The sequence below is a fragment of the Eretmochelys imbricata genome, chromosome 8 (genome assembly GCF_965152235.1).
Source record: "Eretmochelys imbricata isolate rEreImb1 chromosome 8, rEreImb1.hap1, whole genome shotgun sequence".
Lineage (NCBI taxonomy): Eukaryota > Metazoa > Chordata > Testudines > Cheloniidae > Eretmochelys > Eretmochelys imbricata.
In genome coordinates, this window is record NC_135579.1 from 102,477,326 (window position 1) to 102,538,176 (window position 60,851).

A 60,851-nucleotide genomic window follows, 5' to 3' on the forward strand; every position below is an offset into this window, starting at 1 on the left:
TGAAATATATGTTAACCACTTATGTGAAACAACCTGTTCCACCTTGTATTTAGTTGTGACTCACTGAGTGATTTCCCAGACCTGAAGGAGAGCTCTGTGTAAACTCAAAAGCTTCTCTCTCATCAACAGAAGTTGGTCCAAAAGAAGTTACTACCTCATCCATTTGTCTGTCTAATATCCTGGGACCAACTTGGCTACAGCTATGCTGCATACCACAGAGTGGAAGCAGGAGACAGAGAGATTGAGGCGTAGGGGGCAGGGCAAGCTACGGATTCTTTTTTGAGTCAGTTATTGCTAAGGCAGCTGTACTTCTGGACACACTCAGGATATGACATCACTGGGTTGGGGGGGGCAGGAAAGATCAGGCAGAGTTTCTTTAATGAAAACCCCAGCAAGGGTTGGTGTGTGTGTGAGTTTTTCCCTGACCCTGGGATCTCATAGCTAAACCGAGGGAGCCCAGAAGGAAGCCGCAGGATCTAGCTAGCTGACCTTTCCATACACTCGAGAGGGATTTGGTCTCTAATTCAGATCAGTTCTGGAGTTAGGTGAGTGTCTGGTTTTGTTTTGTTTTTAAACTTTCCTTAAGAAGTTTCTGGCTTGCTCTGAGAATAACTGTCTCCCAGTAAAGCCCCCTCCAACTCCAACCTCATGCTTTCCCTGCTAGCCTGTTGTGTGTCACAGTCCCACTGGGAACAAAAGCAAATGCAGCCAGGTGGATTGATTCCCCCAACTTCACACCCCTGCAATGAAGTTGCAGATGGTACATTTTAGGGGGCAGGGGAGGGGGCATTTCAGGAGCTGGATGCTGCAAACTAGGGTTGGCTCAGCCGGTGCGCTTATAAATGTTTAGTATCAGAGGGGTAGCTGTGTTAGTCTGGATCTGTGGCACAGGACTCTTTGTCGCTTTTGTAAATATTTAGTGACCCCATATTTTGCGACATCCGGGGCGAGCGTGAGGGGCGAGCCATAGCAGAGGGGGGATGAATGTGGCTTTTGAGCCGATGAGCGGAGTAAATGTCACTTCCTGGAGCAGATGAGGAGCCAAACCAGCCAAAGTTTGGAAGCAGTATTCTGTGCTTAGCAGAGTTTGGATGGTGGCCAATTGCCACTGTAAGACTTTGCTGAGGAAACTGACAAGGGTCTGGGAGTATGGTCTGTCGTGTTTTGCAGTTAAATGTCCCATAGCTAGTGGCTTGAGTGAGGCCATTGCATGTCCTGGAATCTGGTCCCCATACATGTTGGAGTGAGAGCACGGAGTTCGGGAGGAGCTTGGGTTTGACCAGAAGATGAGTTGTAGAGGGTTGGTGTCTGGTGTTTTTGGTACCATGTCTGACCCTCACATGGGAGCTGTATGGCTCACATGCTCCGAACAGGCAGCAGGAGCCACTGAGCCCAGGCCTTTTGGGATTGTGCCTCTGTAGCGACTGTTACTCAGGACTGAACCTGGTCCCTCTAGAGCTAGGAGCATGAGCCCCTACTGATTTACACAGGTGTTGGATCAGACCCCAAATCCCCTAGCTGGCAGCTTTGGAAGACCCATGTCCTCTGTGGATCAGACACAGAGTGGGATGTGTAACACACACTGACCAGGGAGCTACACCTCCCTTCTGCTTTCCAAGTAAGAGGATCGGTCTAGTGGGAGGAAGGCTGGCCCGGTGGTGAAGGCATTGGCCTCTGACCTTGGTTCAGTTCCCTCCTCTGCCACAGACTCCCCATGTGACCTTGGGCCAGTCACTTAGCCTCTCTGTGCCTCTGTTCTCGGATAACAGCGCCACCCTACCTCACAGAAGTGTGGGGAGGAGAAAGATGTGGATTGTACTGTGGTGGGGGGGCTAGGTAGACTGAAGCTGTCTCCTTGTTCCTTGGGGAACAAACACTACAAGGAGGCATGATCAGAGGCGAATTCTAAGAGGGTGTTGGAGTAGCAGTAGCCAAGGTACATGATGCCGGGCACTCAGTGGGCTAGCACTGGGCAGAGTGATGGGCCAGCCGGTAACACCAGCTTGGGGCAGGGGGATTGTGGGGCAGGCAGATGTGACAGTGGAGGGAGCGGCAGGTGGGCTGGGTGGTACCAGGCAGTGGGCGTGGAAGCAGCAGATGGGGACTGCCTGGCAGTGCGCAGGGTGAAGAGGGCAGTGAACAAAACCAGGCGGGGGCAACGGTCTGGAAGCAGAAATCTGCTTGGCTCGGTTGTAGGTTGTGCACTAGGGGACAGAAGGGGGGTTCCAAGTCCTGAGCGGGGAACAGTCACAGGAGTAACCTGGGCACCGCTCTCCTGGCTGCAACTTCCCAGTGTGTGTCCTGATTGCAGCAGCCAGAAGGGTGATTCCCGACTTGGGTTTCGGTGCCTAGTTGCTATGTTGATTGGTGCTGCCTCTGAACGGCTGCGTCTGTTCCAGCCCCCTTCTTCCCGTTTGTGCGGGAAGTTCCCTTCCTGGGACCCACAGGCATATTCCCATGACATCGAGCAGGTAAATGTTGCTCTGCACTTCTTGGAGATCATCTTCTCTCAGCTTTCAGAGTAGCAGCCGTGTTAGTCTGTATTCGCAAAAAGAAAAGGAGGACTTGTGGCACCTTAGAGACTAACCAATTTATTTGAGCATAAGCTTTCCTGAGCTACAGCTCACTTCATCGGATGTATCAGCTGGGGCTCCTCTTTGGACCTTCCTCTCCCAGGCTAGTTTGCTTTGGCCTTCATGCCCTGGCAGCAAGCTCCCGCTCCCAGCAATTGTCTTGGAACGTCTCCTGGAATTTTCCATCATTTGCGACGGCATCTGGGATCTGCGGCCAATAACCCCGTTCCTGCAAGGCAATGCAGCCGGGGTCTGGCTTCAGCAGGAAGTGAAGAGAAACCAGCCCTGTTTGGGGACCATTGTGGTCAAGTGATCATTTTTAAATAGAATACTTTCATGTCCCCTTAGATTTGGTTAAACTCAAAGGCTGTACAAGGACAGGGCGCAAATGGCTGACTTGGGCGTGATGTTGCTGAGCCCTAGGGGACTTCCGATCTATTTCCAAACATACGGCTCTTTGGATCAGGGTTGCACTACACCAGTAATGAGGCTCCCAGCCTGCAAATGCTTATGTGCGTGCTTAACTTTAAGTCTCCTTGTCCCGTTGACTGCAGTGGCATGTGCAAACGTGCATGCGGGATCAGAGCCCGACTAATAATCATTAATACAGGTGCAGGTGGCTGACGGGCCAGCTGGCTGGAGAGGTTAATATCCCATCGAAATATCTCGCGATTATCCCTTTTAAGCTTCAGCTAGCAGTTTCCTCGCTGACTTCGCCAGTGCTTGTCTGCTATCGAAGTAATGTGTCAGCAGGGGGACTTTCCTCTTTTACTGGTGAGGGAAGAGAGGAGTTCCCTTAAGCGTGAGATTGAACCGAAGACTCTTGCAGTCAAACTTCAGTCAGCCACTGAGGCAGCTCGGACTAGTACTGCAGGCCTCTTTATTTTGTCACACAGAGTCTGCCTAGCTGGAGGTTGCAGCACGCGGCCGCTTCGGGTATGCCCACATGGGAGAAAAAACAAAACCCACCCCAGCGAGTCTCAGAGCCTCGGTCGATGGACTCAGGCTCGCGGGTCTCGCGCTACGGGGCTAAAAATAGCAACGTAGATGTTCTTGTTTGGGCTGGAGTCAAGGGCACTGACTTTTCTTTTCTTTTTCTCTGTGGGGGCTCCACCCCTGCTCTGCCCCGAGGCCCCACCCTCGCTCCACCCCCTCCCCCGCCCTCCCACCGCTCGCTCCTCTCCGCCCCCCCTCCCCATCATCCAAGCCGCTCGCTGATGGGTAGCCAGTCCCGGGGCCCCGCCAAACAGCTGTAGATGGTGGGTGCTGAGGACCCCCTGTTTTTTTTTCCATGGATGCTTGAGCTGTGGAGCACCCATGGAGTCAGGACCTATGGCTGGAGCCCGGGCTCTGAAACTCAAGCGGGAACGTCTGCTCTGTTATTTTTAACCCAGTAGGACAAGCCATGCAAACCCAAGTCAGTTGACTCAGGCTCTGAGAGGCATTGCCATGTTTGGGTGTTTTTGCAGCTACACAGGCCCCAAGGTCACCCACAAACCACATGCATGTGGCATGAAAGAGGAAATTGGTGACTGTCAACTCCCAAAACCCAAGCATCAGTGAACTAAAAAGGTAACTCTTCACAAGGCTGGTAGAGAGATCTGGTACACTCATGAGCAGGGCAGGGGTGTAGAGTTGGGAAGGGGGTAGGACCAAGTCTGTCCACTAGAGGGCAGCATTGCAGGGGCATGCAAACCAGTTTGTTGTAAACTCAGGCTCTGCGCAGATTCAGGCAGCCTCCAACAGACAGGTTGATCCAGGCCTTGATGTTTGGAGGGACACTCACATTTTGCAGAGAGGCCCGCAAACGGTTGCTTGCCTTCCTACCCCCGGGTTCAAAAATGCAAGCGGGCATGGGGCCCCTTGCTTCAAACTGGGGCCCTGCATTTCCTAAAGATGGATTTTTACCCCCACCAAAAAGTCGTGCATGGATTTGAGGGCCTGCGATCTGTGACCCGCCCCTGGCTGAGCATCTCCTTAGGAGCTGGCGGCATGTCAGAGCCATCCATTAGGATGGTGTTAGGATGTTAAATGCCTCACTCCGTCCCAGTGTGAGAGCAGCTGTTCTGCTGCTTTAAAATTTGGATCGTGCTGCTCAGTGGCTGTTTGAGGTTACTGGAGCCAGATGCTTGTGTGAGCGTCTGACCACTGGCATGCGAGAGGGGACTTAATTAATTAAAGGTTTCAAACAGCCTCTCAGCACTGCATTTAATTGTAGATCAAGTACCACGCTGTGTTCTCAGCCAATGAGCAGATGGATACATTTTCCTGGCTGATCTTTTAGTTTTGGTCACTCAGTGCTCTTGAGTTTTCTTTCTCATGGTTTATTAATAATACTTACTTATTAATTCTTTCTGGTAGCACCCACAATGTATGAAGGCCCAGATCCTAAAAGATATTTATGTGGCTAACTTCCAGGCATCTGGGCAAGTCACAACCTCCCTGGCTCAGTTTCCCCATTTCTAGAACTACAGTATATTTGAGGATCTGGGCCTAAACGCTTTTCAACAGACAAGGAAGCCCAGTCCTTGCCTTGAGGAGCTTTCAGTCTAAGCACAGCAAAACTGAGCAAGGAGAGGGATGCACCATATATACCCTAGTTCTAAAAATGGGGAAACTGAGGCAGGGAGGGTGTGACTTGCCCAAGTGCCTGAGAAAATTAGAGTCGGAGCCGGGATTCTGTTCTGTTCTCATACTGTGCCCATCACCTTGGTATCTTGGCACTTGGATGAGAACTCAGTAGCTCCCCAGCCTATCTCTTGCCACAGCCCTCAGTTTCTCACTTTCCCTATTCATGCTACTTTCCTTTCCTCTTTTATGTGTACCTGTGTAACAAAGTGGAGGTGACGCTCGATTGTTTGATTACCCCTGTGCCCTGTACCTTACACCGTACGCTGGCTGGACTTCTCACGTTTAAAGATTTCTGTGCATATTGGGTGGTCTCTGAAGCCGGACTGATGACTAGGGGAACTGAAACTTAGCTAGATGGGCTGTGGGTGCCGTTTTAGTTGTGGCTTCCTTCCGCATCTGACCCTGGAGAAATATTCATTTTGTATTTGGCTGTGGCAGTGTGATCTAGTGAGTAGGTGCTGAACTGGGAGTCAGGAGAGAGTTGGGTTCTATTCCAAGGTAAATCAGCCAGGACCCCATTGTGTTGGGTGCTGTACATACACATAGTAAGAGAAAGCCCATGCGTCAAAGAGTTTATAGTCTAAATAGACAAGACAGACAAAGAATGGGAGAGGAAACAGGCATCAAGAGGTGCAGTGACTGCCCCGGATCACAGAGAAACACAGCCAGGAACACCAGTCCAGGTCTCCTGACTCCCTGCTGCTGAGGTGCTGTGTGACTTTGGACAACTCATGCAACCCCCACCCGTGCCTCAGTTTCCCCATCTGTGCAATGGAGCTGACGGGACTGGCCTGGAGCACTGGCAGTCTGCATCTGAAAAGCGCTAACCCTCGCACCAGTAACGCCTGTCTTTCTGAGGCACAAAGGAACCTGTTCTTGGAAAACTATTAAGAGAAGCCCTACGTTTCTTCAGTGTTGTATGCATATAACTATATCAGACAGGGGCATGATTATTTTAAGCAAGATAGTTATACCAGTACAACCCCTAGTGTGGACACCGTTATACCGCTATAAAGGTGCTTCTGCTAGCGTGGCTTATTCCCCTTTCCGAACCGGCAGGGCGATACCAGTGTAAAGCACTTTTCTCTCAGTATAACTCTCTCTTTAACTTGCTCGTGGAGACAGGCTGTGAGTTACAGCTCTGCATGTGGACAGCTATTTTGGCTTAGCCCTGGCTTGAGCATTGGCTTAGGTGGTAAATTTACAGGCACAGACTAGACCAATTAAACCAGTTTTAAACCGACCTGGATTTTCCCTGGTTTAATTAAACCAGTTTAAGCTAATCCGGTGCCTCCTCTCAGTGTAGACAAGGCCATGTGCCCAGAGGAATGAGCATAGTGCAGCTGGTGCTGAAATTGGCAGCCAAGTCAATGCTGGAGCTTATATTCGTGCCCGACCCAGCAGGTACAGGAACAGGGCTCCCCCTTGCTTCCTTTGTCTCCAATAACGAAGCCTTTCTCCTGCAGCTCGCTGGCAAATGAATCCGGGACCCTGGCTGGTGAATGGACCACTGTGGAGAGGGGGAGGGAGCCGTCGCTCTCCAACTTCCTGTCTCCGCAGGCGATTGTGAGATGCGGCTGCCGGGACAGGCCCGCCCGGGACAGGAAGGGCCCCGCTCACAATGGGGGCAGCGCAGCAGGAAAGGCAGCCGGAGCTCCGGCAGGGATGGCCACCTGTTGGCATCCCACACCTGCTTCCGTCCATCCTGATGCTGGGGCGAGGACGCTGCAGCTGTGCTGCTCGTGAGGGCTGGGAAACTGGACGGAGCTGGTGCTATGAATGCCTGGGAGACTACAGGACAGGCTGATTGGTCAGGCACTGGGCTGGGAGTCAGGAGACCTGGGTTCTATTCCTGGCTTTACCACGGGCCTACTGGGTGACCTCAGACAAGTCACGTCCCTGCCCCGTGCCCCAGTTTCCCTTCCTGTCTGCTGGCTATATAGATTGTAAGCTCTCTGGGGGCAGGGACACTCTCTCACTATGTGTACGTACAGTGCCTGGCACGATGGGGCCTCTAGATGCTATTGCAATGCTAGTTCTAATTCACTGAATTCACTGCAATCCAGTTAGCAACGGGCCCAAAATCCGGGGTGCAAGTGTCCCTGGTCTCTACGGGAGGGAGGATGATGCCATCCTGAAGTTTAGGTTCTCGGGGTTGATTTGTGCGGCTCTGTGGCCTTTCGGTGCCTCTAGTGGACTGATTTCCATGAAACGAAACAACCATTGGAGCATGGAACCTGGCTAAGCCACGCAACACAAAATGGGTGGTTTCTCCCAACCCCTCAGCAAGGAACTAATAGCAAGTGCTGTTGTAAGGTCTCACCAGCGGAAGGAATGGTCGAGACGATCGAACCCTCTGACTACCGGAAGCCACAAGTGGGTCACTGCATACGTGCCCTTTCTGTACACTCCCCCGCAAGTGCTGGTACAGGCTGCTGTCAGCGACAGGCTACCGGGCTAGCTGGACCATGGTCTGACACAGTGTGACACTTCTTATGTATGGAGGGGCACTGTGCAGGGGTTAGGGTGCTAGACCTGGGTTCAGTCTCCTGGTTGGCCACAGGCTTCTTGGGCAACTCACTTAGACACCCTGTGCCTCTGTTTTCCATCCATAAAATGGGCATAATGCACTTCCTTACTGCACCGGCGTGTTGTGAGGATAAATGCATTGCAGATCATGAGATGCTCCGATACTGTGGTAACAGGGGCCATATAAGTACGTTAGACCGGGCAAATCCCTATGCAGACTGGCTACATTGTAATAAGCCACGGTTTCAAGCAAGGGAAAGACCAATTGGGACAAACAGCAGCTCTGTCCGTCTGCGCCATGGGTTGCATTGGTTCCTCTCTGCCAGTGGCTATAACTGGGCCAAAGGTTGAAGGGTTATTGGTCTAATCCAGTGCACGTCCTTGCATGCCCGGGAATATCACCAGTGATTAAACAACAGCTGAGAGAGAACTGATTCATGACTCAGCATCTTTGTTTTGCAATGGGTCTCCTGGTCACTAGGACAAATTAACGAAAGCCCGTGGTTTCCGATCAGTTCCCAGTTCGTGCCGTGATTCAACCCCTGGGTGGCATCACAGCTTATACCATGTGCAATTGGCAGGGCTGACGTTGCTCAGCAGGGATGAGTTCTGGGCCTCCCAGAGAAATACCTAAGTACATTCTTATAAAGAAAAGAATACTTGTATCGTGCTTTTCACCTGCCTGTCTACAGATCTGTGGTGGAGTGTGTTAGCCCTTTGTGGTTCCCTGCTGGGAGCCCCAAGGTCCTACCACATGATTCCCCAAGAAGCAGTGAGCTGAGAAGAAAAGAGCAGCGAAGGTGGGTCCTCGAGGCTTGCCTAGATAGGACTTTTCAGAGCAGCCACTTTGGAAAACCACAGAGACCTGGTCCTTCCAGGGCTAGACGGGCTAGCAACAGCCAATCAGGGCCCTGCTGACCCTGATAAAAGGAGCTGCCTGGGGGTTAGTGGAGCAGTCACTGGCTAGGATTGGAGGAGAGAAGGAGGGAGTCTCTCTCTGACCGCAGGAGCCTGACAATAGATGGAGTTCATGGCTGGCTGACCTGCCCAGCTGGGATTGCAGAGAGAGGAATCTGAGGATGCTGGCCCTGACCTAGGGCTGGAGATAAAGGGCCTGGCTGGAAGAAGCCCAAGGAAACAGCAGTGACAGATTAGAGAGGGCAGTATGTGGCTACTGTGCATAGGGTCCCTGGACTGGAACCCAGAGCAGTGAATGAGCCAGGTTCTGCCACCACCCACTGGCATAAACCCCACAAAGGGGATGGGGCTTATTTGGGACTCTGAACAAAGGGCTACATTTAAAGGGCCCAGAGCTGCAGCTGAGGATCTCAGCGAGGGCAAATAGACTGTTTATTTACTAGACTCTTTAATACCCCAGAAGGGTCATTCAGACTTTGTGAGTCAGCTGGAGGGCCAAGCCACTGAAGGCCTTGAGGGCAGCCAGCAGCCTGCAGGTGGCACCAGGGGTGAGAAAAGGAAGGCAGTATTGCACCCCGCCACTTGGCGGTGCTCAAGAGGTGAGTGCCCCTATACAGGATCGCAGATCAGTGGTGCCTCACCAAGCACCCTGGAAAGATAGAGAAGAATTAAACTAAGGCCGGCAGAGTGACTTGCCCAAATGCAGCAGCAAATCGGGACTAGAAAGCAAGAGAATGACCCCAAGTCCCCTTTCCTGTAGGCCTGGGCTTTAGACTTCCAGAGGCTGAGATTTATTTCAGCTGTATCCTTGATAGGGTTTGTAGGCACCTGCTGTAATGGAACAGACTGTAGCTGCTGCTTGTTCTTCCCCCTGCGGATTTGTTGCTTTGGGAAGGAGGTTGTTTTGTAATGTGAAAATTAAAAGCAAAAATGTGCCCCTCTAGGCCACTGTGTTGCTCCAGGATGCATTAAATGAAGAGGTGGGAGAGATCGGGGGAGTGTGTCTAACGGTGTGAGGCGGCTGTCTGAGCTTACTGCATTGCAGCTCCTGCTAGCCACGTAAGAAGCCGCTGCAGCATGTACTGATATTTGGAGGCCAGACTCTTCCTCCCTGAGCCCTCCTAGAATGTCCTGAGACTTGGCCATCTTCCTGCTGTTTATATGGAGAAGTCCTGAGCACGTGGGCAGGGCTGGAACATCATCCACCCCGCTGTGTGTGTGTTCTCTCTTTATAAATAAGGTTGGCTGCCCAAAATCAGAGGCTACTGTTGCCGGGAGGGGGGGAAATTTGGACCTACACTTTTAACTGCAGGTTTCCTCCCCTCAGTCTGTTGAAGTAATGCAATTGATTTCCAGGCCTTTGTGTGAAACCATAGCTGAGAGTGTCAGCCCCCTATGAATAATAATACTTTGTACTTGTATAGCAGCTTCCACTGCAAGCACTCCTAACGCCCCTGTGAGGTCCAAAAGGATCACCATCTCCATTCTGTAATCAGGGAAACTGAGGCACAGAGGGGCAAAGTGACTTGCCCAAGGTCATGCAGGGAGTCTGTATCAGAGCCAGGAATTAAAGTCCCATTTCAGTGCCTTAACCACAAGAACCAGAGTGGTGATTAGACTGCAAGGCAGCAATCCCTGGCCTCATTGCTGTGGAGGGCAAAACTCCCCTCAGTTCAGTGGGGCCAGGATTTCACCCCCTGGGCTCTTAGCTTTGTGCTTTACCCTCCCCATCCAAGATTTGTGCTGATCCTAAACTGCCCACTCTTGAGGGAGATTGAGGAGTGACCTGGCTTTTTTGTGGGTTTGTGGCTCTACAGACTGACTTGGCTTTGACGAGGAACGTTCTGCCTCTACTTTTTCTGAAGATCTGTTTTCTTCCAAATTCCTGTAAGGATTTACAAGGCCTGTGCAATTTGGCAGCGGTGCCGACAACGGCTCACGAAGCAAAACCATGGCAAACAGCTCATGTAGGTGCTGACTGCATTCGGGGTAGACTGGAATGTAATGACCAGGCAGGTACGTGCTGCCTTTGTAGCGGATTAACTAAAGGACTTGAGCACAGGAAATCAGATTGTTCCGGTGCACCAGTTCATGTATATCTTTCACAGAGACGCTGTAAGAAAACACAGACCAGATGCTTAATAGCTTCATTGATTTTAATTGGGTTTTAGTAAGACAATAAATATCCAAAAAGGAAATCCGCCTCCATTTGCCTAATGATTGAAGAGATCAGTGTGTATGATAACAAGAAAGTGATACAGTAGAATAAGTTTGTATGATGAAATATGTCCTGGGAGCTGGTTATTGGAGAAGAGTCACTTCCCATTGAGTACAAATGAGTTGGAAAGAGCCGTAGAATATAGATGTACAAATAAACTCCTTAACAATTGGCAGAACAGGGATTTAAAAGCCTCTATTCATGGATCACAGGTTTTCACTTTTTATGTGCCAGGCTTTATGGCAGAGGTTCTGAAACGCTCTTGCCGAGCCCCCCTTCGGCGCTTCCTGGCTCGTGCTGAAAACAGGAGCATAAAGCCACGGCGGGGCGAGTGGTGGAAGGGGCTGGCTGCGCTGAGTACAAGCCGATCTGAGACCACAAGGACGTACTCCAAGCAACGAGGCTGCTTACACTGCTGCAGCTACACTTCTATTTTTTTAGCACGCTAGCTCGATCAGACCTAGCGTGGGTATGACTCCTCGAGCTGGAATTTACCCCTCCTGTTTGCCGTGTAGACGGACCTACTCATGGACTTGAGGAAGGAAAGCCTTCCCACCACAAGGGACGCTCACAAGTCGAACACCCCTGATATCCCAGCCCTTCACTCTACCACAAGCAGAGTCTTTACCTGGCGTGGGAGAAGTGCCAGAAGCTCCAGGAAGCCCACTACGGACTTTGTTATTGCTATTGGATTTTACATGGAAGTTGCTCAAATGCTGTGGTGACTTGCGGCAGGATAAAACTCTAAGATAGATAAAATAGGTCCAGGGGTGACATTTTCTGGGCTGTGTCCTACAAGAAGTCAGGCTAGAGCAGTGGTTTTCAACCGGTGGTCCGCAGCCCCATGAGGGTCCACAGCCTGCGTCTAAGATTTCCAAAGGGGTTTGCACCTCCGCTTGAAACTTTTCAGGAGTCCGCAAATGAAAAAAAGGTTGAAAACTGCTGGACTAGCTGATCTTCAGGATCCCTTCTGGCCTTAAACTTGATGAGTATGTGACTTTAGTGGAGAGATGCTAATTTAGCCAAGCCGAGGTTCTGGTCCAAGGTGTTATGCAATGGTGACCAAGCTCCAGACACGGGTGCATGTTATGTAGCATGAGGGACTTTGAGTCCTATTTTAAGTGCAAATCTCGATGCAACCTTAACTACGGTGTCACTACCAATGCCCGAATAGTAGTGTGTGTATGTACCAATTATATTTAAGGCACTGATCTAGTGAAAGTATTGAAGGACCTACTTCACTTTAAACATGTGAATAGCTCTGTTGAAGTCAATAGGAGTCCAGTAAGTTGCATGCTTCAAGTTAAGTGCGAGCTTCAGCACTTTGCTGGATGGGGGGGGCCCCAGGCGGTCTATTTTGGAAGTAGATGTAATCCTAAATGTCCAGAAAACTTGCAGTCATGGAAAGCTTATCGGTATCAGCAGGGTGGGCCTTGAAAATGTGACAGCCAGGCAGGAAGATACAAGATAAGGCTCATTCTTTATCTGGCAGTAGTTCCAGGCTCAGTAACTGGGTGGATGCTTTGCGTTACAAACCACCAACCTCCCTCTCAGGCCCTTCTGTGCTGCTAGGCAGGAAGCCGTGATGCTGCTAGAGTGACTTGGAGCCATAGCCAACAAGAAGGCCTGCTACCTCTCCCAGATGCCCCCGCTTCCCCCCGCCCCAGCACTGCCCTAGAGTGGCACTGAATACAGCCTCAGAGGGCTTGAGCCCTGTTTCCCATGCTAAGTGGCAACCTCTGCTCTTTAGTCCACAACAGGAGTGACCAAAGCTCCCTAAAAGGGGGGGAAGGCACCTGAACCGTGGCCCCACCCCCCACGTCCCTTTTCCCCTGAAGCCCCGCCCTCGCACCACCTCTTCCCCCACGAGCCCACCCCCTGCTCGCTTATCTCTGCCCCTCCCCCCGTTGCTTGCCTTCACAGCTGGTAAAAAGTGATGGAGCTATGGCTCCTGGTCCCCCTTGTTCCAGCGCCCTTGGCCCACAGGTGCAGTTCTCGCTGGCATCAGTGGAAGACGCCCCGCTAGGCTGAGAGTAGCGTTTGCCCTCTCATTTGGAGCAAAAGCCACCCCTGGCCAGAGGGGCAAGAAAATCCCTGTGCCCCAGTGGGAACTGAGGATCTTGCGCTGCCCTCTGTGTGGGGTGAATTTCACCCTTGCTTTCATGCAACAGCAGGCAGCTGTTCAGACAGGGAGGCACAGGGCATCCACAGTGAAAAGATGAGCAGCCACAACAACCAGCTCTTGTCTCCAGTTGTTCCTGAGGGACAAAATTTAATACTCTGGTGTCTGGATAATTTGCCCTCACCACCCCGACTCTATTGACTTCTAGCTGTACTCTGTCTATTGCTGCTGTGTGCTCTAAAATACCCGCGGAGCTCCACCCAAGAGGCATTTTCTCTTCTCTAGCGGCTGAAGTGAGTCCAGTGTACCTTGTAATTGAGTCTGCAAAGCACCGTATCAGACCCTGTGGGATGGAAGGACCTGTGTGTCTGTCTGTGGCCGTTGTTGTTGTTGTGACAGGTGAACAGGGTACTGGATTGGAGTTCAGGTGGCCTGGGCTCTCGTCCCTTCTGCTGGAGACCTTGGGCAAGTTACTTCCCCTTTTTGTTGCCCCTCGTTCCTCTCCCACCCTTGCTCTGACTTATCAAAGTAGTTGGCAAGCTTTTCAGGGTAAAGACTGTCTCTCACTTGGTGGACATGAATTATTAAAATATTAGACCACAAAAAAAAGAGAAAAAAATTTTTTTTTCGGGGGTGGGAGGGATAGCTCAGTGGTTTGAGCATTGGCCTGCTAAACCCAGGGTTGTGAATTCAAGCCTTGAGGGAGCCATTTAGGGATCGGGGGCAAAAATTGGGGACTGGTCCTGCTTTGAGCAGGGGGTTGGACTAGATGACCTGAGGTCCCTTCCAACCCTGCTATTCTATGACATGCAGCATCTAGTACAATGGAGCCCCGATCTCATGTGCTTAAAAGCATTAACGCTGGGAACTGTAGGACAATGCAAAATGTATTTTAGCTGATCGGTGATGTTTGGCGAGCCCTTTGGCTCTTTGAAAACAATGCAGAGATTTCAGTTCATAGTCTGAGTCCAGGAGAAACACAGACCCTCTGCTTCTGTGGTAGTAAATTCAGGAAGGCAACTCAGGGCATAATTAGCAGTTTATTGAATGGCCAGTAATCCCACAATTCACGGTAATGTTCAGGGTGACCTCCAGATGACTCCTGGATGGGATGGCCAGGGGGTTATCCTGGATAGATCAGGAGTCACTGATGCAAGGGTGCAGAACTAGCTGCCAAAGCTAGTGTCCCACCTGACACGGCTTTATTATTTTAAAGCAAGGTGCCGATGGCGGCTGATGCAATCCAGCAAGGTGGCGAGAGGAGGTAGACAGTGTGTGACTAGTTTGCATTGTGTTTTGGGCTGTATGGGTAGGGGAGTTGATCCTTTTCTATCACAGTGTGACACCCAAACGGTACTTCCCTCAGGACACAATTGTACATGGGATTTGGGCCTAAGGGGCTTTAAAGAAACAGAACACAAACTCCTGCTAAATAATAGAGCAATGTGACTGGCCAGGTACCCGTACTCACTTCAGCGCCCTGGGGCAATTGCCAGGCTGGCCGCAGGGGCAAGTCACAGGGAGCACTTTTATGAGCTGGGAAGCTCTAGGGGCTGGTGGGTGGGGGACGACTTCCCGTGTGCCCAAAAAGGAAATCAACACCAAGCCATTTGAGCGATGACTGGACAGGGGTGGGGAGGGAGGAAAGCTGCCTTGAACGCTTCTGATACTGCTTTTTATTTTGCTTTAGAGCAGCTGCCCTTGAGATACTGGTGTGAGCAGAGCCTTTCCCTGTAAAGATCATGCTGTTACTCAAGGGATATTGCTTTATGAAGAGGCTTTCAACAGAAGGTGCCTCCATCTTTCACACGCAAGGCTTCCCACCCGGCCAGCCAGGGTAGCACCAACAAAACATTTATTACCATTTGCATTATGGCAGCACCGAGACGCCTCAGGGTTCCCGTTGCCCTATGCACTATAAATACATCCCTGCCTCCAAGACCTCGCCATCTAAATAGACAAAACAATAATCCTTCCTTTATCTCCGTTTTGCAGATAGAGAAACTGAGGTCATAGTCACACAAGGAGTCTGGGTAGAGCCAGGAATTGAACCCAGATTCCCTCAGTTTACATCCAGTACCTTAGCTACAAGACCACCTAGTCTCTTGAACGTGCCACCAATTCATCATGAGCAGCTTTAGTAAGGGAGAGCCAGTTACAGTTGGTGTCATAAATAACGGGTTCAATATTTCTGTCTATTTTCCTTTCAGAAACCCATGATGTCCACCCTGACGCTTCCAGGCTAGGAGTCTGCCTTGGGACGTGCCGCTGCCCTTTTAAACCTGGCCACCCCAGCCCAGAATGGCTTTGTGCCTCAACCAAGTTTTCAACAAAGACAAAACCTTTCGCCCCCGTAAGAAATTCGAGCCCGGCACCCAGCGGTTTGAGCTGTACAAGAAAGCCCAGGCCTCTCTCAAATCTGGGCTGGATTTGAAGACTGTGGTCCAACTGCCTCCTGGGGAGAACATCAATGACTGGATAGCGGTGCACGTGGTTGACTTCTTCAACAGGATAAACCTTATCTATGGGACGATGTCGGAGTTCTGCACCGAGAAGAGCTGCCCGATCATGTCTGGTGGGCTCAAATATGAATACAGGTGGCAGGATGATCACAAGTACAAGAGGCCGACCAAGCTCTCGGCACCCCAGTACATGTGTATGCTGATGGAATGGATCGAGATGCTCATTAACAATGAGGACATCTTTCCTACCAGGATAGGTAAGTGGACTGTAGTTCTTACATTCAGACAACAACTACTATGATCATTTCGTCTGGCCTTCTGCATAACACAGGCCAGAGAACTTTACCCAGGGATTCCCACATCCGCCCCCAACAGCTTATGGTTCCTCATAGATTTTAAGGCTAGAAGGGACCATCATGATCATCTAGTCTGACCTCCTGCACATCACAGGCCACAGAACCTCACCCACCCATTCCTGTAATAGACCCTAATCTCTGGCTGAGTTACTGAATTCCTCAACTCATGATTTAAAGACTTCAAGCTACAGAGAATCCACCATTTACACTAGTTTAAACCTGAAAGTGACCCGTGCCCCATGTTGCAGAGGAAGGCGAACCCCCCCCAGCATCTCTGCCAATCAGACCTGAGAGAAAATTCCTTCCTGGTCCCAACTTTGGTGACCAGGTAGACCCTGAGCATGTGGGCAAGACCTACCAGTGAGATACCCTCATCAGCTATTCTCCCCCTCATCAGCTATTGGAGATATAGTATTGGCTTCTAGCAGTCACAGATAGGCTGTCTGGTTTTGTAGGCAACCTCATCATACCATCCCCTCCATAAACTTATCAAGCTCAGTCTTAAACCGCAGCATATCTTTTAGCCAATCATCCTGCCATGATGTTGTATAAACTCCAAGGGATGGAAAATCCAGCACATCACCAGTAGCATGTTTCCATGGATAATTATTTTCTCTATTGAAGTTTTGCATTTTCTTTTTAACACTCATTGGAAAGGCGAGGAAAATATGCCAGCTTTGTCCTGCAACCAGCTTAATGAAGTGACACTGTGAACTCCCAGTCTGTTGAATCCTTTTCCCCCTACATATGGTGCTTTGTGGAAGTGGGGGACTCTTAGCACTCGTTAGAGCCAGGCAGGATGTGTGGACTGGTGCTACTCAAGCATCCTGTACATAGCTGTGGCAATGCACTCCACCCCAGACCTATGGCATGCCCTGCTATTCCACTCCTAGGCCTACCTGTGGCCTACAAGGACATGTGGCTTTTTCAGTGAGGACAAATCTCCACCAGGAGAATAGGATGTGGCCCACCACAAACAGTTGTTCTTATAACCTAACCCAGTTCCCAGAGGGGAAAAGTTTGTGAACTAACCCTCTTTATTGCCCATCCCTGCAGATTTAATCCTCGTTACCCCTGTGGGTAACTATGGTGATAATATCACATATGCTAATCAGGTTCATTTGCCTTCTTTGGGGAGATCAGGGATTGGAGTCTACTGGGTTTGCCAATTGGTGTCGGCGATTCGTTATTCGGTCTGACAGACACATACCAGCAATCCTGTTTCCATACAGATGGCTCTCGCTGTTTTCAGTGTCTTCATGGAGCACACGGATTCCATAAATAAACTTCTCCCTAGATAGCAGTCGGTCCTCTTCATGGTGCAGTTGTACTGAACCCAGCTGCCAAGCCCACATGGCGCTCTTGGAAGCGGTTCCTTTTCCGATGAAATGAGCAATGCGTGATTTTATTTATTTATTTATTTAACTTTTTTGTCCTCCTCCAAAGGAAGTTTTAAGAATCTTAAGACATAGCGATCATCCTTCCAGTGAAACACAGCCCTTGGCGAGTCTTCCTTGACATTATTGCTTTCCAGAGGGGCATGGGCTCGTGAATCTGAATCAAGTCACTGCAGCTGAGGGTTCCTATTTTAGTTATCTTGGTGGGAAAGCCATAGGAATCTGGGATGGAAAAGACCGGTGCAGGATTATTGAGCTCCCTGCCTGCCCTGGCCCCACGCTGCTCCCAGAAGTGGCTGGCACATCCATGCCTTGTGTGCTGCCCACACCCCGAGAGCCGGCTCCACGGCTCCCATTGGCCAGGAGCTGCCTTAGCCCCACTGTGCCCCTGCCCGGGAGCTGCCCGAGGTAAGCAGGGCCAGGGGGCTCCACACGCTGCCCCTTCCACACGCTGATCCCGGCCCTGTGGCCCCTGAGGGGGGGCCATGGAGCTCTGCGTGCCGCCCCTGCCTTCAGGCACCGCCCCCAGAGCTCCCATTGGCCGCAGTTTCCAGCCAATGGGAACAGCGGAGTTGGCACTCGGGGTGTGGGCAGCGCGCATAGACTCTTAGCCTCCCTGCAGGGGCTGCAGGGACGTTCTGCAAGTGGTGTGGGGCCAGGGCAGGCAAGGAACCTGTCTTAGCCCCGCTGCACCGCCGGACAGTTAGCAGCCTAAAATCTCCCAGTTTGGCTTCAGTAGCCTCTGAGAGATAGGGCCTGATTCCGGGAGACTCTTGGCAAAACCAGGAGGGTTGGCAACCCTACCACCAGCCAGGCCATCAGCTGGCATGAGCAGCAGCACGACCCCTGAGCAACTGGCCAGCTGGAGCAGCGGCCTGGGCCACTGGCTCACCCGAGCCGCCCCTGTCTACCAGCCAAGCCCCAGGCTCCTGGCCAGAGCTGAGGCTTGTTGGGGGGGGAGCGAGGGCAGGGCCTCTGGGCGGAGCATACCTTTGATACCTGCCGCACATGCCAACAGGTGTGTTCTTAAGCCCAACAGCAGCATTAGGCTAATGGCTGCTCGAAGCATTCCCCCACTGTGGTGGTAGCTACCATGTCTGCTTGTTCTCAGCCTTGCTCCCGCTCTGGATCCAGCCTTGCCTTACTCCAGGTAAACTGGCTCTGACACTGGTCTCCTAATCCTGGCTACTGACTTCTTCTCCAGCTGTGAGCCTGGCTGCTTACATCCCAGTCTCTGGCATAAACAGGTAACCTGACTTTCAGAAGTGTAGATCAGCCAGCAGTTCCTTCCAGCCCTGGGATGTGCTGGGCCCTTCGAAAAACCAGGCTGCTTATTTAGATGCCTAAATATGGATTTAGGAGGCTAACTTTAGGCCTGCATTATTGCAAACCTTCAGCTGGGCTCTCTAATAATCACAAAATATCATGCTAGCTTTTGTTTGTCATCACCACAGTATCTGAGTGCCTTCCACGTGAGATTGGTAGCAGCAGTGAAGTCTCTAATGGACTACATGGAGTCTCTTAGCCCCAGAAAGAGAGATGTGCAAAACTCTGCTTGGTTGTGGGGCGGTAGGGTAGTTTCAGGTTCTTGTTTTTTATTTCGGGAGTGCAGGAGGGGGTGGGCCAGAGGGGGTCTCTTGCAAGGCAGGTTACAGCTGGTCATTTAGTTTTGTGGGTGATCTTGGTAGTTTAAAAATTCGGTTTTGTTCTGATTCAGAATGAAAGTCAAAAATGTCAAAATTCTCAGTGGAAAGGCAATGCCCTGGGGTTCCCAGCCCTGGAGTTCCCAATCCTAGGGCAGCCCACCTGGCTGCTTCCCTACAGCCACAGATGCTGGAAACATAGGGGGAGCAATGAACCTGAGTGGCCAGGCTCCTGTGGTCTTAGCTCCCTGTCGTTCTATCAGGCGGGCTACTGAGGAGCCAGGTGGGTCAACTGACAGAACCCTGCCTGGCAGATGGGGCTCTGGAGGAGCCCTGTCTACGTTCTGCCCCAGCTTTGTCAAACTATCTCCGCAAAACAGTTCGATCTAGGTGAATTGGCCAATTCTGACGATAGCTGGTCGAGAAAACCCTAATGAAATATTCGATGACCACTTTTTTTTTTTTTTTTTTTTGCTTCCCAAAAGCTTTTCCCGTGACAGTCATCCCAGAACCCCTCTGTACTGGGCTGTTTCTGGGTTTTTTTCAGTGGTCCAGTTGCCAGCTATTTTTCACCTGCAACACTGTGTCCTAGTCAGTGCCATAGAAACACATTCCATTCTGCAGAAACCCACTGGGGTTCAGAGAAAGCCATTACTGATGGACCTCCAGGAACAAGCAGAATGTTCTCATGCTCAGAACCCCTCTCCTGAGTCTCACGAACAGCGACGTGGAACTGACGATGGCGGTTTGTGGGCGTTCTTTCTGGCTGATAGTAGGAGAATATGGGTCCGTATCCATTGAGCCCTGCGAGGTGGATCTATGCTGTCTACACTGCAATTAAACAGCCCCTTAGCTCAAGCCCCGCAAGCCTGAGTCAGCTGGCATGGGCCAGCAGCAGGTGTCTAATTGCAGAGTAGACATACGTTGAAAGGCTGGAGCCTTTCGTCACACACCATTGTCAATAATTCCCCAATTAATGACTCTGACAAGCTGAGGTTAATTACTTTGTAGTTTTGGCATTGCAGAAGATGGAGCTGCCTGGCCAAAAGGGAAATGCCACATTTATTTGTTTCTGATGAGGGCTCTTTCATTTTATGAACTCAACAATAGAACGAGTTTGGGTGAGAGTGACAAGGCAGGGGCATTGGAGCCAGTTGAGGGAATGAAAGCACATAAACAAAAGAAGATGCTCAATGTGGTCTGCAAAGAACCAGACCTTGTAGGGCAGCCTGAGGGATACACTGGGAATGGATCAAGGTGATGTGAAGGGAAGACGTGGGGCAGGGGAAATCTGCAGAATTCAGAGATGTTAAAAGTCAGGAGGGACAATTATGATCGTCTACCCTGGCCTCCTCTATCACACAGGCCATAAAATCTGAAAAAATGCCTGCATCAAGCCCATCACTTCTGTTGGAGCACATCAGGGCCAGGGGGTTGGCAGTCTGGCTTTGGGGTTAGCATCAGATGCGGGCTGAGGGTCCAGGAGCCGATTACCAGAAGTCAGGCCTGGTTGGAACACCAGGAGATCAGAACTGAGAGACGAACCGGAGGGCAGGGATCATGAGTCAGTTACCAAGACTCCAGACACCAGGAGGTCTGATCAGAAGGCAAGACCAGGCGAACACCAGACCAGTGGTCCATGGCAGAGTGAAGCCCTGTGGTACAGATGACTACCTATTTCCTCCTCTGGCTTAAATAGGGGCTGCAGCCCGCTCAGGAGCTTGCCCAATCAGAGCAGAGGGGTGGGGCTCGTGCCCTTGGGCTTCATGGGCCCCAGTCCCAGCTGCTATCTCAGCTGCCAGTGGAGGGCTGGAGTGTGATGAAATCCGGGTCCATGTTGGGAGTTGAGACCCCTGGGGCCTGACAGAGCTATAGCAGAGCTTCCCAGAAAGAAATCCAGTTTTGATTTAAAGAATTCAAGTGAGGGAGAACCCCTCACAGCCCAAGGTGGGTGGTTACAATGGTTAATTCCCCTCACTCTTAAACATTTTCACCTGATTCCTAGTCTGAATTCATCTAGCATCAGCTCTCCACCTGTGGGTCTGGTTACAGGTGTTTTTTTTTCTGCTGTGTTAATGAGCTGTCTATTATCGGACTCCCGCTCCCTGTGGAGGTACCTCCATTCTCCCCACCCCTCCATACCAGCGGCTGTGTGTACATAACCATGGTCTCCAGTCCCTTTCCCAGCAGGGGTGCTGCGTGAACCCTTATTACCCTCTTTCCTCCACTGAGAGGGGCTGTTTGTGTCTACCTTCCTCCTTCTCTCCATAGCAGGGGTTCGATATGCCCCATTCCGCAATACCAGGGTCCCCCATTCTCCACTCACCTTCCCTGAACTGGGTGCACTTCCCCCTCCTTCCCCCCTTCTTCTTGCTTCTTAACACATAGAGTGAATAGTTTGCAAATGACCCCCAGACTGTAAAACGTTCCTGTGATTCAGGACAAGGAAGGTGTAGAGCAGCGTCTGTTTGAGGGTAAATCACGTGCAGACAGAAGGGCAAAACTCATCCCATGAATCGCTGGCTACAGAGAATTAAGTCCCGCTCTAGAAATTCCTCTCTGGACTCCGCCCCAGGGCCGCCGAACAGTGGAGTCCCACGGATATCTGACATGTCGTACGATTCCCATGGCAGCTTTATGGTCGGGGCCCTGTCCTTCTGTATTCTACTCACTCAGGCAACACTCTGACCTGAATCTGATACTGCCTGCAGGAGGTGGGTGTTGGTGTCTCATTCTCTCTCATGTGGGTCTCACGTGCTTCCCCTGTCGCGTGATGTTGCCATGTGCAATCGAACTCCCCAAGGGCAAGCAATCTCTTCTGCTCTCTGGCAAGGGCTGACTGACCGCTGACAAACCAACCTTTGCTGAGAAATGCCAAGTGTTGCCTGAACTCCCTTATGTTATTTGCAGTTCTCCTCGGCCGTCTGAGTCATCCAAAAATCACAAACGCAGAGGCGGGGCACAGTTCAGCAGGGCTAGTCGGCCAACTGTATTGACAGGCAGGGAAAGAGACTTGCTACTCCACAAACCAACGCGCTTTGTGCAGCTGGGGGTGGAAAATCGCTCCTCCTGGCTCTGGGAAATCAGATGGAAATTAACGCGGATGGTTGGCTCATGGTGTCATTGACTCCTTTGGTTTTTAGGGCTGGGTACTCAGCTGATGTACATCTGCAGAGCTGCTTTGGCTTCCGCGGAGGATACACCCTAGTGCAGGATCTGGCCGTTAATGTTTGTTAGCACTGTAGCAGATAGGACGGGTCGTTGGGGAGCTCGGACTCTGAGTCTCTGTTGCAGCCCCAGAGTTTCAAAGGGCCAGATTTTGATACCCTTAGGCCCTCACTTTGAACCGTCCCACTGGCTCCCATGAAGGAACGGGTCTGTTCAGCATCAGTGAGGGTAGCCGAACCTGGCCCTGGATTTGCGGGTGCAATTACATTGGGTTAGATGGTCGCAGCCCTCCCTTGGCCAGGCAGGGAACTAAGGTCTTTTCCCCTTCCCCACCCCAGCTCGGCCCTGCTGAGACTCCAGCCTTGAGAGTGGGGAGCAGGAGTTATGTATCTCATACAGCTCCCTGTGAGTGACTGGCATGGCGGGCATGGATTGTGAAGGGCCACCACTCCACCACTTGCCCTTCGTCCCTGGCCAGTTTAACTGCCGGGGTGCATGGCGGGGGGATGAGCTGCTCCATTAAAAGGGAGGAAGTAACTTACTCCATCTCCAAGGGGGAGCAGGGGAGGAATTGTGACTTGGACTCCCAACTCCTCTGCTCTGCATCGCCACACTGCCCCGTGCTCGGGACAGGATGGTACAGGTCCAGCCCAGCCCGCTGAGCGCCCAGGGAAAGCTCCCATCGGGTCAAGCTTCCCAACCATGAGCAAGATCTTGATGAGGGGGACAAGGGACACCTGGCCGTGGGTTGCCCAGCAGCTGTGCCCTGGGCCAGCACTTCCACCTAAAGTGAATGCAGAATGGTTGGTGCCACCATCCTGGGGGAGGCAGGTGACCTCTGTAATTAGGGATGCAGGTACCACACTGATTGGAGTCCCGGGGCAGGGGGGGAGGGAACACAGGGAGAGCCCAGCCTCCAGGGGCTATTCTGATTGGGTGGGGTGAATGTGTAGACTGAATCAGGGAAACAGCCTTCCCCCCATTCCCCTCACCAGGTCAGCGGAGCAGATCCACAGATGCTATCTCCACTGGCCGCTTGGAGAGGGGCGGAACGGAAAATCCACATAAGCAGGGGGCAAAGCCAGGGGGACCCACTGCTGTTGGTGGCTGAGATCCACTCGGGCAGGAGCCTCACAGCCCTTCTGCTGCCGGGGTACCCTTAGGGGCTGCAGAAGCACAGGCAGGGTTTGCCCCTCAGCAGCAATGTCAAAGGAGTGAGGCTGCTATGGGGCGGTGATTGGGCATGTGACCGTTCCCTTCTCTTCAGCGAGGAGGCCTTGCGCATCTGGTAGCTGGGAAGGACTTTACCGCCCCCCCCGCTCAGCTCCTATCTTATCCCAGTGGGGGAGCTTTTCTGTGGGCCTGAAGGGAATGCTGAGCACGGCTGGGGTGTTGCTAGACACGGCAGCCCGTTATGCTGAGGCCTGACTGAGCTGCTGTGCCCACTCATGGGATGGCTTCCTTTCCCAGATATGGTTGCTGTCACACAGTGCTATGGGACACGCACACACAGGAATTATTATAATTTGCATTGTGGTAGCACCTATGGACCAGCTCATGGACCAGGATCCAAGTGTGCTAGGAGCTGTACAAACTGAACAAAAAGAGAACCCCCAAAGAGTTTATAATCCAAGAGTAAGACAAGAGGCAGCAGATGGACAGGAACAATGAGACAGTATGGGCCGGGGTAGCCACATGCCAGCTGCCTAACCCTTGTTGAGGTGTTTGTAGGCCCCACGGAATTATTTTCTGTAGAAGCTTGGGCGTAGGATTACTAAGGACAGTGGTGGTATGAGTCCACAATGGAAGATAAGGGTAAAGGCTAAAGACTTAGCTTCACACACCCACATTGTTCTGATTTACTATGCCAATGTTGTTAAAGCACTACAACTACCCTAATGTGGATGCGGTTATACCAGTATAAAGATCCTCATGCTGGGATGGCTTATTCTTTTATGGGAAGAGGAATAAGCTATAATGGTAGAAGGACTTTTATATTGGTCTAACTGCAACCGTATGAGGGATTGGACTGATAAAACTATGTCCGCAGAAAATCAGACCCTTAACCGACATAGTGACTCCAGTACAAAACCTGCGTAGATCAGGTCTACAGATTGTAAAAGAGCGCTGAGCACCCTTTTAAATTCTGTCCGTGAAATTAGCAGGCTTTGTTCATAGTTAAGCAACTATGTGAAGTGCTTTCTTTCTAAACACAATCTGGGCCTTCCATGCCCTTTCCCAAAGAACACAATTAACAAAACAAAACAAAACATTCTGATACTTTCCCAATAATAAAGGGGGGAAACATTTGGACGCAGCATGATGCGATTGTAAAACCAGCCAGCTGAGAAAACAAGGAGGGGTTTTTTTGTCTTTTCCCATCTCCTTCCAAAATTAACACCATGCATAATTTGCAGCTGCTGTCCCGCCATTAATTTTAAGTGGCGTTTTAAAAAAAAGTTTTTAAAATGGTGTTTAAAGAGGAAGGGGCCATTCTGTTAACAATAAGCTGCCAAAATGGGATTTAATAATAATAATTAATAATTCATTGTATTAATACTGCTGACTTGAATTATTCCTTTCTACAGTTTCATAGGACTGATTAATAATGAAAGAATGCAATTAGCTGGCACTAGTGTACATAGGCAGACTCCTGGCAGGGAAGATACAAAGACTGCTTAGAATTGTGTTTCCATAATTGTGTATACTTTTGGATTTCTCTCATTTTAATGTCTTTCTACCCATTGTCCCACATGGTTTCCGTGTTTTGAAGCAATCAGTGCAGTGTGTGGAAAACATGTCTCCTTGAGCATTTAAAGCACAACCCTAGGTAGGTTTCAAGTAAAACGTCCCAGTAAAGTTAAAATTAAGGTGCTAAACCATTGTACGGCTGCAAGTCACCCCTAAGACCAGGGTCCTGGCCAAATATCAATTAAGGTAATTAAATTTTGAGTACTTGTATCCTTCCGAGGGTTTCAGATGGATACAGTTCTCTTCACTCGATGGCCTCACTTGTTGTTGTTGTTGTTCCTGAGTGCTGTTAAGCAGTTGCTATGTGTCACCTCAGATGTGGCTGCATTTCTGTAGAGGGGAAAATGATTCTTCTCGGTGTAGATTGTCCAATCAGGTTTTGAAGTTTGGGAAGTGTTTTGGAATCAAAGTCACTATGTATGAGGGCTTGTCCTCCAAAGCGAATTAAACTCAACTGAATTAAGGCCACCTTAATTCTGTGTCAGTGTCCACACAGGGATTTATTGTGGTTTAACAAATCCCTTTTAAAAGTTCATTTGGATTCATTTTCCTGGGTAGACTAGCCCTGAGTTGCTCACTCTAGTCAAAACAATCCTATAATGTAGGATTATGGCAGCACCATCGTGTATCATGTGATAGGGAAACCTTTCATATGGTTTTGTTCTATATTAGGACTTTGGTTAACACAGTGATAAAAGCAGCAGGCCTGGATTTTAGAATTAGGCACTGTCTTTGTGGCTGGAATTATAATAATGGATTATTATTATTTACATTAGCACCTAGAGGTCACAACCAAGATTGGGGCCTCACTGGGTTAGAGCAGAGGGGGCCCATTACCGCTCTGCTCCATAACGTGATGCCTCTCCAAGAAGTAAGCCTGTTCCACATCGATAACCAACCTCATTTCCCCCCGGTGTCCTCGGTCGTGATTTAAAGCTGAGCATCTGGAATTGCAGGGTCGGTGCTGCTGGGAATCTCTGGAAGTCAGGTTAGCTCTTTTTCAGAAGGGTCTGATTGGGGCTGGGGAAGGAGTTTAATTTCTCAGCGATGGCTAATGAGCCATCAGTAAGGCAATTTTATCAATGCAGCAAAGATCAGCTGAAGGGAAAGCATGTTAAGAATCACGCAAGCCTGCCTGACACCAGATCCGTTACAGCTGAATGGCCCTGTGTGCCTCTGGCTCGAGAAATCTTCCCTTTGTCTTCTACCAGGAAGGCTCCTCTTTCTTCTAATGAGGCTGGAGAGAGAGGGAGGCTTGTTTAGCTCCGGATGTCCCTGCCCCCGTGGCAAACGATGCTCCATCATTCTAGGGAGCAGCTCGGTTAAGAGCCAAGATGGGATGGCTTGAGGAGCAGAAGGGCGAGTTATTTATGCCACTCCATAAGGGACAGATGAGATGTGGAACATGCCTGGTGTGGGTGTTTTGTTCTCGCAGGGGTGCGGTGGCTGCCAGGGCGATGGCTCGGTACCCGAAAGAACATCCATTGAATTTAGATTCAGGGCAAGGGGAAGTTCAGTTTCCCTAGCTCCTTGCTGATGTGAGAAAAGAGGCGAGGCTGGTACCCGTTGCTTTGGAACTTGCCACTTTCTGATGCTGAACTGCGGGTAGGAGCAGCAGGATGGTAAGAAGCCTTCAGGGCTTTGAAAATTCACAGCAGCACATAGATAGAGGGGGGTGGAAGTTTATCAGATTTCCACCCCACTTCCTGCCCAGAGGAAGGCTTTTTAATCATCTTTCAGGCCACCATGCTGAGTGGATCCTGTGTACCACAAACAGACAGCTTGCCTCTTCCTTTTTAAATACTTTGGCATGGTCTGGGTTAAGACTTGCTTCTGAGCATGATGGGGATATACATTCTCCTGTATCTGCTGCAATTGCCCGGTAGAAGCTAAGATTCTAGAATGACATATCCATGCTTCAGGTCGTTTCCTGGCCATCTCAGGGGTCAGGAAGGAATTACTACTTCCCATGCACAGGGGTGTTGTGCTTATTTTCCCGTTTCATCCGAAGCAGGGTGGCAGCAGGAATCTGGACTCGATGGGCTGGGATAATAAATTTCGTATTATTATGATGAGCCCTTTCCCTAGGACGGGGCATAGTTCTTCAGTTCTTATAAAAGGCTGATGTGGCAGCTTATGCAGCCATGTGATGGGATGTAGGGGTGGATGAGAAGGGACAACGTACTGACATGTCAGAGGAGAGCATGACGTGGAGAATTCACGTTCAGTTACAGTTGAACATCAAGCACGTGCTCAGGGGTGACTTTGCCAAATCCAGTTTGTCCGATCTGCCTGATGTCACCGTGTCTGATCGCTTGGAAACCTTTCTGCCTTATTCACCCACAGCTGCCTGTTAACATCCCCTGCACACTCCAAATCAAAGGCAGTACCAACTCCAGTGCCACATGGGCATATGTGGGCTTGTGTGTGTGTTCATGGGGAATCATAACACTGTGGCACCATGTGGCAGAAGTGGGGACTAGCCTATCAGTCTTGGGCCGTGGTAACTGGAGCTGATGAGTTCGGTGCATGGGAGTTCATGCAAACATTTTTTTTCCCGGTTTTTGTCTCGTTGGGAGTTCATCCCTCCAGAGGGCTGGGCATTGAGCTCCACAGAACTAGCACAGACCTAGGCATCAGCGGAAGAACATTCTTGCAGAAGGTGATGGCAGAGCAATATAAATTCTTGGACCTGTGATTGTTGATCTTTTAAAGAGAAGGTTGGGAGTGTGCACATAGGAGGTGACTCTGGCTGGGAAGACATCGTCTCTGCATTCTCAGTAGTGGACTTCTCCATCTCCTGGTCTGAACAGGGAACTTCCATTCCCTACCCATTACTGGTTTGGTGTCACAAAACACTTGAGACTCTGCCCTCTCTAAATTGCCCCTTGCCCAAAGAGAATTCTTCAGTGACGTCCCTGGGTGGCACCTCCCTTGCCCCAGTGCATTGGCTATTCTCATGAAGAAGAGGGTGTGGCCAGAGTGTCTTTACACCACAGTGGTCCCCAGCTGCTGAAATGTCCCCTCAGAGCTGTTGGCAGCCAGATGTAAGTTAGAGCAGCCCTGAGGCTGCTCTAAGGCACTCAGAAGTCTGGACTGGTTCCTGGCCAGCCCTGGAACCCAGAGTGGTGTAAAGCTACCTTTCCCACTCCCCTTGGTCCTGCCCTAAGTGTAAACTCAGCCAGAGCAAAGAATCTAGTCCTCTGACAATACTAGCTCTGGGAAACAGACTTTATTTCCCACCCCAGCCCCCTGACCTGGTTTTACCATGTGATCTGATTTTATAAGCATCGCCCCACGGGTTGTTTACAGCATACACTAAAACTGGCAAGTTGGATCAAGTTTCTTCCTTGCTTTTTGTTTTGGTCGGAAAAGGGATCAGGGAAGCAGGATGCGTAAGCAACACTAGGTCACAAACACAGAGCTGCAGCATTCGCTGCTTCCTTCACAACAGCCCCTTGCTGAGTCCCTGGTAGTGTTATGAACAGCATCTCAGAAGCCCCTCTGGAGAGCAGAGGGGTTTCCCAGTGGCAATGCTGAAAACACACACTCATTAAAAGTCACTGACTGTGATGGATCCTCTTTATTAAGGGGAGCGTTGCTGGCTGATGCTTCATCATTTTCCAGCCTCATCTTACTCTGCTGGGGCCGTGATGTTCTGCCTTCCTTCTCTATGCAGTAACAGCAGCTCCATCTCCAGGTGAGCTGCTGATCTCAAATATTTAGGGCTTTTACTCGATCCAATCAAGAGCTTGATCCAAAGCCTGCTGAAGTCAGTGGAAGACTCCAGCAGCCTGCAGTGGGCTTTGGATCAGGCCCAAAGAGAGCCCCAGTTAACCTAGACCCTCCAGGCTGCGGGGAAACTGAACAAGCTTCTTGCTTGCTTTGCTATTATAGAGGGCAAAATTGCTCATCCCATGGAATCACCTCACAGCCTTGTCCCCCAACAGACAGGCAGAGGGGCCCTGTCTTGACAGTTAAAGATGCAGGACAAAGAGAACAGACTCCTAGCAACACATACAGATTGCTAGCCTGGGGCAGGACCTGGCCCTAGCCACATCTTCCCTTTAAAGAACTAAAGATGGAAACTAATGCCTTTGATCTGGCTCCTTAACCACCAAATGAATAATGGGCCAGATCCTGATACCTTCACTGAGTTGTTTTTTTGACTCTGACCAGATCCTGTTGTCCCCAGTGCAAAGTTTGTATTATTGTGAAATAGACCTCGGGGTTTGGTTTGGTTTCCTTAGAGGCAGCATTTCATATATCTCAGCTACATTATTAACGCCTCAGTCTCCAGGCAAAATCGGGGCCTCACTGTGCTAGGGACTGTACAAACACATAGTGAGGGACAGTCCCTGCCCCAAAGATCTTACACGCTCAGTAAGGCAGGATTCTTAGCCCCGTTTTACAGCTGGGGGAATGGAAAGATGAAGGGACCTGCTGCTGTTTACACACAGTCTGTGACCGAGCCAGGAACAGAACCCAAAGCTCTGGAGATCCCATCCGGGACCTTAACCACAGGCCAGTCCTATTATCCTCTACAGTCAATTTAACCCTTTACTGTCCACACGATAGGTTCGTTTTCTCAGTTAGGTATTCATGGTTCACCCACCTTCCACGAAAGCAATAAGACTTGATGCAAAATCCTAACCGCACCTTTTCTTATTGATAATCAGCTGTGGAAATCCTGTCTCATAGCAAAAGGGTAAAAAACAAACAACAAACCAGAGGGCTGAGTGTGTTTTAGTTGAAGAAAACAGAGCAGAATTTAGCCTGGTATCTGTGAAAATCGGGTGTAATTCCATTAAACCCAGCGGAGTCTCTCCCGCATAAGTGAAAGCAGAATCTGGTCGTTGGATCTATAAATAACATGAAATCTATGCAGCTTTTTAAATCAATGTATGCGAAGGGGAACCCCTGATGTGTTGTGCTTTGTCATCATGTTTCCGATAGTTTTCAGAGCTTAGGGGTAACTATGTTTTTGGAAACAGGCTGTAGTCTGTGTCTCTCCTCTTAAGTACATCTCGGATTTAGCCCAGTGGTGGCATTGGCCGCACTCTGAGTTTTGGCCTTTGAAGTGCTGACTTTTGTGAATGGAGGATTATGGAAACATCTTTTGTCTTTTTTTAAATCTCTCTTGCTGAAGAACCCAGCAGTTGCCCAGGAGGAGAGCAAGCAGTCAGTGCTGCTTGAAAACAGAGCTTAAGAATTCCTTTATGAAGAACTTGCCTAATGCTCTATCAAGTCTTAGGAAACTGCTTAAAAAAAAAGAACAGTGATTTTAGTGTGGAAAGAGATGTATAAGTGGCTGTCACAGAACACAGCGCCTGTAATAGCTACAGTCAAGCAGAGATTATTGTGAGCAGACCTGGTCAAAACTCAAGATTTCCATTTCATGGGACATTTTGCCATTTCAAAATTTGTTTTCATTCCAAACAAATATTTTCACAACTTCCCACCAAACAGAATTTTTGAAAAATTCCAGTTGGGGGAAAATGTCTATCCATGTCCTCCTCTTCCGAGACTTGCGATGGTATCTTTGAGTGAGGCAGACACTTGTCAGGTGGGAACAAGGCTGAGATCAGCCAACCTGCTTTACCACCACCTGGTAAACATTTAGCAACTACCAAGCTAGGCTGGATTTGACCCGGAATCCTATAGGTGAAATTCACTAGGTCCCCTGAGCCTCTGAGAGGAGGTTGAGTTGTAGGTCAGAGAGAAAGTGTAGATCTGGATTTACAAAACACCTCCTCTAATCTTCAGATGGAGCCAAATTTTTCAGCTGGTCCCTATTTAACACTGCCTAGTCCCATTTCCTCTATCTAGCACTCTTTGGCTGCGAAAGCCGGTCAAAACGAAACCCAGACCAAACCCCCTTGAACTCTGCATCCAGGTCCAAACTTCATGGCTTGGGCCTAGCGTGGTCATTGGACTCACCGAGATCCAGCCCTGACACTTTTCCCATGGTTAAATAGTAGTGCTTTATGCACTAATACACAGAGCGCGGCTGGACTGTGGTGAACGTGGCTGTAATTAACACGTGCTCGCTCATCTTCATCGGCGCACCAGGGGTTCATCGGAAAATCATCGGAAGAAGCTGCATTGTGCAGATGCAACTCCGCTGAGATGTCTTTAAATGCTAATCTGTGCGTCATTAAGCTGGGCAGCTTCAGTGATTAAACAGCCTCTTGCTACGTTTTCAGGGAGGCATGACTTCAAAGTGGGGGGACCCAGCATAGCCCACTTGAAAGCATGGTGCAGAAAACCAATGCATAGCTGCTGACGCTTCCTCAGCTAGTCTTTGAAAGTGGTGCCTAACAGTGAACAGAGGTGAAAGAGCACCTTTAATGGGGCTCTTATGCATATATCTTATAAAGCCTGGTTAGACAGATCAATGTTTGGTATGGAGCTTGTTTTCAGACATGGCTAAATATACATAATAAGGTGAGGGGGCTGTGGCTGGAACTGGAATGGCTTTAGTTGTACCGCCCATCTGCAAACCTGCCACCCTGAGATTTCCATTCTGCGAAGCAGCTGCTGCTCCAGATCCTCTTCTCCGTGTTCCCATGTAACTTCCATTGAAACTGGCAAAGGCCTGGCAAAATCTGATGGACTAAACGTAGCACCAGAATCCAGGAACTTCTGTGGCATAAACCCACGACGGCCACTGACTTGCTGGCTCGGCTCGGACAAGTTTAGATGAATCTTCTCTGAGCTTGAGTCTAGCTGTGTCTCTGCAGGCTTGTATGGTGGGGGAAGTGGGATCCTTTCTCCCAGCCCACTGTGCATGGGCAGCCAGACTCGTGGAGTTAGCATCCCCTCCGGGCAAGGTGCATTTGGGAGGAATAGCTGGATAGGGCACTTGCTGGTGTTCGCAGGTGTTATAGCTCCATCAAGGAGACATAAGAACTGTGTCTGTATGCCCGTGGAGGCATTATTATTTGTATTCCCCTGGCACCTAGAGGCCCCAGCTGAGATCAGGGCCCCATTGTGCTGCACGGACATCTATGCTGCAGCTGCGAAGCGTGCTCCCGGCTGCAGGGGAGACACAGCCCCTGACCGAAAGAGCTAATAATGTAAATAGTCAAAAGACAGGCGTGTTTTCAATTTTTGGTGATAAGGTGGCCGTGCAACAAAATATTGTCATTTTAAAGCATTCAACCAGCTTTAATAATGCATGCCCGTGTCACAGCAATTTGGGAGGGTTCATTAGCTAATGTCTATTAAGAGCTTTGATGGTTGTTATTGTTACTGATAATTATTTGTAGCACCTGTGGGGTCCGATCAGGGCTCAAGGTTCCATTGTGCTAGATATCATGCACCCCTTCTGTGAAAAGACAGCCACCGGGCTAAAGAAATTACAGTCTAAGCCCCCGATCCTGCAAACACTTAAGCGCATGCTTAACTTTATGCCCAATGGGTAGAGCTGGCGGAATTTTTTTAACTGAAAAGTTTTCCCACTGGAAAACGTGGCTTTGCCAAGGTTGGAATTTTCTGCCGGAAAGGTGTTGATTGGATGAAATTTCCCCAGTTGGGAGAATCAAAACAAAAACCTGCATTTTGAATGGCCGCCGCTTCAAAACTAAACCAAAACATTTCACGTTGACATTTTGTAAAATTTTTGTTTGCGTCTGAAATGTGGTAATTTCCCATGTTGATCTTTCCAATTAAAAACACTTTTTTGGTCTTTTTTCACGTAGCAAAATTTTTGGCTTCTTTGACATTTAATTCTCAATGAGAATGGTCAGTCATTTCAAAACTTCCCACAAAAGAAATATTCTGTTTCTTGAACAGTTCTGAACTGTGATCCAGATCCAAAACCCACTGCAGCTCTTTCCAGTGACTTTAGTGGAGATACTCACAGTGCATAAAACTAGACCCTGTTCTTGTAAAGAGAAAAAGAGTACTCGTGAGCTTATGCTCAGATAAATTTGTTAGTCTCTAAGGTGCCACAAGTGCTCCTTTTCTCTTTGCGAATACAGACTAACACGGCTGCTACTCTGAAACCTGTTCTTGTAAAGACTCACAAACGTGCTTAATGGTAAGATGAGAGACAACAGTTGGGCACTACAAGCAGATGGGAGAAGTGCCAGGAAACAGTAAAATGATGATCGTCAGTGTAATAAATAGTGAGGTGGAATCCTCCATATTGTTACAGTGATTATGATGATGTACCAAGCCTTTTAAATGTTACTTGTTTGGAAATTGTCAAATGCTTAAACGCTGAAAATGGCTTTTGCTTCTGCCTTGCAGGAGTCCCCTTCCCCAAGAATTTCCAGCAGGTGTGTACCAAGATCCTCACCCGCCTTTTCCGAGTCTTCGTCCATGTCTACATCCATCACTTCGATAGTATCATCAGCATGGGTGCCGAGGCCCATGTCAACACCTGCTACAAGCACTTTTACTACTTCAGCAGAGAGTTCAGCCTCATTGACCACCGGGAGCTGGAGCCTTTGGTAAGAAGTTGCCTACTTCACGTGGGGGTGAAATTCACCTCTCTGCAGAGAGAGAACACAAGACCTGTTCCCCACCAAAGTCCTTGTCCTCATCTTAATGGCCCTTCGCCATTGAACCCTGCCCTTCGTTCCCATTCTGTTATTTTCACATTGATGTACTGCCAGCAGTATCTGCCTTGATCACCCTCTTCTCCACTCTTTCCCACGAGCACCTCCATGCTTTCTCCCTTATGCTTAGGAAGAACTCCCCATCAAAATTCACAAAACCACCACCTGGTCTTCTTTTTAAGTCATTCCTTAAACCCTGCCTCTGCCACAGCACCCAGAAATACCTCGTGGTATCGGTTGGGCTGGTGACCACGTGGCCACTGAGACCACCTTGGCTCCTAATATGTGCAAACACACCTCTCTGTACTGTTGCCTTGCCCTCGCCCATGCTTGCATGTCTTTATTCACCTGTTGTCTATATCTAAGCTTGTGAGCCCTCCTGGGACAGGGTCTCTGATTGTACTATGCCTCATTTAACAGGGCCCTGATCCCTGGCTGGGGTCCTTACGTGCTATCACAATAATAATTTAGGTCAGCCCGCCTGGTTGGATTCCAGCCATGGTGACGGAAAGATGAGTGCAAAGCACTTATGAAGAAAAAAATCAAATGTGCAGCTACAAAATGGGGAATAAATGGTTAGGTAGTAGTATTGTCAGAAAGGATCTGGGGGTTACAGTGGATCAGAAATTGAATATGAATCAACAGTGTGATGAAGTTGCAAAAAATGGCTGATGTGTATCACTCTGATGTGGTCCTGCTTTGAGCAGGGGGTTGGACTAGATGACCTCCTGAGGTCCTTTCCATCCCTGACATTCTATGATTCTAGGGTATATTAGTGGGCGTGTTGCATGTATGGCACTGAAGGTAATTGTCCTGCTCTACTCAGCACTGGTGAGACCTCAGCTGCAGGACTGTGTCCAATTCTGGGCGCCACATTCTAGGAAAGATGTGGACGACTTGGAGAGAGTCCACAGGAGAGCAACCGAAATCATCAGCGGGTTAGAAAACCTGAGATCTATGAGGAAAGGTTAGAAAACCTGGGCATGTTGCTTCTTGTGGAAAGAAGACTGATGGGGGACCTGATGAAAGTCTTCAGATATGTTAAGAGCCGATATAAGGAGGTCAATTGTTTTCTATGTCCACTGAAGGTAGGACAAGAAGTAATGGGCTTAATCTGCAGCAAGAGAGATTTAGGTTGGATATTAGGAAAAATCTTTCTAACTCTAAGGGAAGGTAAGCTGTGGAACAGGCTTCCAAGGGAGATGGTGGAATCCCCATCACTGGAGATTTTTAAGTACACCTGTCAGGGATGGTCTAGCTTTCTTTGGTCCTGCCGTAGTGCAGGGCACCAGACTTGATGACCTCTTGGAGTCCCTTCCAGCCTGACACGTCTATGATTTTGTGGCTGCAGAGAATTGTGATGACATGAAGGGTCATTTGAATGGAGAGGGCTTTACATGAGCACAGAGTTCCTCCTTCGCAGATCTGATTGCAGGGGCGGGGCCTATATCCATGCCTTTAACTCCACTGTCCTCCCCCATTGCCCGGCTGCGAGAGACATTATTTCCTGACCCCATCAGGGTTCCTCCTCCCTTTGAGCACTGTACACTCTGTGTAGTGCCACATGGCTGACACAGGGGAGTTACGGAAAATCTAGAAGTTTTGGGGTCTGCTGGAAGTTTGGGAAGAAACCTATCCAGGTGCCTAATTAATTATCCTGCCTCATCACTTTGATTCTGACTCAGGTTATGATAGCTCAGCTGGCCAAAGAGCACTCAGGTTCATATGACGTACCTATCAATAGTTTAAGATGAACTAATTCTGATCTAATGGCCTGGAGCCCTGGCAAGTAGCACCTCATCTTGATTAGCTCCTCTTCCTAATGATGCTAATCATGATAAACTTGTTCGGTATTGATGAGCTGCAGCTCAATAACTATTCCGTCCCATTGTGGTTCTTGCTGGATTGATTCCCAGCTACTCAAAAACGTGAGTGTCACATGGTTGGTGACATGGCTCTGTGGGTGACCACCTGGGGGCTAAGGGAATGGCTAAGTCTTAGGTCAAATACTCTCACTCAGTGATTCAAACCCCAGCAAGGTAACTTCTTCTGAGTCGGAGAAAGTAAGTCCTGGGGTCGTGGGGGTCGTGGGGTGCATAGACCCCAGGCTGCCATGACCACGAAGGGGTTAACAGGTAGACCAGCTCTCTCAGCTAAGCACAGACTCCTTCAGCAGAAGAGCGGCCGCAAGTCGAACTTCCAGAGAAAGAGAATCAGAAACTGTGAGTCTGGAAGAGGGTTACAGGAGCGGTGGACCAGGAAGCACCAAGGGATTGCGAGGAGCCAGTCCCTGCTGCTTAATGAAGGGTCCCTTGGATCCCAGAGGACTGAGCAGGCCTTGCTGGGGTCTCCTACCATCTACTAGCAAAAGGATCTGGAGCCAAGGGGTCTGGAGTCTATGGGGGCTGCGATTATTGCTTCTTTGCTAGGGTTCACTGCCCCTCAAGGGGAGAGGCTATAGACGACTTAGCTGGACTCCTAAGAGGAAGCCACCCTGCACAGAGCCAAACGACTGATGGTGGAGGGAGAGAAACTGAGGCAGTTGCCATGGCATCACGCACAGCTGCGAGAGGGCGCTGACTGCGAAAGGCACCCAGGACCCCTGTACAATTCGTTCACTTTCAGAAGTGATGGAAAATCAAGGTCCCATCTGCTTTGTGCAGTCCATAAATAGCTCAGGGCACTTCTCCTGTGAGCAGGGGGATTTGCTCTGAGTTCCTTCTCCAAAACTGCCCTCCCCTTGACCATGTGCTGGCTGGCCGCCGCTCTAGTCTGCCCCAGAGATGGCTGAATTTTGCCAGAGTGGTGTGGAGAAGGCCAAATCACTCAGTAAGATCTAGCTAGTAGTTTTTGTAAAGTGCTTTTCTCTGCTATACACGTGAAAAATATGGCTTATTAGTGCAGCCAAGACTCCAACCGGATCCCATGGGCTGGAGGTAGTAGCGGAGTGCCCCTCCCCCTCCCCCCAAAAAAACAGCCCCCCTCTGGCTGAGACAGCAGGAGCTGTGCTAAGCTTGTCTTATCTGGGAGCTGCTCTTTTCCGCCTCTGGCCCCAAACACTATTAAAGACCAGGAAGCTGAAGAGGATGAGAGGGAAAAGAATGTTGCTATAATAAACCACTTCCCCCTCCCTAATGCGCTTTCCTTTAAGACACAATAAGTGGAAGTTTCAGTGCTAACATCCTTGCACCCTTTCAATAAGTCCCGGGTCTTTGTTTATTTGATAGGGGTTTTTTTGCTGGCTGTGTCCCGGTGTGAATTGTAAGAATGAGAAAATAATATTTTGCACCTAAATCGCCCCTTTCAGCAAAGGAACTTAATGCACTTTAGCAAGATGAATGAACTTATCTTGCTTTTCAGAAGGGGTAAACTGAGGCAGAGGTAGACTAAGTGACTTGCTTGAGGTTAAACTGCAAGTCAGTGGCAGGGCCTGGAACAGAACTTTCAGGGTCCCACTCTACCCACTAGTCTACAATGCCCCTGCTCCACACAGGAGACCATTAGTCGTCTGGTCTGATTCGTATAACAGAGGGCAGATTCTTACCCCTAGCCATGGTGATATGGATTTTTTTCATGTGCCCTTTCATGAAATTCGTATCTAGATATTTGTTGTTGCTCATTTGGAATATACACCTATGACAACTTCCTCCAATCCTCCAAAGCAATGGGCCGATTTGTGCCTTGACTTGTGCCTTGTGTTTCAGGTCATGGACTCAGTCAGCCCTTTTCATTGGCGAATTGGGGAATGTAAGATATGCAGAGAGCAGCTGCATCAGAGAGCTTCTATCTCTCCTCCTGCTCTCTCAGCCAAACTCCCTTTCTGTCATAGAATATCAGGGTTGGAAGGGACCTCAGGAGGTCATCTAGTCCAACCCCCTGCTCAAAGCAGGGCCAATCCCCAATTTTTGCCCCAGATCCCTAAATGGCCCTCTCAGGGATTGAACTCACAACCCTGGGTTTAGCAAGCCAATGCTCAAACCACTGAGCTATACTGCCCTCTCCTTAGCCACCTGTTCCTCTTAGCGGGTGGAAGCATGGTGTAGTGGCTATAACAGAGCCTGGGAGTCTGGAGAAGTGGCGCTTTATTCTTGGCTCTGCTGCTCACTCGCTTGTGTGACTCACACAACCTCCCCAGAGTTCACTTTCTATAGCTAGGAAGCGGGGAGGATCTATCTAGTTCTAGTGCTTATCTCATCCCCCCACTTGTCATAGTATCTGAGTGCCTGGCGGTCCTTAAGGTGGTTGTTGTCACCGCACTCCTGTGAGTCAGGGCAGTGTTATCCCCATTGCACAGAAGGGGAACTGAGGCCCAGTCACCCAGGCACTCTGGAGGAGCAGGGAATTGAACCTGGAGCTCTGAAGTTGCAGGCGACATCCTCACCACCGGAGCATCCTTCTCTGCAGTAGTGCAGTGAATTGGCATGTAACACGCACCAATACCCTCCAGTGGATGAAATCAGAATGACTCAGCTGACCTATATGGCAGATCACTCCTGTACTTTGACAGAGTAGGAGGGTGTAAGTTCTGTTCCTGCTGTTGAAGTTTTGAATGGCCCCAGAGTGCTACATAACGACAAACTGTGGCATTCACCGTTGACCAGGGATTGGTTTCAATGCTTCCCTACCTCCATAGAGTGCATTGAAAGCCTCAAATACTCGAGAAGTGCCAAGTATTATCTTATTGCTGGCCAGCAGGACCCTTGGCTAAGCATTGCTGCAGTGATCTGTAGGACACATTAACTAAGCCCAGCCACCAGAGAGGATTTGGCTAATTCTGAGAGGCAGGGGAGCCTAGCACAGAGCTTCTCCAACTTTTCCCTAGTGTGAACCAACTTGTCATAGAGTCTGTCTCCGGGGCACCTCCTTCCCTGCTCTGGGCTCTGCCTCCCATCCTGCTCACAATCCTATAATGTCCCTGGGCAAGGGCCTGTCTCTGTTATAGTCGTAGATCCCAAGGCCAGAAGGGACCATTGTGATTTTCTCATCTGGCCCCCTATAAAACACAGGCCAGAGACCTTCCCCAAACTAATACATGTTAGTTTATACCATGCCTAGCACAACAGGAGAGAAAGGATGGTCCAGTGATTAGGGACAAGCTTAGGTTTTGGGAAATCTGGGTTTCCACCACCCTGTGTGGCCTTTGGCAAGTCACCTAGCCTCTCTGTGCCTCTGTACAATGGAGAAAACAGCACTGCCCTACCTCCCGGGGGTTCCGTGAGGATAAATGGGGTAAAGACTGTGACGTACTTCGAGATCCATGGTTGAAAAGCACTATATAAGATCTAGGCATTCGTATTATACTGGGGCCTGGACTTGTAGATGCTACTGTAAGGCAAATAAAACCTGTCAGTCTAAGGTAATCTGCTCCCCATCACTGCAGCATCTGAGTGCTTCATAAACCTGTCGGCACCACACCACTGTGCGGGAGGAAGTGTTGTTATCTCATCATACAGAGGAGGGAAGGCAGGGCCTTGGGGCGGAATGTGGGCAAGGCCACGGCCTGGGTTAGGGGTGGCTTAGCCTCCCCTGGCCTTTGATACCTGCCGCCCATGGCTGAGTGATATTTGGAAAGTGCCGAGCACCATTTAGCTGCCTTGTTATGGGATGTAGCAGCTGCAAATGAGAGGGAGGAGCCAGCACCGTGGGATGAGCCACTGGCAAATGTCCCGCAGGCAACAGATCGGGAACCTCTGCTTTAGAAAAATGATCACTGGCGTTCGGGAAGAAGGAGCTTGTGATTTCTAATCCTGACTCACTGCTTGGCCTGGGGGAAAATGAGTCTAATAACTTCTCTACCTCCTGGGGCATAGTCCCAAAATCTGGCCCCATCAAACTCTGTGGTTTTGAGAAGGAGCCGGATTCATCCCTGTCTGCTTACACAGTGCTAAGCAATATTAATTGGTTACGTCTCTTGGCCCAAGACCGGCTCAAGAAATGTGGGTCTTCAGAAACATTTGTTTTCCTGGGGCAAGTGAAGTCGGGTCGTAGGGATGGGAAATGACATTGGCCAAGCTCTGGATTATTACTTAGCAAGGCACTGCTGTGGGGATATTCTGAGTGTAATGGATGTCTTTTGGCACCAAGATGTGTTACACTGTGCATGAGGGGGAAGGGGGCGGCGATCACAATAGGGATGGAATTATAGGTAGTGACACAAAGCTGAAGTGAAAATGCAGCTCAGAGGGCAGAGGAAAGCGCGGGACCAAATACAGGAAGATTGGGCAATTTAGGACAAGAGAATGAACGGAGAGGCTGTTGATGTATGGATGAAAAGTCATGTAAACTATTCAGAGAGAGGCTGGTCTTAATCAAACCTCCAATTTTGCAAGTGGAATTTTGCAGATGCAAATAATTGCAGATGTAGTTGACGCAACTTAATGTCAAACCACTTAATTGGTCCAACTAACTGGGTATTTTGACACCAAAGTGACTTAAACTGTGGGGCAAAATTGTGTCAGCGGTCGTTTGCACTTGCTGTTTTCTGGTAGAGACATGGATGCCACCAGAGAAGATGCCACCATTGTGTAGGAAGGATTGTGTAGTTTCTAGGGTAGTAGATCATGACTGCGGTATTGTGGGCACTTGGGAACTGGACTGCATCTTACAGGCTCGTTTCATGTAAGTTAACAAACAGCCTCTCAAGTGATAATGACAGGTTTCAGAGTAGCAGCCGTGTTAGTCTGTATCTGCAAAAAGAACAGGAGGACTTGTGGCACCTTAGAGACGAACAAATTTATTAGAGCATAAGCTTTTGTGAGCTACAGCTCACTTCATTGGATGCATGCAGTGGAAAATACAGTGGGGAGATTTATATACACAGAGAACATGAAACAATGGGTGTTACCATACACACTGTAAGGAGAGTGATCAGGTAAGGTGAGCTATTACCAGCAGGAGAGCAGGGGCGGGGGACCTTCTGTATGATAATCAAGGTGGGCCATTTCCAGCAGTTGACAAGAACGTCTGAGGAACAGTGGGCGGTTGGGGGCGATAAACATGGGGAATTCCAATTCAGCAGTCTGTCGTTAACTATTTCCCCATGTTTATTCCCCCCCCCCCCACTGTTCCTCACACGTTCTAGTCAACTGCTGGAAATGGCCCACCTTGATTATCATGCAAAAGGTCTCCCCCCTCCCCCGGCTCTCTTGCTGGTAATAGCTCACCTGACCTGATCACTCTCATTACAGTGTGTATGGTAACACCCATTGTTTCATGTTCTCTATGTATATAAATCTCCCCACTGTATTTTCCACTGAATGCATCCGATGAAGTGAGCTGTAGCTCACAAAAGCTTATGCTCAAATAAATTTGTTCGTCTCTAAGGTGCCACAAGTCCTCCTTTTCTTTTTTCAAGTGATAATGACTTTAACTTACTGCTGACCTGGGCGGGATTCATCCTGGTGACCAATGGAAGAAAGGTTTGTATGTCAAGGGCATGATCAGAAGAATTTGTGAAAACCTTTTTGTTTAACTGTTATGGGAAGGTTGTTTTTGTTTTGTTGCAAATAGTCAAAGTTTAAGCAAACTTTTTGAGAAAAAAAAATCTATAACATCTCCTTTTTAAAGAAAGCCCAAGAAGACATGAGGAAAGTCGGATTAATTGAGACTTGGGCAGGTCAGTCCTGGCAACATGCTGAATGATCCCTTGCCATTTCATCCTTTCTGAGCGTCATGTATAGGAATTGGGGGGTACCCCTTTAAACAGTTTGGGAGCTGCCTCCTTGTCTCCTCTTGCAGAAGCCCCCAGATCCTAACATAGCAATTATATATAAAATCTGTAGCTAGGTCTTTGTAAATAAGAAACCCAGTTCTTTGGAACCCCACTCTGTCTCTTTTTCTTGCATTATTCTTGTGTTGAGAGCTGAGATACGACACCGAGCTTACCATCAGGCTTATTGTTTACAGCCAATGCCATGAAATCACTAGCACAAAACCTGGAGCAAATTGGTCACTAGCATCACCCACCTGTGTTGTTTCCTTGGCTTCTGTCTGTTGCCATTGTGGTTCTTTAGTATTTTCCTCTCTCGGTCTTGCTAAGAAAACGGAGTGAGTGTTTATTGCTGAGAAGTAACAAATTAGTGGCTTGTCTCAAGCTTGTTTCTTAGCTTTAAAAGTGTGTGGGGATGTGCGTGGGGGGTCGGGGGAAGGATAGAACAATTTAGAGATCTGGGAGGCAAAAGTTGAAAACCCCAAAGCCCTTGTGGATGATAAAAAAATTGGATTTGTTTCTAAAGGCTAAGAATATCTGGCATCCCCCATGACGTGGCTCCCATGGGCAAACTGGAGACAACAGGCATAACGGGCAGTGTGGACTTGTAGGCAGAGCAATGGATGGAGAACCTAGGTGTCTGAATCCATTCCTGGCTCTGTTGCTGGGTAACCTCTGGAAAGTCTCGTCACCATCTAAGAATTGCGAAACCTGTTCCATCCCAGAGCACCCTCAAAGAGCAGATTGATGCAGAGAGGCATGCATGTAACTTGAGCTCAGGAGGTGTGGGCTATTTAGTTGTGGGGAGGGTCCTAGTAGAAAGGGGGTCCGGTTTCTAGATACTTTCTTCCTGAAGCTAAGTGAAAAGACATTGACTGACTGTATCCAGCCGTTCTGTAAGCGAGACTTCTGACTTCGCTGGGGTTGCACTGGCCTACACTAGGCCTTAACTTTGCCCACGTAGCCCCCCACAGCTGTAACTTGCATCTGGCCTACCACTTGTGAGGCTTCGTACTCTGCAAACCAGTCTTGGAAGGGAGCCCCCATCCTTGAAGGGCTACACAGGCCTTCTGGACGCTCCGCATGGCCCATACAAGAGGGCTAGAGGCCATGGCCATCACATCGTAGTTGCTCTGTACCAGCTAGTTCTGTAGTGTCACCTTCCTGCCACCCATACTCATCCAGCTCGCTGCAGACAACCATAGAGTGCTCCTTAGATCTCTGTTAGTCCACGGAGCATAGTCAGAGAGCCACTGACTTCAACTCCAAGAAACCAAGGTGGGCAATTCCCCTGTTGCCCTTTCTCCCTTCAGAGCCCCAGAGTCCTCCTGCTGACAAACTTTCCCAGTGCAGGCAGGGTCTCCAGTCTCCCAGGGAGATCTTTGGGGCAGTATCTCTTGGGGACAGCATGAGCAGAATGCATTATGATTCTGTACCGAAAACAAGGCATCAAACCCGAGGCTGTATTTACGGGCGGACTGTGTTCTGCTGAAATGGGAAGTTGGGATTTTCCACCCCCCTGCTCCTGCACCGTTTGTGTGGAAAATGGACAATGTTAATCACCTCGCTGATTTCTGATATGTTTCTGCATATCAACTCCGTCCTCTCCGCTGATAGTTTTTCTGCTACATTTAAAAAAAAAAAAAAAAGCACTGGGAAAAAAAGACTGAAATTAGATTTTACAGCTCAAGCCTTTATGGATTCTAGCTTCTTCTGACCTCCTTGGCAACATCACCAAGGCAACTCTTAAAGGGGCACCGAGAAGCTCTCCTGTTTTGCTCCCCATGTCTTGCTTCAGCGCTATCCTCCTTTCATTCCTGAAACTTTCAGGGTATCTTAAGTTAGATTCAGTTGAGAAATGAAATAAACCACTCCGACCAACCTTTCTCTGGCAGTTTTACAAATTCCTCTCACATACACACCCCGCTGATTGTGAACCAGAGGAAAACCAGAAACTTGCTTTCCTGAGGCAAAATGATTTTGCCGAATTATTGGGCCAGACCCTCAGCTGGTACAAACCTGCGATCGGCTTTGCTCCCGTGAAGTCAGCAGGTGATGCTGATTTCCACCAGCCGAGAATCTCGCCCAGCTAATGTAGCTGGCGTTGAGAGACCGATGGACTGCAAGGAAAACATTCCATTTGCCTGAACAGAGCTTGCTTTCTGTAGGGGCCTCTGTCTCGTCCTTTCCCGTGTACAACTCCTGTGGCTAAGGGCCAGTATTTCTATATGAAGGCTGTGAAAAAAACATATTCTGCTTGTTGTTGAGAGGAGATGGCATATAGGGCAGTCAGGCTACTGGTTTGGGGGACTAAGCCGGTGCTAAGAGTGTGTATGTGCAGCTCTCTTTCTCCCTGCCTAGCGGTTAGACCACGTAAAGAGGTTTGAGTTTGCAACTGCCTCTGAGCTAATTGCCTTGGCTGTTAGGTGAAGCTGTAAAGGCTCTTATGCTTAGATCCAGAGGTTCTGTGTTGGCCCCGCAAAGAGTCCTTAACTTCTGTTGTGTGCATTTGGAGACCTGATATAAGGGGGCATGCATAATGCAGAGGCAACGTCTTCCTGGTCCCTACAGACACTGCAGCGTTTACCCTCTTAGGGAAAAATTCCAACTCATTATGCTTTTCTGGAGCTGGCCCTTTAAATATAGCACAAACCCTAACCCTTGTGCAACTGGCAGCCTCTTTGCCTTGCAGCTGGTAAGCATAGAATCATAGAATATCAGGGTTGGAAGGGACCTCAGGAGGTCATCTACTCCAACCCCCTGCTCAAAGCAGGACCAATCCTCAACGAAACCATCCCAGCCAGGGCTTTGTCAAGCCTGACCTTAAAAACTTCTAAGGAAGGAGATTCCACCACCTCCCTAGGCAACGCATTCCAGTGTTTCACCACCCTCCTAGTGAAAAAGTTTTTCCTAATATCCAACCTAAACCTCCCCCACTGCAACTTGAGACCATTACTCCTTGTCCTGTCCTGTCCTGTCCTCTTCTACCTCTGAGAATAGTCTAGAACCATCCTCTCTGGAACCACCTCTCAGTTAGTTGAAAGCAGCTATCAAATCCCCCCTCATTCTTCTCTTCTGCAGACTAAACAATCCCAGTTCCCTCAGCCTCTCCTCATAAGTCATGTGTTCCAGACCCCTAATCATTTTTGTCGCCCTTCTCTGGACTCTTTCCAATTTATCCACATCCTTCTTGTAGTGTGGGGCCCAAAACTGGACACAGTACTCCAGATGAGGCCTCACCAATGTTGAATAGAGGGGGACGATCACGTCCCTCGATCTGCTCGCTATGCCCCTACTTATACATCCCAAAATGCCATTGGCCTTCTTGGCAACAAGGGCACACTGCTGACTCATATCCAGCTTCTCGTCCACTGTCACCCCTAGGTCCTTTTCCGCAGAACTGCTGCCTAGCCATTCGGTCCCTAGTCTGTAGCTGTGCATTGGGTTCTTCTGTCCTAAGTGCAGGACCCTGCACTTATCCTTATTGAACCTCATCAGATTTCTTTTGGCCCAATCCTCCAATTTGTCTAGGTCCCTCTGTCCCATCTGGTGTGTCTTCCCTTTCTGCGAGGAGATGGCACCTTCTCCCACACGTGTGATCCTTTAAACAACTCCCCCGGGGTGGGGGGGGGTGTATTTCCAAGCTCTCCGCAGGATGCCCATTCAGCCTACCATGGAAATAGCTATTTAATTATAAATAGCTAGATTAGCCAGCTGCCTCCCCACTCCACCATGTGTTAGCTAGTCATGGTACTTTTTATTTTTTCTTAAAGCCCCAGCTTCTGGAATCATGTGATTATGTGAGGTTTCAGAGTAGCAGCCGTGTTAGTCTGTATCCGCAAAAAGAACAGGTGGACTTGTGGCACCTTAGAGACGAACACATTTATTTGGGCATAAGCTTAGGTTTCTAGCCCTCACAGTTGTGAAGAAAAAATTGAAAACATGACTTCTAAAGGCTCAAAAGGCAAATAAAAACCCCAGTATTATTTTTTAAGAATATCATGATTTGTAAGACAATCTCATCATTTGGCGGGGGGGGAGGGGGTGGGCTGGCTCATGACTTTTGTACCACAGGGTTTGGCCACACTGAGGCACTGCAGCACAGATGGTACATAAATCATACACTGATCTTCCTGCCGTAATATTTAGCAGCACGGAGTGACACTGTCCCTGTGGAATTGAGTGAGTTTCAAAAAGTAGCCTCGGGTTCCACACTTGCCCCTCAGTCCCTCTCTCAGTCCTTGTGTTTTTTACAATCACACTTTTTCCTTTTTAATGTATTTTCCCTCCCCTCTTGTTGTATGATAGCCAATTTCTTTTGTTGTTGGCCTATCTGACTGTACAGGGGAAACTGAAACGGATTTATTGGTAAAATGGAAGAAATAAAGTATCTTTTTCTCTAATCTTTCAGCTATACTAATGTTAGGAAAAAGAAAAGGAGGACTTGTGGCACCTTAGAGACTAACCAATTTATCTGAGCATAAGCTTTCGTGAGCTACAGCTCACTTCATCGGATCCGATGAAGTGAGCTGTAGTTCACGAAAGCTTATGCTCAAATAAATTGGTTAGTCTCTAAGGTGCCACAAGTCCTCCTTTTCTTTTTGCGAATACAGACTAACTCGGCTGTTACTCTGAAACTAATCTTAGGCTTTCTCTATAATTTGGCATATTTTTATTTTTTTTTTTGCGTTGACACGGCCCCTTTAAGGATGAATTGAGAGCCTTAATTCTGAGAATGTGTTCACGTCTGTGATTATTAAATACCATTCTTAAATGATAATTTAATGTCTTTGTGTGTGCCCACCATATAAATAACCTTTCTTCTTCTAGCTTAGTAATGACCCTATTCTAATGACAATAGACCTCTAGCAAGTAATTAGCTCTCCATGCTCAGCATTTATTTCCTAAAAGAGGCATCTCTGCATACTGATTTTACTTTTCCCCCAAGTAATTTATTTTGCAGAGCTAATTAGCAGCCCAGCTAAGAGTTCTGTCTTAGCAGTGGTACGCTCTTGGGCTTCTTCTTAAAGAAGGCAAATCATTAGCTTGATAAATATGTGTTTTATGATCATTTTAACGACTGGATTTGGTCATGAGACAAAGCTGCTCATTCCCTCCTTAGGTATCTAGTTGTGTCCAGTCCTCTGTCCCAGCAGTCAAACCCTTTTCCTTCCCCCAGGGAGTTGGGACCAGAACTACCCCCCCAGCTCCTGGAAATGCTCCCACCAAATCTGAACGAGCAGCCCTGTCCTATCTGCTCACAGCCCTGTCCTATCTGCTCCCAGCCCTCAATCCTCCATTCACAGGTGTCATCCACACTCCAAGGGTTAGAAGATCAATGCCCATTTGCTTATAAAAGTTCACCCATCCATAACTGAGATTAAACGACTGTGTGTATAGGACCTAGATAAAAACAATGCATCACAATGCAACAATGCTTTGGAAGCAGCAGCCACGGTTAACAGTAGTTCACATTTCTAACGATCCCAAAAGAACCTCCAGCACCACGGCAGTCCAGTTGCTTCTGAGGTGGAGTATAGTAGCCAACCAGTGCACAGGGCCCATCCAGTTCTGATTAAAGTCAATGGAAACACTCTTGTTGACTTCAACTGGAGTTGGATCATGCCCTCCATGAGCTACACCAAAGTGGAGGGAAAGGAAAGTGCTGGATACGGACAGCAGGTCAAACCCCATCTCTTATGGAAAAGTGTTATGGGATCTTCAGTGCCTGCTGATCTAGACGGTGTTTGAGATATCATCCAAGGGACTCTCCGTGTGAACTGCATGCTCCTGTCTAAACATTTCCACTCCAGCTGGTCTGGAAGGCATCCACCCCCTTGTAAGACAGACTCAGCACTGGGTACAGCTGGTCTCGAAGGGCTTGATCCAAAGCCCATTGACATCCATGAAAAGATTCTCATTGACTTTGGTGGACTTTAGATCAGGGCTTATGCTGTTTGGAGCAGGGGCTTGGTTATTTGTTCAGCATATTCTGCACATCATGAACAACTGCAAGGCTAGAAAGATCCTAAACATTACAGCTGTGATTCAGTGATGCAATTAAGCTTCCTTAGCTAGGCCCGTGCTTAGTTAGGGGACTGAAGTGCTTTGCTAACTATGTTAAGGTGGTAATCAGAAATTCTTAGTACACTGCCATGGGTGCAAGTCTCAGGGAGTACAAGAAATTAGGGGTCATTGTTCTCTTTTTAGGGCCAGATTCTGACAGCCTTTCTCATGCTGAGAAGCACTGTAATCCACAGGTAAGAAAGGTGAGGCGAAAGGCGTTATTTAAAGGGAGGAAGGGTATGAGAATGCAGCAAAAACAACCAGAACTGTGCAGACTGAGATTTTTTTCCTCCTCAGAACTCTTTTATTTCAAAACCGAGTAAGGTGATTTGGTGAATAAATAAATCAGAAATAGGAGCCAGGAGAAGCCCAAACGAACTTGTCGGAATGGGGTTTGTTTTGCAAGCTGGCTTTAGTTGTTGTCTCCTTGAAACATAGTCCCATTGGCAAGCCAGAGGGACCAGGATCAGTATGATCCTCTGGTGAAAAAATGCCCATGAGACAGCATGGGAGAGTGGTGTCAGTTTCCCCATGGCGTGTCGTCATTGCGGAACTGCCAAGCTGGCTGAAATTCCACCTTGATAAAACACATTGTTTTGTCTGTTCTTTTTTTTTCCACACAGAAAGAAATGACAGAGAGAATTTGCCACTGAGGTGATGTCTGACGAGAAGTCTGTCCGTCTCCCCTGGAGCCCACTTGCAATGGGATGGAAATGCAGAATGCTGGACAATCTGACTCCAAGCTCTTACTGTGGAGAGAACAGTGTTTATATGATCCCAGTCTCTGTTACGTGGATACTTTATTTTTAGAAACCATTGGCCAGAACGGGGATAGGACAAGTGTGTGTGTGTGTGAGGGGTGGTTTAAATACATACCCACAGATTTCATTCTCATCCCCGTGAGCCCTAATCACCTGCTTCTTTATTCCCCCTCAATCCCATCCCCTACACACCTGCTGTGTCCTAAATTATGTGGTTCTCCTTTAATTATGGCACTGATGGCTGGAGGGTGAAATCCCTAGCTAAATGCTCCAGTGATTACATCTGCTCACTAGATTGTGACCCTATTTTAATGACAATAGACCTCTAAGCAAGTAGTTATTTTGAGGGTGGGGACAAGGAAGGGGTTTGGATAAGGCAGGGGTTCAGATAATATAGGGTTTTGGATAACCAGGAGTTTACTATACCAGGATTCTGGCTGCCCCGTGTGCAGGTATGTGAAGAAAGCTCCTCTTGCACCATTGCACACCTGTGCACTAGCAGCCAGGACACAGACACTGGGAAGGAGTTGACTAGCTCGCTTTAGAAACGTTCCTAAAAAGGTAGAGAAGCACATGGGAAAAAGCACCAAGAATCACATTCGCCCTGCACTGCCCCCCCGGCTTCAGCCAGGCAAAGGGGAGCTGCAGAGCAGGGGCGCACATAATGACTAGCACCAAGAGAACTGATTTCCTCTGTGATCTCCAAAGGTCAAATGGAGGTGCTCATTATCTGAATACAGAGCCGGGGGTCTAATCCCAGTTCTCGTAGATTCCTTTAGTTGGGCTGTGGATCTTGTGCTTAATGAAAACTCCCGGGACTCTGTTTGACATTCCAGTGAAGTCAGTAGAGTTACACCAGGGATGAATTACACCCACGCTCATCCTGGTCTGTCCGGTGATGGGTCACTGAGAGCTCTTCCTTCCAAACCCGGAAGGTTGGCTACAAATACAACTGTGTAACAGTAGGGAAGGCGAAGGGGATTGTGGGAACTGGAGTCAATCTGACTAGAGCTGGTCAAAACTGACGGTTGAAACAGTTTTGCACCGAACAATGGCTTGTTCCTCAAAATGGAAATTTCCATGGGATTGATTTCTCCCCCATTTCCTCCCCCAGTATCCAAAAACTGAAACACTTTGGCCAAATCCCCCCATATCTTCAGTTTTGAATTGAAGAGTTTTCAGTTTGTTGGCTCTTTAATCTAGCAGAGGTGTAACAAGATCCAACGGCTGGAAGTTGATGTTGGACATGTTCAGACTGGAAAGAAAGCATATATTTTTAACGGTGAGCATCATTAGCCATTGGACCGGCTTACTAAGGGTTGCAGTTGGTTCTACATCACTAGCAATTCTAAATCAAGATCGGTTGTCTTCCTAAAAGATCTGCTCTGGTTCAAACAGGAATTATTTCAGGGACGTTCTCTGGTCTGTGTTATACAGGAAGTCAGACTAGCTGATCACAGTGGTCCCTTCTGGCCTCTATTTGGGGGGTGGGTTGTTGGTTTGTTTTTTTTTTTACAAAACCCCCAAAACTTTTAAAGGAAAATGGAGATGAAAACAGGATTTTTCATGGGAACAAAAACTGTCCCAGCTAGTTCTGGCTCTGTTTTGGGGGTTCAGAATCTGTGAGTCTGGGGGTTGAGCAGAGCCCCAAAACTCACTCAAAACTGCTGAGTTTTTCATTCCATTTTGACGTGAAACCATATGAAGCTGTGAGTCCTCCTGCAGCACCTAAAGTAAGCCCCAGCTCCCTCAAAACCAGGCCTGCTTTCCCCAGAAAGCTTTACAAATCTCTGGTAAGCCAGGGCTGCATTTCAAGGGTCTGATACTGCGAGATGAGCATCCCCAGGCCAATCTGTGACGTCTGTGAGCATTGAGGGCTGACTCACCTCGTGTTCAGGCTCCAAGTCTTTATCAAAACTCCAACAACCAGGCAGCTGCAGGTGATGGCAAGATTTGCATGAAGTTTCACACGTTCTTATCTAGGAGTTTACAGTCCAGTAGCTTCTGGTTTCAGGGCCAAATTCACTGCGGGGGCAACTCCACTGAACTCGCTGAACGTGGCCCTTTTTGGGTAAAGGATCGTTAATGTGTTTACAGTTGCAATAAAATATCGCACCACCATTCCCATCCCTACATTTTCAGGGCCATGCAATTCCCACGGACTTCATGTGGTTAAAACCCCATGCAGCACTTTTAAACATAGTCATTACAGTCATGCAGCTCCCTTCTTCCACACTAACCAACCCACCAGTTGCTGCCTCCCCACAGGGACCATTTTTTCAAGGAGCAATATTTCCCCTCTTGTCCCTCAGTGAAGATAACTTCATCAGTCTGAGCTATTCTAAATGGGTCTTGGAGCATCAGGTACAGATGGCCTTGGTGACAGATGCATTCCAATCCGGCCAGTGTCATTTTTGCAGGTATTGTCATGGTTTCTTCTCCCTTTGTGTATATAAATAAACCCTTCCTTTGAAATGCTCTATGAAGGACTTAGGGCAAAAACGAAGGACAAAGGATTTACAGAAAGGAACAAAGCAGTGTGGCACTGAATGATGAGTCATCTTCCGGTTACTGCTTCTGGAAGGCTAACAGCAAGCAGGTTTCCCCATGTTGCCGGGGGGGATATTTCACCAGAGAAATATGGGTTCTGTGTTGTTTCTAACTCTCTGGGAATGTTCCATCAGAGGAATGTTCTTTGCTTTGGAGACGCTCGTTGCATGACAAGTAGCGCATGTCGTGATACAAAGTGAAGGTGGGAAATCATAATGGGAAAAACCATCAATATTTTCGGACAAGCTCTCTCAGCTTTGAAATCCTCAGACACTGCTACTGGATGTGGTCTCCTTATCGGAATCAAATCTTGCACCTTGGAGGATCTTACCATTTAAACTCAGATGGGCTGGTAAAATCACACGTTAGAAATTCCCCATATCATGCTTGTAATACCTACTAAGGAGTGCTGTGTTACACTGGCCTTTGGGCAAGAGGTGAAGTGATTTCTTGGGTTTTTTTGTTTGTTATATATTGAATGATCTGAGCCACAGTATAGTTCAGTTTGTGTCTTCCGGCCTTTCTCTGTAGAGGTTTTATACATTACATGGCATCAATATTTATAGCGTGTGCTGCACTGGTTTTTTGCTTATGAAACTGAAATGTTAAAGCCAGTATTCAAGTGCACCGGCAGATTTGTGTGCTCAAAGCACTTACTTTATTTTTTAAATCTTGTATACCAGATGTGTATTTTTTACATAGAAACAAGAAACAAAAAAGGAGCACAAAGGGGGGAAAGTGCCACTCCAATATTTTATGCGTAAAATAACTGATAAAATGCTAAATGTTCTCATTTTGTTACGAATTAAAGAAACACGAACAAACTGGTGTTTTCCAATTTTCACTGGTTAACTTGTAGTAGTAGGGTTATCAGAAACTGGGATAATTCTAACAATGGACCTGATCCAGAGGACCCGACTCCCACTGATTTCAGTGAACCTGGCAACTCTCTGGGTCAGAAAAGCGGTATGGTAAAAAAGACTCCCAAACCACGGCTGATAATCGGCTTGGAGTATAACTAATGGAAAATTAGTGCACGATGCAAACAAATCACATGAGGGACTGTCTGAGAAAGGGAAGATTAAGGCTCCAGTCCTGCAAATGCTTAGGTACATGCTCAATTTTAAGCATGTGAGTAATCCCGTTGTTCTCAGGGGAACTACTCATGTGCTTAGTTACTCATATGCATAAGCTTTTACAAAGTTGCAGATAGGGAACCTCACCTGTTTTGATTTTGATGCGAGTTTAACAAGGGTAAGGGTTTCTGGCCCGATGTATTATTTAAAATGAATGTAAGAGACAAGGCTGGATCTGGATTTCTGTTACCTCAGTGTAAATCCAGAGCAACTCGTTGGCATTTACATAGGGGTAGCAGAGCAGAGTCAAGCCTATTTTGTGTTTCTTGGAATTATCCAGACTTTTACTTACCTATCTTTTGTAAAGCACTTTGAGATCTATGAATGAAAAGGGCAATAAAGGAGTTAAGTATCATTTAATTCCATGAATATAGCCCATTGGCGTGACCCAGTTACAGCATAGCTAGGTTCCATTCAGATGGCATATGTTAACAATGTTGGAACTAGGTTAGGAGACAACAGCGTTGTAACTGGGTCGCATGAAGCCCTCTGTGTTTTTTCTAAAATCAACATAGTGTACCCAGTACAGTGTTCTACTTGGCTTATGTGAATTGGAAATAGAGGCAAATTTTGATATTGAGCCCGTCAAGCTAACATGCCATCGGAAGTTAGCCCTTGAATTATGGCCGGTGGTGAATTTTTTTACATTACTTGTTAGCTGTATTATTTATCATTGATTGCTCTACTTGATGGGAGAATGTGTTAGGTGCCTCACAATGGATGCACCCCTTGTCCCAGTGAGCTCATGCATGCATCAAAACACTGGGGAAAATGTTCTTTTAAAAGAAAAAGCTGGAAAGAATTGGTGTTACTTTTTCTAACATACAAAATTTAGGCCCTGATTGGGCTTAGCTTTGCAGCCCGTGCATAGTGCCATGGAGTTCTGTGGGACGACTCCGTTGGTAACATTAAGACAGTGCATAAGGTTTTGCAGGATCGGGGGGCGAACGCTGTGTTAGCCTGACTTGCAAAGGTGCGCTGAGCACCTGCACTGCCTGTTGACGTCAGCGGATTTTGAAGACGCTCAGAATTTCTGGAAATCGGGCCCTATGCAAATCTTGGGGAGCAGTTTTTCTGGGTGTGGAGAACAGTTGCATTATTATTTTATTTAGCCACAAAAACCCGTTAGACAAATTCTCCGCTCAGTTACACTGGTGTAAATCTGGAGTATCAGCACTGACGTCAAGAGAGCACAGTTTACCCTGGAGTAACACGGGAGAAGCTGCGTGGTTGGGTCCCAGTGAAGAGCTATGTAGTCTGTAAATACACATTGTTAGGGGGCTTATTCCTTCACCCACTTACTTCCCTGGTCCTTCTCGCATGAACAGAGAGCAACAATACCCGAAGTCCAAAGGTACAAACAATTCGATGTTTATTGGGGTGAACTTCCAGCAAGCATGATTCCAGTTTCCTTCCTTAGTGTTCCCCTTCCCAGCTCTGACACCACAGAGCCTTACCTGTGTCCCTGTTCCCATTCCTGCCCTTAGCCAAACATGATTTCAATTTCCCCACCCCATTCCCTGTTCCCATTTCCCCCTTTAGCAAAACATTATTCCAATTTTCCCATTCCCTGTTCCCATTTCCCTCACCTACCCACCCACTTCCTGATTGACTGCAGACTATATAGTAAAACTTGAGTTCTGCTTAGCTATACCTTAACCAATCATTTTCCTGAAATTTAACTAACCAATCCTAACATATTGTAACATGATTATGTAACCAATTATATCCCACCACCTTAATTAGTTTGCACCCAGCAAAATTAATTATACAGCGGACAGGAACAATCACAGAACCAGACAGAGTTTATGCAGACTAACAATAGCAAAGTGAAAAGGAGGACTTGTGGCACCTTAGAGCCTAACCAGTTTATTTGACAGGTTTCAGAGTAACAGCTGAGTTAGTCTGTATTCGCAAAAAGAAAAGGAGGACTTGTGGCACCTTAGAGACTAACCAATTTATTTGAGCATAAGCTTTCGTGAGCTACAGCTCACTTCATCGGATGCATACTGTGGAAAGTGTAGAAGATCTTATTATATACACACAAAAAGCATGAAAAAATACCTCCTCCCACCCCACTCTCCTGCTGGTAATAGCTTATCTAAAGTGATCATACCCGATGAAGTGAGCTGTAGCTCACGAAAGCTTATGCTCAAATAAATTGGTTAGTCTCTAAGGTGCCACAAGTCCTCCTTTTCTTTTTACAGTAAGAGAAGGCTCTTACACAGGCAGACAGTGACTTTGATTCTTTCTTTTATACCTCTATAACTAGCCAAGTGATAAGAATACACCTAAATTCTTAGAGTACAGGCCTTTACAGACAGGCCTGAATATCTATATCCTAACACACATAGGCGAGGGAGATCTGGTAGTATAAACCTATCGATATCTACCAGTCATTCTGGAGTTCTAATCCCTCCTGCGACCTGGATTCCCTCAAAGGCACTGGACCAGTCGTAACCTCTCTTTTTATTTTCCCCATTCCAAAATAGGGATTTGATGCACCTACCTGTGATGGGGTATACCCAACCCTGCACAGTAAGGAAAGGGTTAAGCAGGTGGTCCCAGGCACCCCACACCTGCAAAGCAAGCATGGCTTGGAGGAGAAATTCAAAAGGAGAACAGGTCAGCAGATAGTGGAAGTGAACTGGAGCCTTGCAAGCAGTCCTCCTGCCTGCCTGGCTATAGCGAGGGGGACCAAACCCAAAGGAAAGAGACTTGGGATTCTCAGAAAGTCTGAGACTTTTTCTTTGATTTCCAGGTATTTGGCTTTACTTTACCTGTGGGGAAAGAGGGGATGTAGGAAGCGATCCAGACAGGCAGTAGTATAGCATTTTGGTGGGACAGGTCTTAGCTGCTTACACTGGGCCCGGTGGAGAGGGTGGTCCTGGGTTCCCCCGCCAACTCCTGGGGGGCGCTGAAGGTAGGAACAGACACTTAATGTGGGGAGTCTAGGGCAGAAAAGATCCTGAGGACTGAAAGGGCAAGACCTGAGGCCTCAACCCAGTGGGAGACCGGAGACACCCACCTAACCCAGAGAGTTACCTCAGTGCGGGACTCTTTATGTACCTGGAAAGGGCCAGACATAAAACACGTGACTTGGCTGGAGGGCTGAGTAGTGGAAGGGGAAGACCGTGGCTGTCAACAGGGGTGCTAGAAACCACGAGGGCCTGCCAAGGCCTGCCTGACCACCGGGTGGCGCCAACGGTGCATGACCCCCTTCACGCTTGCTCCCAGGGGTGTTGTTTAATATACTGTGATTGCTTGTGATGGTCTCGCTCCAGTGGCAGCTTCCAGCGACTAAGTCTACCATGACCACATAGCTCGTGGTGGCTTTCTCTAGCGCTGATGCTAGAGACCTACCATTTTGCCCCTGAGGTTCCCAGATTTGATCGTGACTTCAGCGTGGAATTCACAGACTGCTGCTTGGAATTGCCCCGCTCTTTATCACCACCGGCAAAGCAGCTACGCTTCCTGGAAGTACCTCCGCTGTGTAGCCTGATTTAGGGTGTTAATAATAATAATAATTTAATTTATCGATTTTAATTTCAGTAATTAATCGTATTAATAATTAATTATGAATATTAATTAGTATGGGTCCTAGGCTCGCCAATCTGTTTGATCAGAAGATGAAAGTTCTTGTCCCGAATCAGGCTCCACAGAATTTACAAATCTATAAACCTATTACAATAAATACTTAAAACTATAAGAAAAGATAGATAGATACAAGCAAGCAGGTTAGTCCTATAGGCTACATAAATATAATATATATACATATCTTCTCTCTGAGGTACTTATATGTCCCCCATTCCCAGAGTAGCTGAGCATCTCACCTTCTTTAAGACATTTAGCCATAAAAAGCCCTCTGACAGAGGAGTGGTTTATGGAACAGACAGTGTTGTTGACATTTGTATCTTCTTTTACCCTTTGCAAGACAGCAAACAGGCCCTGAGAGTTTATCCCCGTCCCAGCACAACAGCTTTGCGAGTCTTAGATTAGGTTCCCGTCACTACAATTTCACTTGCAACATGGTGTGAAGAGATCCACAACCCTCTAGCCTCCGAGTGTGAGTCTTGACCCTCTGAATGATTCATCAGCTTGGTTTCCCTTGTTGTCCGACCTCTGGGGCCTGCCCACAGGGATACCTTTCTGTCAAGAGTTTAGCATGTTCTCCTGCTGGAAAGGAGAACTGGTGGTGTTTGGTTTGTGCCGCTGTTATATTCTTCAGTATTATCCTAAGGCCGCAGCCATTGCTCAGGTAAGTTAGCTATTTGGGGCAAATTCACAGGTGATATGGAAGTGGGGCTGAGTTACACATTGGTAAATAGACCTAACTTGTTCTCTGAAGGCCTGGAAAAAGGTTCAAATTACCTTATAAAGCAACTTTAGGAAGAGTAGCTATCTGCACCTTTCAGAATGGGGGAAAGGGAGGCAGAGAAAGAGGTCATGACTGGCTTAAAGTCACACAACAGGTTATGACTAGAACTTAGCTCGCTAAGTGGCTTATCATCAGGTCCACACTGCCCTGCTTGGCTAGGGGATCTCAGACACCAGAGGTGTGGTAATGCTTGGTGAATACTGGTGTGCTAATGGCAGCCACAAAGATGTGTGGGGCAAGTCCCGCTTATTTTTGGGCCTCCTGCTCCTCGCTGTGACGGAATTCAGCCTCTCATGCTCTCCTGTGGGAATCTGACTTTTCCCCTGATGGATGAATTCACCACAGGGTTGTATAAAACTGATTTGGTTTTGGCTCCTGGGGAAGCGGGATTCCACAGCAGGGTGTTGGGTGAAGCCTGGGACCTGTTTGGTTCAGGTCTTTACGGGTTGGCTTCCTTCGCAGCCCTTCCTTGAGCTTCGCATGGAGTCGGGAATCCCGGAACGCAGCACGAGTGGAAAGCTGGTGAAAAGGCTGAGTTCTTCATGGCTTCCACCCAAAGCTACAAATTGGCCTCGATGAGCTTGGAGTACGGCCCAGGCTTGACATAAGGGTTCGTGAACCTTGGCAACCCTTTCTCTGAACCTGTCCCGAACTTGGGACTGACAGAGGAATCTGAGAGCAGTTGTGCGCTGGGGAGTGGCTGTGTGGCAGGACGCCGTGTTAGCCGGGTGCTGTCCAAGGAAGTCACATAGCATGGAAGGGCTGTTAAGGGTGGGCTGAGGACGTGGCTGCTGGGTCTTCAGTTATGCTGGGCCCTCGTGTTGGGTGTATACAGAAGTCAGGAGAAGCTGTAGGGGGACTGGAAAGTTACCCTGTGCCCTGCCTGCAGATTAGGGACTGGAGTCCATCCCTCCCACCCCCCGCAACCACTGCAGAACTCCTGACGCTCAAACCCCATTGACTTGGGTTTTGTGTTGGTGGGGCATGAACGTCACCCCTAGTGGTTAGTGTTAGGCCCAGGTGGCAGGAATGAGGGCCTGCAGCTGAGCCTGGGACTAGTTAGCCCGGTCTGCAGGCAGACTAATGAACACAGCTGAGCTACACCAGAACTGCCCTGCTGGCCAGACTGCCTGATTGGCCAGCTGGATCCTGTCAGCCAGCTTTTAAGCTCAACAGCTGCTCAATGCTTATGCCTGCAGTTGTGATTGCTCCTGCATCTGCCTTGCCTCCCAGTCCTGCTCCAGCCTTGCTCCTCGCCTCTTAGTTCCTGATGCTGGCTCTGACCCTTGGCAACCTGCCTGGTTCCTGACTAGTCCAACCACTAGGCATCACTGCCCACACCCCACTGACCCCCACCGGGAGAGCAGCTGTTCAAGTAGTCACCCATTTGTTCCTCTGCTGGAGTGCTATCTGGATTGAGCTGCATTGTGTTCACTAACTACTATCCTAGGAAAGACCACGATATGTTAGTCTCGGAGAGAGGTGGTCTTTGAGCATGCCCCCCTCATGGTGTGGCATGCCACTACCGTCCCCTGCCTTCATTTCCCCTATGAGTTTCAGGAGTACTGCACTCACATCCAGAGACTTTAGAATACTGCCTCTCCCCTGGGGTCTAGCTTATTAAGTATCCCTGGCTCCCAAAAAGAGCCCCGTTTTGTCCCCCACTTTCACTGGGGGCTCAACAGTTGTCCTTCTTGGGGCCGTCAATGGCCTCCCCAGCCCCCAAACTCTCTCCTCTTAAGTTCAAAGTTTTCACAGGCCTGTTTCTGGGGACTGACCTGGTTAAGTCCTTCCTCTTACTCTGTTTGATTCACCCTCCCAGTCACCTGACCACACCTTAAACTCACCTCAGGAGGGTAAATTACCCCAAACCCTGTCTGAGAGTAGAAGGAGCCTGCCTCCCCGTCCTGGTCCTTTACAGCACCATGACCTGGGTTTTCCTGTTCCTCCCACTTTCAGACACTAACTGTTCCCTGTGACCATCTTCCTCTTACTCATTGTCTGTTTCAGTTGTTCCTTTGGCCTTCATTTGCCTTCCTGGGACACCTGGAACAGGGTAACTGGCCTCCCAGGTTGCCTCCTCTGGCCTTGAAAGGTCAGCACCCTGCTACAAGTTACTCCGCTAGGACCAGGATTTAAGACAATTGTAGAGATCCATTATTAAAATAATCTTGGCGACCATTTATTTATTTAACCTTTGGTTACCAAGAGTTAAAATTCCAGCCCTGAAGTTTGTGGCATTCATTCCCTTCAGGGCAGAATAGAAAAACCAGTCTTATAAAGCTGTAACATCTGCTGCAATCATTACAAGCTTTCTGCTCAGCTCTGCAAGGGGGGAAGGGGGAGTGTCTGATGATTGATTACCTTTAGTCTGCCGATGAGCAAACCAGAAGTCAGTGGGAATTTAGAAAGGGCTTCCAGGGAAATGAAGGGCTAATTACATTAGCACTAAAGATAGAGAGAAACTGTTACAAGATAAAGAGCCTGTGTCTTCTTGGGGATATTATGATGCAAATTCCTGCCTGTAATTTTTAAGCTCTTTATTGCTGTGTTATTTCACTTGCATGGTTGTCTTGTATTTTTCTTATTGTGGTATATAAAATTATACTTAATTCTTACTTTTATGGTAGATGAAGAAGGCTTCTGATTTTAGGGTTTAACTAAAAAACCCAGATAAAATACCCCCAATAAAAATAATTGGTGTTTATGCAATAAACACTAGACAAACAGCAGAAATGGTTACTAAATTCATGTTAACTTCACCCCTTTTGCAGTGCAGTTTGTTTATATAAGTAATGTCACTGCTCCTTCACTTGTATCTAAGGGTTTGTCTACATGGAGCAATAATACAGATTACAGGGGTGTGCTTTCTAAAATGCAGTAATATGTTTTGCATTAATTGGGCCATGTAGACCCTGCTGGTGTGCTCTAAAGATTCCCTAGTGTGCTTTAATTAGTGCTGTTTGAAACAGTGCTACATGTATATGGAAACCCTGCCTGCTTGGTGTGGTGCTCTGTCCCCCTCTAGTGGCCGATTACAGATTGATGAGTCTGCTACAGATTTAGCTAAGAGCCATGTGGCTTTTAGCTCATGCAGTAGAGGCTCATACTCTAAATTTCAGAGGTCCCAGGTTCAATATTGCCCAGCAACACTGGGGGTCTGTTGGCATTACATATATACAAAGAGAAGTCCAAAAATCAGGTGGTTTGGGGGCTAAGTACATAGAGCTCAAAAGTTGCTAAAAATAACCCCCGCAAAATGAACTGAATAAACTGTGAGAAACAGAAGCCATATAGATGGACCAGGCAGTCTATGCTGGATTCAACCCTGCCACAGGATGGAGGGGCAAATTATACTGTTAGGGGGCTTATTCCTTCACCCACTTACTGCCCTGGTCCTTCTCGCATGAACAGAAAGCAACAATACCCAAAGTCCAAAGGTGCAAACAATTCGATGTTTATTGGGGTGAACTTCCAGCAAGCATGATTCCAGTTTCCTTCCTTAGTATCCTCCTTCCCAGCCCTGACACCACAGAGCCTTACACCTGTGTCCCTGTTCCCATTCCTGCCCTTAGCCAAACATGATTCCAATTTCCCCACTCCCATTCGCTGTTCCTGTTTCCCCCTTTAGCAAAACATGATTCCAATTTCCTTAACCCCATTCCCTGTTCCCATTTCCCCCTTTAGCAAAACATTATTCCAATTTCCTTACCCTCATTCCCTGTTCCCATCTCCCCCACCCACACACCCACCCCCTCACTTCCTGATTGACTGCAGACTATATAGTAAAACTTGAGTTCTGCTTAGCTATACCTTAACCAACCATTTTCCTGAAATTTAACTAACCAATCCTAACATATTGTAACATGATTATGTAACCAATTATATCCCACCACCTTAATTAGTTTACACCCAGCAAAATTAATTATACAGCGGACAGGAACAATCACAGAACCAGACAGAGATTATACAGACAAACCATAGCAAAGTGGGAACTATAATGACAAAACAATACAGAAGTGAGGATTTCACATCCCAGCTATTGATAAGTGAGTTCTTGCCAGACAGGATGCTATCAAACTAAGTTTCCTTTTACATCTTCTAGGTATTTCCCTTTCTCTGGAGGTGACAGGCACTATCAGGACAGGATTGTACCCTAACAGCCCAAGAGCACCTTCTTTCAATGTGACTAGTTTGGAATGTGAGGATGTGACCGGTCGCTTCCCAGCTTATGGCTGCCTCTGCTGCTTAGCCAAAGGCCTTAGCCTAAGCACAGGGCCTCAGACTGTCACAGTAAGAGAAGGCCCTTACACCAGCAGACAGTGATTTTGATTCTTTCTTTTATACCTCTAGAACTAGCCAAGTGATAAGAATACACCTAAATTCTTAGAGTACAGGCCTTTGCAGACAGACCTGAATATCTATATCCTAACATATACATCCCAGTATCCTTAAGGGGACAGGTTTCAGAGTAGCAACTGTGTTAGTCTGTGTCCACAAAAAGAAAAGGAGGACTTGTGGCACCTTAGAGACTAACAAATTTATTAGAGCATAAGCTACAGCTCACTTCATCAAATGCATAGAATGGAACATATAGTAAGATATCTATCTATCTATCTACATACATACAGATAAGTTGGAAGTTACCATGCAAACTGTGAGCGGCTAATTAGTTAAGATGAGCTATTATCAGCAGGTGGAAAAAACTTTTGTCGTGATAATCAAGATGGCCCATTTAGACAGTTGACAAGAAGGTGTGGGGATACTTAACTTAAGGAAGGTTTCAGAGTAACAGCTGTGTTAGTCTGTATTCGCAAAAAGAAAAGGAGTCCTTGTGGCACCTTAGAGACTAACCAATTTATTTGAGCATGAGCTTTCGTGAGCTACAGCTCACTTCATCAGATGCATACCGTGGAA

At 48.2% G+C, this 60,851-nt stretch overlaps 1 protein-coding gene across 1 annotated transcript; it reads left to right on the top strand.

Moving 5' to 3' along the window:
• Positions 1–360: 360 nt before the first annotated feature.
• Positions 361–51,234, top strand: MOB3C (MOB kinase activator 3C). The gene is made up of 4 exons (XM_077824949.1): positions 361–545; positions 15,202–15,710; positions 33,025–33,227; positions 47,733–51,234. Exons 2-4 carry the CDS (start codon positions 15,293–15,295, stop codon positions 47,760–47,762), a joined length of 651 nt encoding a protein of 216 aa, XP_077681075.1. The 5' UTR covers positions 361–545; positions 15,202–15,292; the 3' UTR covers positions 47,763–51,234.
• The last annotated feature ends 9,617 nt before the right edge of the window (positions 51,235–60,851 follow it).

Bases quoted from the DNA above. Each gene is read 5' to 3' on its own strand.
- MOB3C (XM_077824949.1), top strand. From the start codon at position 15,293: ATGGCTTTGTGCCTCAACCAAGTTTTCAACAAAGACAAAACCTTTCGC. The intron at 15,711-33,024 runs GTAAGTGGACTG...TCTGCCTTGCAG, and splicing joins CATCTTTCCTACCAGGATAG to GAGTCCCCTTCCCCAAGAAT. The intron at 33,228-47,732 runs GTAAGAAGTTGC...TTTTCCACACAG, and splicing joins ACCGGGAGCTGGAGCCTTTG to AAAGAAATGACAGAGAGAAT.